This window comes from Microtus pennsylvanicus, chromosome 1 (assembly GCF_037038515.1).
Source record: "Microtus pennsylvanicus isolate mMicPen1 chromosome 1, mMicPen1.hap1, whole genome shotgun sequence".
NCBI classification, from domain to species: Eukaryota; Metazoa; Chordata; class Mammalia; order Rodentia; family Cricetidae; genus Microtus; species Microtus pennsylvanicus.
The window spans coordinates 62,749,150-62,820,368 of NC_134579.1; the positions used below are offsets into that span (position 1 = coordinate 62,749,150).

The following is a 71,219-nucleotide window of genomic DNA, read 5'->3' on the forward strand; positions in this document are numbered from 1 at the left end:
TAGTCTTGAAGTCTTAGCTACAGCTATAAGACAACTGAAGGAGATCAAAAGGATACAAATTGGAAAGGAAGAAATCAAAGTATCTTTGTTTCAGATGATATGTTAGTAAAATAGTATACATAATTGACTCTAAAAATTATACTGGAAGCTCCTACAGCTGATAAACACAACAAAGTAGCTGGATACAAAATGAACACACAAAAGTCAATAGTCTTCCTATATACAAATGACAAACAAGTCGAGAAAAAAAAATCAGGGAGACCAAAGAGATAGCTTCCTAATGGACAGATTAGGAAGACCCAGTCTCACAACAATAAAAAGTAAGGCTGGCAATATTGTTTAGTGGTGGTCACTTATTTATCATATGTAATTCCCTTAGGGTTAACTCCCAGCATCAGGAAGTGTGAAAAAAGTGGAAAAGGGGGAGGTGGAGCAACGGGTGTGTGGGGGTAGAGCTGGTATATGTTTTTGGTTGTTGCTTGTTTTTTGGTTTTCAGAACAGAGTTTCTCTGTATAACAGCCAGGTTGGCCTCAATGTCACAGAGATACATCTGCCTCTGCCTCCTGAGTGCACCACCATGCCCTGTTGAACTAGTATATGTTAATGGAAAAGGAGTCAGTCTTATGGTAAGATATTTAAGAGGAACAAGGAGAGAAATGTCTGCTCACACGGTGGTGACACATTACAAGCCACCCTTGCTGTCTGGTGGCTTCTGTCACATGGAAGCAAGAGTGGTGACGAGTATCAGAAGCTACATGCTGCTAAGAACTGGCAATGACACTGGTCAGGGACAGTTAGGGCATGTTATGTAGGATTTAGTCAAAACTGCTTATGGTCAAGCTTTCCTCACCTGCAGTCATGGCATTGGGAAGCAGCCAGTCACCAAGGCTTGCTGTGGAACAATGGCCTGTACCCTGTCAATTTTATTTACATAAAATGCTGATTGGCCAGTAGCCAGACAGGAAGTATAGGCTGGGCGATGAGAACAGAATTATGGGAAGAAGAAAAATTCAGTCTGCAGTCGTCATCCAGACACAGAGGAAGCAAGATGTGACTGCCTCGCTGAAAAAGGTACCAAGCCATGTGGCTAACACAGACAAGAATTATGGACTAATATAAGTTATAAGAGTTAATAAGAAGCCCTAGCTAATAGGCCAACCAGTTTATAATTAATGTAGACCTCTGTGTGTTTCTTTGGGGCTGAATGGCTGTGGGACAGGGTGGGAAAGAAACTTCACTCAACAAATGGCATGTTGGGGGCAGATAGATCCACTTACAACCTGAGAGAGTTTGGGAACTAACTCTAGACAAAAACGAACAGAGTTAAGCATAGCTTCTTGGTAGCATTTTCTCAGGTGGGCTCTATTTGCAAGAGGCAAGTGCATCTTATTTAAGAGAGGCTTCCTGACTCGGCATTCAGAAGACTGAAGTATGAGGATTCCAATTTCAAAGATAGCCTTGGCTACCAAACACATCAGAAAAAGAACAACAACAACAAACTCTTTAAGGCCTATAGAGATGAGTCTAGGAGTCAAGAATACTGGCTAAGTCGGGCAGTGGTGGCGCATGCCTTTAATCCCAGCACTCAGGAGGCAGAGGCAGGTGGATCTCTGTGAGTTTGAGGCCAGACTCGTCTATAAGAGTTAGTTCCAGGACAGGCTCTAAAGCTACAAAGAAACCCTGTTCTCGAAAAACAAAAACAAAACAAACAAACAAAATCAGCACTGGCTGTTGTTCATGTTGTTCAAGAGGACCTTGATTAGATTCCCAGACCACATGGTGACTCACAACCATCTACAACTCCAGTCCCAGGAAACCCAAGGGGATCCAACTTCCTCTGGCTCCTACAGGTACTGTACCAACATAGCGCACACACATACATTCAGGAAGACACCCATACACATAAAGCAAAACTAAAAAATATATTTTCTTACTGAACTAATACATCACTTTATTACTTATTGTATGAATTTTCAATTTTATTTGGGCTTTTTGTTTTTCGAGACAGGGTTTCTCTGTATAACAGTCCTGGCTTTCCTGGAACTCACTTGGTAGACCAGAATGGCCTCTGAACTGAGATCTCCCTGCCTCTGCCTCCCAAGTGCTGAGATTAAAGTCCTACACTAACATTACCTGGCGAGGTCTTCTTTTTTTTTTTTAAGGCCCTTTTTTGGGGGAGGGGGGCAGGGGCTTCCAAGACAGGTTTCTCTAGGTAGCCCTTAATGTCCTGGAACTTGCTCTGTATTCCAGGCTGGCCTCAAACTCACAGAGACCCACCTGCCTCTGCCCCCCCCCCAAGTGCCAGAATTAAAAGCATGTACCTATTATGGGATTCCCCTCTGTATGCTATGAATATGTTTTATTACCATTGGTTAATAAATGAAGAAGCTGCTTTGACTTATGGCAGGGCAGAAGATAGGTAGGTAGGAAAACAAAACTGAATGCAGGGAGGAAGAAGATGGAGTCAAGAGATGCCATGTAGCTGCTGAAGGAGAAAGATGCCAGAACCTTACCGATAGGCCAAAGGCTGATGGTGATACATAGGTTAATAGAAATTGGTTTATTTAAGATATAAAAGCTAGCTAGGAATACACCTAAACCATTGGCCAGTGTTGAAACTAATAAAGTTTTTGTGTGATTATTCGGGTCTGGACGACTGGGAAACCAATGCACAGTCTCCTTTTATCTGCACCAATATCACCTAGCCTCTATCTGCTATCGAAACAAAACATTTTTAGACTTTTTTTTTCAAATCATACTTTGACATGAAATATAAAAGTTTTCTCATTATGGGTGGTGGTGGTACACGCCTTTAATCCCAGCACTTGGGAGGCAGAGGCAAGTAGATCTCAGTGAGTTTGAGAATAGCCTGGTCTACAAAGTGAGTTCCAGAACTGCCAGGACACAGAGAAACCCTGTCTCAAAAACAAACAAACAAACAAAAACCCTTTTCAAATTATTTATTGCTACTTCTACTGCTACTGTTGAATGGAGACTAGATAGATGATGGATTTTCAAAGCGGGAGGGTACTCTTATGTAAAGTGATGGTTAATTCTGGGGTCTGTGCTATATGTCTACCAAACAACCAAAGTATTTTTTGAATGTATGACTGCAAAACAAAAAACAAACAAAAAAAACAACCAAACAAACCCTAGGCCTGCCTCATTCAGGACATTGGCCAGTTAATAACTGGATCTTCGCCAACAGTCTACATTTTATTAGTCATTAGAAAAATATCTCTGGGGCTGGAGAAATGGCTCAGAGGTTAAGAGTACTGACTGCTCTTCCGGAGGTCCTGAGTTCGAGTCCCAGTAACCACATGGTGGCTCACAACCATCTGTAATGAGATCTGGTGCCCTCTTCTGGCCTGAGGGCATACATGGAGGCTGAACACTGTGTACATAATAAATAAATAAATCTTTAAAAAAAAAGAAAAATATCTCTGGCTGGGGGTGGTGGAGCACCCCATCAATCCCAATAAGAGTGTTGGGGAGGGGCAGAGGCAGGAGGATCTCTGTGAGCTCAAGGCCAGCCTGGTCTACACAGTGAGCAACAAGACATCCAGAAAGAACTTGCCTCAAAAAAAACCAAACCAAAACAAAAACAAAAACCAAACCAGAAACCCTTCTTTTCCTTCCCTTCCCTATCTGTCTCCATCTCTCCTTCCTTTCCTCCCCCCTTTTTTAACTTCTCTCTCTGTGACAGGGTCTCACTAAGTAGTTCAAATCAGTCAAGTTCTTGAATGCTGGGATTACAAGCATGCACCATCTACTTGGATATTTTATTACTTCTAAGATATTTTTTTTAAGATTTATTTATTATGTATACAGTGTTCTGTCTACATGTGTGCCTGTTTATCAGAAGAGAAATCAAAGTAAGATAAGAACACAGTAAAAGCCCCAAACTTTATATGAGAAAAAATGAAATTCTGTGTAAAATATCTGGCACAATTAAGTCAGTGAACAGTTGGTAAATAGTTAATACTCAATCTCTATACCCAAACTCTAATGTCACTATATGAAATATTGCCGGGCGGTGGTGGCGCACGCCTTTAATCCCAGCACTTGGGAGGCAGAGGCAGGAGGATCTCTGTGAGTTCAAGACCAGCCTGGTCTATAAGAGCTAGTTCCAGGACAGGCTCCAAAACCACATAGAAACCCTGCCTCGAAAAAAAAAACACTATATGAAATATTATCCAACAATCTTCTTCAAACTAATATGATTCTACACATGACAAATAGTTTAAAGCAAGATATTTTTTTACCTAAAAAATAAGGTTCTCAGGAGAGAGTACAAGGTGGTTCATGCTTGTACTCTCAGAATATAGAGGCTGAGACAAGAGGATTGCTACAAATTGTTTTTTTTTTAAATATTTTTTAGGGTTTATTTAACTTTTATGTGCATTGGTGTGAAGGTGTCAGATCCCCTGCAACTGGATCTTCAGACAGTTGTGAGCTGCTATGTGGGTGCTGGGAATTGAACCTCGGTCCTCTGGAAGAGCAGTCATTGCTCTTAACCACTGAGCCATCTCTCCAGCCCCGGGTTGCTACAAGTTTGAGGCCAGCCTGTGCTATGTAGTGAGTTCCAGACTAGCTTGGGCTACAAATGTGAGGATGTCTTAATAAGCAAGGAGGTAACAAAAAACCAAAAAGACTTACCAGAGTTCTTACAGTGCTTTTTATTGGCCCTAAAGTTCACTTAAGGGATACAAAGATATACAACTCGTCTGATCGGCCACTAATATACTTTGCTGCCCTTTTATTTTTGTGCTCAAGAGCCAGTTCACTTTTTCTCCATGTTCAATATCGAGCTTTGGCAGAATCTTTGCATGCTTCTCCTCATCCGCTCCTGCGGCGCTTGAGTTCCCACCCTGCTTGGGGCAAGCTGCTCTTTTTGCTTTCTTTCTGTGGGTGTGTTTTGCAGGACTCTTCTGTTTCTTCTCCATTTCACCGCTCACATCCCACAAGCGTATCTTTCCATCGTTCCCTCCAGTAAGCAGCAGATGGGACTCAGGCAGAAAGCAGACTTGGGATACCCCCAAAGTATGACCCTTAAATCCCAATTCTCGCTCACACTTGACTCCCATCACCCTGAAGATGCGCACCTTACCATCCTCTGCACCACAGCTGAAAATATTGCCACACGATGCCACCGAGACAGAGTGGGCTAACGCAGGGTTTAGGAGCCGGCCAGGGGACTGGGGCCCTTCTGTTTCCTCTGTTTCATCCTCCTGTAAATTTGTAATCCAGACGGGTCGGGCTTTTTGAAGACTCCACAGCATCACCTTTAAACAAGGCAAAGTTACACAGTCACACAGTGATCTAGCCTTGTTGGTCAACTACAGTGCATCCTGAGCTCCTAATAAATACCACACAGTTCCTGTACCATTTTAAATGGTCAAAAGCTGCTACTTGACACTAGACTGAAATGAGAATACAGAGGCAGAGGTAGGATTTACAAAGCCAGAGACTAAAAGCTGTTACTGGAAAGACCCCATGAAAGTATACTTGTTGGGCTGAGGACATAGCTCAGTGGCAGAACCTGCAAAACCTGGACACAAGCCCCAGCATCACTCACCAAATTTAGAGAAAAAAAGGAAGGAAGGAAGAAAAGAAAGAGGAAAACAAACAAGCCAGCTAGCATGGTGGCACATGCCTTTAACCCTAGCACTCAGGAGGTAGAGGTAGGTGGGTTTCTATATGTCTAAGGCAGCCTCGTCTACAGAGCCAGTTACAGACCAGCCAATGCATTAGTGAGACCTTGTCTCAAAAAACAAAATAACAACAAAACCCCTTTTTTTGTATATTTCCTATTTGATCTGCCAAACAAATTCTTGGTTTGTTTCAAACCAGGTGTGACTATGTAGACAGCTGGCTGTGAACTCACGGTGACCCTTTTGCCTGTTTGCCCAGGGCCAGGATCACAAGCATGCATCACCATGTCTAGCTCAGACTTTTTTAACTCAGTGAAAAATCTTATTTTGGGATAAGTATTGTTGTACAAGCCAGCAAACCAAGCATTTGGAGGTAGAGGTAGGGATTCAAGGTCATCCTCTGCTATACAGTGAAACTTTACCAGGCAAATCAAAATAGCAGTTATCTAGCCCTGCCTTTTATAGCACATTTAAGAATGCTCTCAAGCCCCTAAAATGTCTCACATAGAATTGGAGACAAAATGCCAAATTCTTGAAGTCCATTTTTTAAAAAAGTTGGGTTTTTGTTGTTGTTTTGGAGACCAGGCTGGCCTTGAACTCGTAAAGATCTGTCTGCCTCTGCCTCCAAATGCTGAGATGGCATGTACAACCATGTCTACCCCAGAAAGATTTATTTTACTATTCTGTGTATGCATGTGTGTGTGTGAATACCAGTGCCTCAAGAGTCCAGAAGAGGGCATTAGATCCTCTGCAGCTGAAGTTACAGGCAGTTGTGAGCCATCTAACATGGGTGCTGGGAAGCCAACTCAGGTCCTCTGCCAGAGCAGAGTGAACTCTTATCAATGAGCCTCTCTTCAGCCTATTTCCAATCTATTACAGGTCACTTCTGTAGATCTCACTGCCACACCTAACGACTAACGAGTCAGTGATGAAATTTGGTATAGCCGAAGGATGAAAGAACGATTAGTCAAAACACACTACATCTGAATATTTATAACCAAGTCACCTGGCTACACAGACGCTTCTTAAAAATCGGAGAAAGATCCAACCTGAGGGTAGAGAACACAGATTTAGGAAGGGTTTGGTCAAGACCTAGATGTAGGTTGTAGGGAAACTGTGTCCTATAAATACAGATGGATCCTGGTGGTGACACACACCTTTAACCCCAGTGGTTGGAATCGAAGCAAGCGGATCTCTTAAGTTGGAGGCCAGCCTGGTCTACAAAGCTAGTTCCAGGACAGCCAGAGCAGCATAAAGAAACTCTGTCTTGAAAAACAAAAACACCCAGAATAATTCTATATCGAATGATTCTGTATAGAATTTCTACAGAGGCACTGCAAATATTTTCCAGGGCTTCCTTACTATTTGGGACGTGGCCCCGCACATAGGACACCTACTCATTCCACTGCCATGCCCTCCAGCGCCGCTATGATGGATACTGGCTTTTTCCTCCTTCAGTTTTTCAAGACAGGGTTTTTCTCTGTAGTCTTGGCTGTCCTAGAACTTGCTCTGTAGACTAGGCTGGCCTCAAACTCCGAGACCCACCTGCCTCTGTCTCCTGAGAGTACTGGGATTAAAGATGTCTGCCATCACCACCTGGCAAAACTGCTGCTGCTGCTACTGCTGTTGTTTCTGAGACAGGGTTTCTCTATTTCATAGCTCTGGCTGTCCTGGAACTTGCTATGATGTAGCTCTATCTGGCCTCCAATTCACAGAGATCTGCTTGCTTCTGCCTCCCAGGAGAGGAGCTGAGATTAAAGGTGTACATCACTACTTCAAGCATAGATGATACTTTAAGTAACTCTTATAATAGAGAAAAAGCATTGGATTTGGAGGGTAGAGAATTAAGGCTGCTTCTAGGCAGGTGGTTCATCTAATAAAAATTTTTAAAAAGGAACAACAGGTGGCTAGAGATAAGGCTTAGCAGTTAAACAAACTGCTCTTCAAGAGGACTCTGGTTTAAATTTCAGCATCCATGTGACAGCTCACAACTGTCTGTAACTGTAGCTCCAGAGTACCCAATGCTCAACTCTGACCTGCACAGATACCAGGCCCAAAGCCAGTGCAACACATACATGCAGGCAAAACATCTGTACACATAAAATGAAATTTTGAGAAGGAACAAGAATTAGGAGGGCGTGACTAGAATGAAGACTAGTATTTGCAAAGTGAAAAGCACTTAAAAGTCCTAAGCACTCAGCCCTAGTGATGAGATCTTTCTCTTGCAGGAGGAAGGACAGTTGCTTTGGGAAAGTTCAAGCTATCTAAAAACTCTCATATTAACCAAGACCTGCTCCTGTGAGAACACAAAACAAAAACCCACCAGCTTTCCCTATACAACGTGCTTCACGCCTCCATCTCCTCCCTAGCGGTCTCCTCTGAAGGCAGGCTAATTTGTGATGTTGCTTCCAGAGTCCAGCACTGCACACTGTGCTCTGCTTCTGGTCACCCACAGGCATTTCAAGTAACGTGTTTTCAAGGTTTTCTGCTCCATCTCCCACCCTCACATACATTCAAACCATTTAAGAGTTTCTAGAAGCTGGGCGTGGTAGCACACACCTTTAATCCCAGCACTCAGGAGGCCAAGACAGGTGAGTCTCTGTGAGTTCGAGACCAGCCTGGTCTACAGAGAGTTCCAGGACATCCAGGGGTGTTATACAGAGAAACTCTGTCTTGAAAAACAATGACAAAAAAAGAGTTTCTAGAGCGTGTGTGGAACAACTCTACATTCAGTACCTCCCCCCCCTTTTGTCTGTTTCGCTGACATAAAACTACCCCTTCTTTGTTTAAAGCAATTTTTACACTCAGGCATTTGAATCCTAAGGTCTTAGAATGTCTAACGATGGGCAAAGGAAGACAAAGCGCTAATGAATAAAATAGAGTAGGTTCTGTCGGGTTAGCACTCATGGTAGTACTAAGGCTATAGTTCATAACTGGATAAGAAATGTTAGGATAGACTAGAAAATAATTTGATTCTAGGGGCTGGGGATACAGCTCTGTGGAAGAGTACACGTTTATCATGTACAGCCCCCAGTTCAATTCCCAGAACTGCCAAGGAAACCAACCAAATACATATTTGATTTTGTTAGCAAATCCTGCTCAGAAATTACCCAAGTGCTCTTTGCAAAAACATCACCTGCATATCCAGGCCGCATGACACCAGGCTCTGAGGCCGCTGAGGTCGGAAAGCCACAGAGGAACAGATGTTAGAATGTCTCTTCAGGGACCTGGTGACTTTCTTCTTTTCCAAGTCCAGGATTTTGATTGCTCCAGAGTCATCAGCAGAAGCCAGCAGACTTTCCGTTTCATTTAGTGAAAGACAATTGATTTCTTCATCATTCACATGAAAATGGTCCAGGGCCCCTTTAAGAGACCTGACATCTAGTACACTGATGCTTTCTCCATGGGAGGCATAGAGCTTGGTGGGGCAGGAGGGGGAAAACAGGACGCTGGTAACATCATCAGCCCCTTCCAACTGCATGTGTCCTAACGGAGTCCCATCTTCACCCCAGGCCACAAGATCTCCACCCTCTGCTCCTGAAGCCACCAGCCCATCTTTGCTTGCGTTTAGGCAGAGGACAGAAGAAGAGTGTCCACCGGTCCACTTGACTGCCATGATGGCCCTCAGAACTCTGAAGAGGGAGAAAACCTGTATCAGATTTTATACCAGAACCTGAAGCGATGAGACAAATATAACAAACACTTGAGGGGGCTGGAGAGATGGCTCAGTGGTTAAGAGCATTGCCTGCTCTTCCAAAGGTACTGAGTTCAATTCCCAGCAACCACATGGTGGCTCACAACCATCTGGAATGAGGTCTGGTGCCCTCTTCTGGCCTGCAGACATACACACAGACAGAATATTGTAAACATAATAAATAAATATTAAAAAAAACCAAACAAACACTTGAACAGTTTTTAAAGAGAGTTTAAAAGCTCAATTATCCCCTTGTCCTCTCCTCTCAAAGGACATTTAAAGATTAGACTTACAAAATTCTGGGTAAACATAAGCCGTGTCTAGTATTTCTGCTTCTCTAGCATAGCTATCCACAGGAGACACAAATACATGCTGACTAGCAGGTGTAAGCTTTTGCAGGTTTCCTAATCTTACTAATTTTATCCTTTCTTGTTTGTTTTTGGAAGACATTAACTCAATATTATTTATTTTCCAAAATAATTTATTTAATATTATGTGCACTGGTGTGAGGGCGCCAGATCCCTCAACAGACAGTTGTGAGCGGCCATATGGATGCTGGGAATTGAACCTGGGTAATCTGGAAGAACAGTCAGTGCTCTGAACTGCTGAGTCATCTCTCCAGTCCCAATTGACTCAATTTTAAAGGTACTTTTCGCTAACTTCTACCCCAAAGCATGAGAAGTTAGTCAATGAATAGATTTTATGGTTAAGAGGGCTATTACAAACAACAATATAGTTCTGATCATTTCCTCCATAATGGATCTAGTAGTAAATCTTTTCATTAATCCTTAATTAAAGACCCAAGAACAGTACAACTCTAAGCACTAGGGGATGGGGGAGGGCACACAAGGACACTAAATTTCCAGACTCTAACTCGCATGGGTATTCATTGATCACTTATATAATCAGAAAAATAATAAAGAACTATTAATGGGACTGTTAAAAAAGTTAGGAAAGGGGCTGGAGAGATGGCTCAGCGGTTAAGAGCATTGCCTGCTCTTCCAAAGGTCCTGAGTTCAATTCCCGGCAACCACATGGTGGCTCACAACCATCTGTAATGAGGTCTGGTGCCCTCTTCTGCATGTAGAAAGAATATTGTATACATAATAAATAAATAAATATTTAAAAAAAAAGTTAGGAAAGCCAGGGCTGGAGCGATGGCTCAGCAGTTAAGAGCACTGGCTGCTCTTTCAGAGTTCCTGAGTTCAATTTCTAGTAACCATATGTTGGCTTACAACCATCCATAATGAGATCTGGTGCCCTTTTCTGGCCTGTAGCAGACATACAGGCAGAATACTATATACATAATAAATAATAAATAAATCTAAAAAAAAGTTAGGAAAACCTCAAAAATGTATATATTCATCTGGGGCCTCAGAGGTGGTCAGTGGTTAAGAGAACCTGATCTGTTGCTTTTGCAGAGGACTGGCTTTGGATACCAGCACCCCCACTCACAAGCAGAGTAACTCCAATCCCAGGGGATCCAGTGCTTTCTTTGAACCTCTGAGAGCACCAGAAATGCGCACGGTACCCATGAATACATACTCATACATATCAAATAAATAAAAATTTGTTAAAATAAATACCCAGTGAGCCTTTTCACTCTAGCCAACCAACAATTATCATGCATAATATTTATTAGTGATCCAACTAGAGCCTTTAAAATCATTCAGTTTTTTTGTTTGATTGCTTTTTTTAAGATTTATTTATTTTATGTATACAAGTGCTCTATCAGCAATATACGTACGCCTCCACACAAGAAGAGGGCATCCAATCTCACTACAGATAGTTGTGAGCCACCATGTGGTTGCTGGGAATTGAACTCAGGATTTCTGGAAGAGCAGTCAGTGCTCTTAACCTCTGAGCCATCTCTCCAGCCCTCCAAAATCATTTGTTTACTTGGTCTGTAAAACATATCCAAAGACCATTATCATAAATGTTAAACAAGCCAGACCTGGTAGCACAGCACCTGTAATCTGGCTGAGGCAGGGATTTTGAGTTCTAGGCCACTCTGGGCCACATATTGAGACCTTTGAGGGGGGAAAAGGGTCAAACACTCAGAATGCTGTGGCAAATGGCTATGGGGAAAAGGTTCTTAAAAGTTAAGTCAAAACAATCTAGACATGGGTTGTTTGCAATCCGCTGTTCTTGGTTTTCTACACTTGGACTGGACAACTAGTAGAAATAGGTTAAGGTCAATATTCTCTCACTTGTTTACCAAGTCAGTACATTGGCCTTTTCCTGTGCAGTTGCTTAAAAGGGTAAAGCACAGAGTTTACTCATATCCAATTATGGATTACTTTAATAAGATAATAGGTCACTTCCTCTAACTCCCGATGAGATCACGGAGTGCATAAGAACAAAGTGAGGTATGCTAAGAGTGTTTTATTAAAGGGTGGGATGCCACAAGGGGCAGTTCTGAGCAGGTAGAGTGCGTAATGACATGGGCAAGGGAACAGGTGTGGCTCATAAACAGTAGGTGAAGACTGGTAACAAGAAAACAAGAGAGTGAGTGAGAAAGGCGACCCTTTTCTGCTTTGAGAGTACCCTGATGTTAGTTGAGTGGTAAGATGCCACTAAGTCATCTGAATAACGGGTAAAGGACAACAGCCAGGCAAAGGTGGCACATACCTTTAATCCCAGCACTCGGGAGGCAGATGCAGGTAGATCTCTGAGTTAGAGGCCAACATGTTCTACAGAGTGAGTTCCAGCACGGCCAGGGCTACACAGACAAAGTCCGTCTGGTGGTTGCGGGATAGAGAACAGAATGATATCATTAGATCCTTCTAAGACAAGATAACAATATGTGATAAATGATGAATGATCTCTACTATCAGTGCCTTTCTTCAGTCACACCTTTATTTATGGATTTCTGCTATTTAAGTGTACAAGCCTCGGAGAGAGGGAGAAGCAGAAACTGACTGACTCTGTTATACCCAGTTTGGTCCCAAATTCCTGGCTCGTGTGGTCTCTCGCCTGAGGTTCCCAGGCAGCCAGAGTTATAGACTCTTTGTACCACAGTGCCTTGTTCATGCCTTTCTATCATCATTCTGTGTAGTTCTTTCTCTCCTTTTCAGATCTACCAGTTAAAGGAAACGTAACTGCCATTCAGACAGAATCTGGCTCACCACCCAGGAACCACGGAGAAATGGTCATTACTGTGACAGTCAACACTTTCTCAAAGATTTGGGTTTCCTAAAGGGAGTCCTGATGTGGACAGACTGAAAAACACTAAAACTAGGAGACAAAACAGACAAGCATCTGGGCTACTTAATTAGGTGAAAGACGTTCTGAGGACGGGATCGGCAAGTAATAAGCATGTAATTATACCAGAGTAGGGAAGTAGTCGCTGCCCATTTGTTTTTACTAAAAAACAGGAAGTGAATTACACATAGGTGGATCTCAGGCAAGACTTCTTACTACATAAGGATTGCATGACACCGAGTTGACTATTGAGCCTGTGAGCCCTAGTATAATAATCACTCAATAGAGAATTATAAAGCCAGATTAAACCTCTTACCAGGCATGCTCACCCTGTAGTTCTTTGACTTTCTGGGCATGGCATGTACATCCCAGGCACGTACGAAACCAGAAGAGGCCTTGGCTCACCTCAAACTACAGCTACAGGTGGCCTTGAGCCTCTACCTGGGTGATGGGAATGAACCCAGGTCCTCCCTAAGGGCAGCAAGTGCTCTTATAGGCTCAGCCATCACTTCAACCCTCTATTATTCTTTTTCTAAGTACTCTTTAAATTTTGGAAACGTAGTATGACTAAATAATGCAGGATTTCTTTCCTCCCTGAAAACCATCATTATGCCTCCACTTTATTCTCCCTCCTGGGACTGTTTAACAAATTAAAACAGAACACAAAACACATTTCCTTAATCTTTTTACTAAGAGATGGATCTGAGCACACTCTATTTTGTCCAAAAAGATTGTGACATTTACTATTTAAATGACACTTTGGGATTATCTAAACTTGTTTTTCGCCACGTATTTACGAAGCAAATTTTGTCACCTTACTTTTAGAAAGGAGTACTGGTACAGATGTTCGGGGAGTCCCTACGGTCCTGTCCCCCAAAAGACTGGAGTCTTTAATCCTAATCCTAGCACTCGGAAGAGGCAGGAAGATCTCTGAATTGAAGGCCAGGCTGGTCTACAGAGCTCGTTCAGGACAATCAAAGCTACACATAGAAACCGTGTCTCGAAACACCAAAAAAATAAAGTAAATAAGTAAAATACTATCTAACCTGATCAAGACAAGAGGTTCTCAACTGCCCAAAGGTAAAGAAAATGGGTCCAATAGAAGTAAAGATGCACGAACTAACTGGCGAGCAAAAAAGGGAAGTGTCGTGCACAAACTGGAGGTTGAGCAGGAGGCAAATGAAACAGGAAACTCCGGAGGAAGAGAGGCCAAGGAGAGCCCACTCAAGGCCATTAGTCGAAAAAGAGAAAAAAACTCTAGAGAGTAAATCGAACCCACTGGCAACAGCCTCATACCTGGGCTTCCCGTTCCCGGCCGGCGCCTAGTGATGACCTCACACTCAGCCTCCAATCCCGTCAAGCTTAGGGAGCGAGGCGCCTTCGCGGAGCAGTCACTTCCGGGCTGAGAGGCTCGGCGAACGAGCTGGGCGTGCGCCCTTGCTTCTTGCCCTCAACCCGCATGGCGGATCCCGGGGTGCGTCGCGGGGAGGCCGGGCGAGGCGGGTGGTTCCGGCGCCCGCGCTGAGAGGCTACGAGGGGCGGGGACCCGAGTGGCCCGCGCGTCTGCCCTCAGTGAGGCGGGGCACGCGGCGGACGCCCCCGGGCAGGGGCGGGAGCGGTGGGGGCGCCGCTGGCCCGAGCTGAAAGGGGTGGTGGAGCGTGCTGCTCCGATCTCTAGGCGAGGCTTGGCCTCCGGTGCCGAGACGGGGCGAAGCGGCGGCAGCGGCGGCCCTCGGGCCGGCTGGTGAGGCGATGGCGGCGCCGGGCCCGGGGGCTGGAGCAGCTTCGGGCGGCGCTGGCTGCGGGGGCGCTGGCGCGGGCGCGGGTTCGGGGTCCTCCGGGGCCGGCGGCCGACTGCCCAGCCGGGTGCTGGAGTTGGTGTTCTCCTACCTGGAGCTGTCCGAGCTGCGGAGCTGCGCCCTGGTGTGCAAGCACTGGTACCGCTGCCTCCACGGCGACGAGAACAGCGAGGTGTGGCGGAGCCTGTGCGCCCGCAGCCTGGCAGAAGAGGCTCTGCGCACGGACATCCTCTGCAACCTGCCCAGCTACAAGGCCAAGGTGAGGGAAGCCCGGGCCACGTCGAAGCCCGGCTCCTGTCCTGCCCGCCGTTCTCGGGGTGTATCTTCTAAGCTTGAGTCAGGTGTCTCACCTCATCATCCCGCCTTTCCACGGCTTCAGCCAGTCAGTACCGTCCTTACCCCTCCTCTCCGTTAAGGTCTTTTCTTTGCATTGAAGTTCTGCTTCGTGAGCCACCTCACTTTTTAAAATATTAGGTGGCTTTCCATCCCTGATCTTCACCACTCGTTCTACTTTCGACTGTCTTTGCTCTTACAGGCAGACCACCAGCCAGTATCCTTGATTTTCTGTTTTCCCGGCCTCCAGATTGACTTACGACATTAGTTCATCTTGGTTGCTTTAAAATGGGTTTAGTTGCCGGGATCTTTGCGTTCACCTCAGCTTTTCCAAGCTCTGATTAATAAGCACATTTTCATTCTTTGTGCCGACGTTCTCATACAGCGGCAGTATTTAACGCTTCCAAGTGAGTTTGGGGTTATGCATCCTGCTAACTAATTTGCAAGGAAGAGATTTTAATAGAACATCTTTCCATTGGTGCCATATAGCTCATAAAGCTGCCTCGTGCTACTATTATTGATTACTTCCTTGATATTTTTTTCATAGTTCTACCCAGTTGATATTTCTTCTGTTGTATTTATCATCTAAACGTTGATTGCTATTTTTCTGGGTTTTGTTTTGGTATTCTTTTTCTTCCATTCCTGTGTCTTCATAATAAAATTAGAATTCTAAGTAACAGGTTGTGGCAGGACCAAGGATTCTCCAGCCCAGACAATGGTCCTCGGGTTCAGGTTCATTTAGACAGACAGTAGCTCTTTAGAATAGCAGTCATCAAGAACATATGTGAAGCCGGGTGTGGGGCTGCACACCTTTAATCCCAGCACTCCAGGGCCAAAGGCAGGTGCATCTCTGTGAGTTTGAGGCTAGCCTGGTCTGCATATCGAGTTCTAGGATAGCCAGAGCTACACAAAATAAGAGACGCTGTCCCAAAACAAAACAAGGAGCATATATGAGAGATGATAAAGTTAGATCTGGACTATGGCAAGCATATCCCTTTTTAATGCTATATGCTAGTGAGTGTCAAAGTAATTTTTCATGTAAAATAGATACACTATTTCTTTTATTATATGTGTATTATAAATATGTATATACACATATATTATGTCTACTTTGGAGGCAGGGTCTCACTATATAGTTCAGGGCAGTCTCCAACTTGCCACTTTTCTGTCTCTTTGAGAGTGCTAGAATTATAGTATGGATCGCTGCTACTGGTTTATTTTATATTAAAACAAGTTTTAGTGTGATAAGAGAAGGAACACTGCTCTTGAATATGTCAATTATCAGATAGTCTTTCTTTTTTTTCCTGAGACAGGGTCTCTCACTAGCAACCCAGGCTGGCCTAGATCTTAACAGAAACCCACCTGGCTCTGCCTTCCAATGCCTGAGATGCAGGTGTGACCACTCTTGGCAAAATATTTTGATGCGAGTGTGTGAATTCACAAACATGTGAATACCAGTACCCACAGAGTCTAGAAGACGGTGTCATCTCCTGGAGCTGGAGTTACAGACAGATGCGAGCTCCCCCAAACACACACACGCACACGCACACGCACACGCACGCACGCACGCACACTCGCACCGGGAACTGAACTTTGGTACTCTGGAAGATCAGGGAGGTTTTCGTTTGTTTTGTTGTTGTTGTTTTGTTTTGAGGTTTTGTTTTTTTTTAAGACAGGATTTTTCTGGGTAACAGCCCTGGGTGTCCTGGAACCTGCTTTGTAAACCAGGCTGATGTCGAACTCACAGAGATCCACCTGCCTCTGCCTCCTGAGTGCTGAGATTAAAGGCGTGTGCCACTACCACCTATCTAGAGAGCATTCTTAAGTCCTTGTTTTTCTTGTTAAGTAAAAGAACATCATTTTCCAGGATTGTATTTGTGTAGTACAGATAGTCAGTGGGTATTAGTTGTATACTTAGAGGAGAGCACAGAAGGTTTCAATATTGTCCTACTTTGCTTGACCTCTGTGGGTCTCTGTTCAAGGCTAGCCAAAGCTATGTAGTAAGATCCCTTCTCAAGAAAAAACAAATTAAAAATTGTCCTTTAAAATTTATTATTTTTGTCTAGCTTATTAAGGCTTCTAAGCTTGATATGGTGGTGCATTGGGAGACTGAAGCAGGAGGAACAAAATGAATTTGAAGCCAGCTTGGTGATTTCCAGGCTAGCCTGAACTACAAAGTGAAACCTTATTTTAAAAAACAAAATAAATGAATACATTTTTGTATTTACTTATGATAGTTACATTTACATGAGTCAAGATTGAGATAAAAGGACAGGAGAGACAGCTTAGTAGGTGAGTTGCTTGCTGGGTGAGCATGAGTACCTCAGATGCCCAGGCTGGCTGGAAAAGCTAGGCTGGCGTGTATCTGCAACCCAGCACGCGGGGCCTGAGCCAAGTGGATCTCGGGCTGTCGCTGGCCAGCTGGGTTAGCCAAAATTGCAAGCTTCAGGCTTAGCGAGAGGCTTTGTCTCAAAAAATAAGGTGATGAGCCAAAGAGGAAGCCATCCAGTGTTCACATCTGGCTTATGCACATGGGTAAGTACTCTGTACACACACTCACACACCACACACAAAGAGTTCACCTAGCGTGCAGTAGATAATGTATCCATGTGAGCTGAGCATCAGTAGAAGTAACCTGTCTTTCTTTGCTGCTGTCCCACTGCTACCCAGGTCTCATCCTTGGAAGCCACCTAAATTGATACTAGTTTTGTATCTTTCCAGACAGTTTCCTTAAGTTTCTAATATTTTAACTTTCTGCTGTGTGTACTGCAGCTTCAGGGTGGACTTGTACTTATCCTGGGGTTTAGGTGAATATTCTGAAGATGGAAGGTTAATGTAATTGGAGGAAGTACTCAGGGAGTCTGAAGTCCTTAGAGGAGGGAAATGTATGTAACACATGGCACACATTGCTCCTCAGTGTAGTGTAGGGAGTTCACTGGAAGGGAAAGAGTTGAGTGGAGAATTAGAAAAGGTTTGACATGAAGATGATACTAAGCTGAACTTTAAGATGAGGTAGATTTGAAAATTTTATGAAGAACTCTGAACAGAAAAACATAAAGGGAAAGCAAAAATGCAAAGTCTTACCAACATGTGCCTTATGGGGATTATAGTCTATAGAAGGCATGCACAAGCCTGCCTGTGTTCTCCTTTTCAGTACTGGGGATTGAATACATGCTAGTTACATCCCCCAGCCTGAGGAATAGATGTTAATCTGATCATTACAGTTGTAAACTGCACTGGTGAGTATTGTGAGTGAGAGTTACACTGTATTCCGAGTGTCAGTAATGGGGGCTTTAACTGGGTACGGAGGTCAGACGTGGTGCATAGGCTCAGTGAGACCCCAGGGATAAGGATAAACAGGCCAAGAGGAGCAAGAAGAGCCTCTTAAGGGAATCTGCTGGTGTGAGAAACTAGAATGTCAGCGGTAGTCCTTAGCACAGACGCTGCCTGTGTGAATAAGATGAAAATCAGTGGGACAAGCGTAGTGAAGCCGTTTCTAGTTGTGAGCAAGAGAAACAGACATGGGGACTGGTGGTTGGACTGGTTTGTATTTTAAAGAGGTTATTTTTACTTCAGTAAGGAGAAGAGGTTGGAAGAAGACTTTAGAAATCCTTTAGATCTATTAGAAAGTAGGTAGTGAAGGAGATGGAGAGAAATAAACACTTAGGAAATAGAATCTACAGGATTTGATGACCGTTCCTCCTATTGTCTTTAGGTATGGCACTAGGATTTTAGGTCATCATACATTAAAATTGATTTTTTTCACTCAGAGAAAATTAAGATATTGGGATTATCTATGTTTTCTCTGAAATTTGCGGGATCAAACAATCTTTTCCTTAAAGCATCTACAGAATTTGGCAGTAGTTTTGAAATAGAAATGAAGAAGAAGGAAGAGCAGGGAATGACTCCTAGGTATTTGAGGTACATAGTGTGTCACTTGAGCTAGAGTTCATCTGTGGAAGAGCAGAGTGCACAGAGTTGAGACATTCAACAGATGTCAGGCAGCACTTGGTAGTTAAGGCTGAGGAAAGTTCTAGGCTAAAGATAGTAATTTTAGTTGAATGAAGGGAAATGCGATTATAAAGGTAGCCTGGCACTAGATATATGAAGGCCTTTTGAAACACAGGTTTTGATACATTGTTTGGGCTTTATTCTGCAATTGGAAAACCATACAAGTTTGAACAGATGAAGGAAGACGTAAAAGCTGGTTTTAATGAGACCAGGCCATGAGATACAGAGGGCACATAGAGAGGAGGGCATGGCTGGGAAAACTGCCGCAGACAGGGCGGGTGAGATTAGGGAGGGTGGCTCAAATAGAACTCCCAAGGAGCGGGCAGCAGAACTGGGGTGGCGAGATCATGACACTAGGAAGTGTGCGCTTGGTTCATCTTTTTCTTCCTCCTTCCCTTCCCTTCCCTGTCATGCTGTGTCTCAAACCCAGGATCCCATGCATGTTCAGCATTTACTGAGTTACACCCCCATTTCCAGAAACTTTTATAACTCGTGTTTTACATATCTCCAGGTAGCACTGGTTATCCCAAATGCTTGTGTGTGTCTGTACTTCTCTAGATTATATCCAGACTTATATCCTAAGCTAGGTCTTTGTTTTCATTTGTAGAAACAGAATTAGAGACAGCTTGTTGAGAAGTGGAGAGTATGTTGGAGAAGGAGGGTGGGCTGGTGAGCTCAGGGGAAACTACTCAAAAGCCCGAAGCTGTACTGTACTGATGATGTTGAAATAGGAAATCTAGGTTGTTCAGAAACTGAGACTACTTGACTTTAATTTTGTTTTCAAGATAGTATTTGTTTCTCTGTAGACCAGGCTGGCCTCTACTCAGAGATCCGCCTGCATCTGCTTCTCAAGTGCTGGGACTAAAGGCACTTCAGCTTTAAGCATTATTAATTGGGCATTTTTCCATTTCATTTGAATTTTTCATTTGCTATTTTTAAAAGCAAAGACACATACTATGATACTAGTGCCATCTCTAAAAAGAAACTGACAAGATGGGCGGTGGTGGCGCATGCCTTTAATCCCAGCACTCGGGAGGCAGAGGCAGGCGGATCTCTGTGGGTTCCAGGCCAGCCTGGTCTACAGAACTAGTCCAGGACAGGCTCCAAAGCTACACAGGGAAATCCTGTCTTGGAAAACAAAGTGAATCAATGAATGAGTGAGTGAGTGAGAGAGAGAGAGAGAGAGAGAGAGAGAGAGAGAGAGAGAGAGAGAGAGAGAGAGAAGAAACTGACAGTAATTTCTTAATAGAAAATTGCAGTGTTGCCTCATAAACATGGAATATTATAGTTTATTTAATCAGTATCTGTATACATTCTCATGATAAGGAGTTGCTAAGTCTTTTTAGGCTACCTTAGACTGCAGATTGATTCCATTTCCACCTCCTCCCCTGTAATTTTTTTGTTACCATCCTAGGTTTCTGATTTCATTCCCATGGTGTTGCTTAATGTGCTCTTCTGTCTTTCCCATGTTTTGCAGGTTCTACACTGACCAATTTAGATTACATTAGTTTTTTGTTGTTGTTTTTGTAAAAACTGTTTACTAGAATCATCTGCTCAGAAGCACATTAGAAAACAAGATCCTTATAATTAAGCGTTACGTGGTACAGACAATAGTGAATGGGGATCAGGAGAGGAGGATGGGGATTGGGTGTGGTACAGACAATAGTGAATGGGGATCAGGAGAGGAGGATGGGGATTGGGTGTGGTACAGACAATAGTGAATGGGGATCAGGAGAGGAGGATGGGGATTGGGTATGGTACAGACAATAGTGAATGGGGATCAGGAGAGGAGGATGGGGATTGGGTGTGGTACAGACAGTAGTGAATGGGGATCAGGAGAGGAGGATGGGGATTGGGTGTGGTACAGACTATAGTGAATGGGGATCAGGAAGGAGGGGGATGGGGATTGGGTGTGGTACAGACTATAGTGAATGGGGATCAGGAGAGGAGGGGGATGGGAATTGGGTGGCCCTGGCTAAGAATATCTTTATGGAGGTGGTGGTAGAGAACAAAGAAGAGGGCAGCAGATGGGGCACTAGGAGCCCAGCGAGGCAGGTGGGGTAGGAAGTGCATCAGCCTGCTCTGAGAGGCTTTGGAGCCAGGAGGAACTTGGAGTGGATGTGGTCCTCTGTGTGGAGCTGTCAAAAGTTGTTAGCTGACCTGAGAGTCTGTGGAGATACTGTTTCAGAAAGACAGCTCTGGAAGGAATTTAAGGCTAAGGACTGCTTTTGTAGGCTTCTGTGGGGCAGAGAGGGAGTCACTCAAAGTGAATGCAGTAGAATCAGTTCAACAAAATGGGAAGCTGTGATAGGAGGTTGAGCAAGAGGCTGTCACTGTGACAGAGGGAAAAACTAGAGGAAAAACACCTAGACTTTGTAAGAATTGTGGACTAGGGGGCTAGAGAGATGGCTCAGAGGCTAAGAGCATTGGCTGTTCTTCCAGAGGTCCTGAGTTCAATTCCCAGCAACCACATGGTGGCTCACATGAGGTCTGGCGCCCTCTTTTGGCCTGCAGACACACATGCAGGCAGAACACTGTATACATAATAAATAAATCTTTAAAAAATTGTGGAATAGTCTGAGAAAATATTAACTTAACATCACGAGGACTTAATTCTCTTCTGTTATTTTTTTGATTTAGAAAATATCTGCATGTATTACTATGCCTAGCTCTAGCTAGGAGTTATTTTTAATGGGGTACAGTATTTAATGTTAATTTCCCAGCTAGAGCTTTATTCATTATTTGGAAATAGTGTGCTATTTAAAAGTTTATGATCTTATTATTTATAAACACAAAGCCTCAAGTTTTTTGGTTTGGGAGCGGGGGAGAGAGATGGGATTTGCTCAGAAGCCCAGGATGGCCTTGAACTTTCACTTCTGCTTCAGCCTCCCAGAGGGCTGAGATCACAGGTGTGAGCCACTACATTTAGTTTGCTACATTTTAATATTTAATAAAAAAAAAAAAGTCGAGTTTATTCTTTTGGTCTGTTTCTCATGTTTTTAGGTACGTGCTTTCCAACATGCCTTCAGCACAAATGACTGCTCCAGGAATGTCTATATCAAGAAGAATGGCTTTACATTACATCGGAACCCCATCGCTCAGAGCACCGATGGTGCAAGGACCAAGATTGGTTTCAGTGAGGGCCGCCATGCCTGGGAAGTATGGTGGGAGGGCCCTTTGGGCACTGTGGCAGTGATAGGAATTGCTACGAAACGGGCCCCTATGCAGTGCCAAGGTTATGTGGCATTGCTGGGCAGTGACGACCAGAGCTGGGGCTGGAATCTGGTGGACAATAATCTGCTACATAATGGAGAAGTCAATGGCAGTTTTCCACAGTGCAACAACGCACCAAAGTATCAGGTGAGAAACGATATTTTCTTGTGTGGGCCATCTCAAATCACATCTTAATTTGTTTAAAACAGAAACATTTTTATATAGCCACTATAGATTTTTGTCTTTGTTTTGGTAATTTTAAAAGTAAATAGTTGAATGTTATAGGTCAGTATTTCTTAATACATATTTGAGTAATAAATTTTTGTCCTGGGTTAGAGGTTGCCAAACTTTCCATACAGGGCCAAAGAGTAAATATTTTAGGCTTTGCTGGCCATGCTGTCTCAGAAACACTTGCTATACAGTTGCTATAGCATCACATCGCCTGCATGTAATGTGATTAAAGAAGCGAGGCTGTGCTTCAGAAGACCAGTATGGCTCGTGTCCAAGGTTGTCATCTTCCATGTGTCATGAAACATCCAGGACTCCCCCTCCCCCCCGCCTTTTCTGGTCACCTCATCATCACAACAAATGCATGTGCTATACATGCATATTTACCCTCTGTTTCTTACTAATGTATGGATTCAAAGCCCTTGGAGGTATTAGTGTTTTCTGTAGAGATAAACAAGTTCAGGCAGACTGCTACATTTATTTTCTGTATCTTAAATTTATTTTTAAATTTTATTTTATGGGTATGAGTGTTTTGTCTGCTTGTATGTCTGTGTACCCCTGGAAGCCAGAAGATGATGTCAGTCCCCTGGAATTGTAGTTACAGACATTGTAAGCCACTGTGTGGGTTCTGGGAATAGAACCTGGGTCCTCTAGAAGAGCAGGCAGTGTTCTTAATTGCTGAGCCACCTCCCTACCCCATATTCTTCCATCTTAATGTCTTGCACTCATTTGATTCTAGAATTAAAATTACAATTCTTGTGTCTTAAAGCTGTATTATAGATTCAGCAGAGAATAAAACAACAATTCAATAAGATTCCAACAAGTAGGCTGGAGAGTTGGCTCAGCAATTAAGAATATTTGCTGCTTTTCCAGAGTTCAGTTTCCATCTCCTACCTTGGACAGCTCACAATTACTTTTTAACTGCAGTTCCAGGGGCCTCAACTCCCTTACCTGACCTCTGTGGGCACCTGCAAACATTTGCACACACGTATAAATACACAATGTTTAAAAATATCTTTTAAAAAGAAATTCCCAAAGCAGAAGTCTTGAGGGACTGTAGATTTCACATTTTGGAACCACAGGTAGTTTGAAATCTTTAGCTTCAATAATCTTTGAGGGGCTGGCAAGATACTTCAGCAGTTAAGAGCACTGGCTCTTCCAGAGGACCCAAGTCCAGTTCCCAGCATCCATGGCAGCTCACAACTGTCTGTAACTCCAGTTCCCAGGGATCTGATGCCCTCTTCTGGCCTCCACAGACACTGCCATGCAAGTGATGCCCAGACATTCGGGCAAAAGACCAATACACATAAAAATATGGTAATAAAATTATCAGTTCTGGCACACTAATATAAAAGGTAATATATATAATATATATATATATATATATGTACACACATTTAAAAAAATTTTATGTATGTATGTATTTATTTAGGCTTTTCTAGACAGGGTTTCTCTGTAGCTTTTGGAGCCTGTCCTGGAACTAGCTCTTGTAGAACAGGCTGGCCTCCAACTCACAGAGATCTGCCTGCCTCTGCCTCCCTAGTGCTGGGATTAAAGATGTATGCCACCAACGCCTGGCCATATATACATTTCTTGAGGTGCAAAAGCTGAAAGGATTTTCCTTCGTAAAATCATTCCTCATTGTCTCTTTAGACTCTATATATGTCCTATAGAGAGGAAGGTGCAGTTCTATCGCTGAACATGAAGTCTTATCACTATTTCAGGTGCAGTGGAAATCCTGATGTCCTTGTTTTCGGAGATTGTTCTGTGTTTTCTTTCTTCCTTTTTCTTCTTTGTGTTTGTTTGTTTTCATTTGTTTGTTTTGCTTTTGAAACAGGGTTTCTCTGTGTTGTCCTGGCTGTCCTAGAACCTACTCAAGGCTGACCTTGAACTCAGAGATTCCACCTTGAACTCAGAGATTCCACCTGTCTCTGCCTCCTGAGTGCTAGGATTAAAGCTGTGCACCACCACTACCTGGCTTATTTCCATTTTTTAGAAATATATTTATACTGGTTAACCCAGTTCTTAGATGGAATATTCTGAAAATCTTAGGTCAGATGGATTGGATTTAAGTCGTCTGTATTATTACTGATTTTTCTTTCTTTTTTTTAAAGATTTCTTTGTTATGTGTACAGTGTTCTGTCTCATGTTTGCCTGCATGCCAGAAGAGAGCACCTGATCTAATAGGTGGTTGTGAGCCCCCCATGTGGTTGCTGGGAATTGAACTCGGGACCTCTGGATAAACAGCCAGTGCTCTTAACCGCTAAGCCATCTCTCCAGCCCTCATTTTCTTTTTACTTGTTCTTTTACTGAGAAAAGTATTGAAGTCTCTAACTGTGCTCCCTAACTTGACTATTTTTCTTTGGGGGCTCTCAGTTTTTGCTCCATAGACTTAAGGGCTCTAATTGTTAGAGTGCCCTGTTCATCATTGCAAATGACCTTTGACTCTATCAATCTTCCTGTTTGAGTCTGGATTGTCTGACTTTAATGTAGCCACTCCAGCTTTTTATGGAATACTGTTCTAAAGCATCCCTCCAGCCTTTTGCTTTTGATTCATTTTGTTATTAAGATGGGGCCCCTAAATAGCATGTGGTTGAACCTTTCTTATTTAACAGCATTTTACAGTCTGTCTTTTAAGAGTTTAGTCCATTTATATACATTATAGCTGTTGAACTGCTTAATAGTATCTTTGTGCCCCTTAATTCATGATTTTTTTATTCTTCATCACAAGCCTTCTCCTTTTTTGGCCTGAAACTCACAGATAGCCACCTGCCTCTTCTTGGTGCTGCAGTGAAAGGTGTGTGTCACCATACTTGGCACTCACTGGCTTCTTTGATTGCATAATTTCTGTGGCTCTAGCTTCATGTCTACTACCAGTTTATTACCATCTCAACTTGTTGAACCAGGCTAATCAGTTCTAGTTATTGTATGCTTTAGATCTAGATTTTATTCGGTTTCTTTTTTCTGTATCCGTTTCTCTATTGAGATTTTATGTTTCTTTCATTCTTTGGACATATTTAGAATGGCTGTAATATTAGTGCATACATATTATTTAATTACATTTCACAGATATATATATCTGTGCATATATATATATGTATATATATATATATATATGCACATGTAATAACTATAAATACTTTGAATTCTTTGTCAAATGTCCAGGTAAGAGTCAATTTTTTGTTTGTTTGTTTGATTTTCAAGACAGGGTTTCTCTGTGTAGTCCTGGCTGACCTGAAACTTAACTTTGTAGACCAAACTGGCCTTGAACTCAGAGATCTGCCTGCCTCTTCCTCTGCCTCCTGAGGGCTGGGATTAAAGGCATGCCCCACCACTGCCCGGCAAATTGTTTTTTTTTGATTTCTCACCACTTTGAGAGTCACACTTTTCCTATTTTATCTTAGTGATTTTTTTTTTAATTGAAAACTGCATGTGTGGGTAAGGTGTACTAGCAATTCTGGGCTGTCTTCTTTTTCTAGAAACTGCTTTATTCTTTGGTGTGCGCAGGTTTTCATGTAATGGTAGACAGTTAACTTGCTGGAACTCAAGACTGCAAACTTCATGCCTCTATGGTATGCAGCAGCAGGTTTCAGCTCTGCTCTTCTCAGTCCACTTCCCTGGGAGCTTTTCATGCGCGTGTCATCTGTGTCTCACGTGGATGTGGGTAGAGCTCGTGTGCGAATTTGGATGCTCTCGTCCTTTGCTCCTTTCTGGTGTCTAGTTGTTCTGCCATCCGCATTTTTGTTTGTCTTTAGAGACCGTGCTGTACTGTGGCCTGGCTGTACTAGAACTCTCTCTGTAGATCAGAATGCCTTTGAATTCAAAGATCCACCTGCCTCTGCCTACCAAGTGCTGAGATCAAAGGTGTGCCTGCCACGCACACTTCACCCACTGGTAGCCACCAACGCTAGAGAATCTTGTGCTTTTCGCTTCCTTTACTGTAAACATACATGTGGCATGTTTCAAGGTGAAGCAAACTTGTGAATTTCAGCAGAATTAATTGTGTCTTCTAAATCTGCTGCAAAATGGGTTAATTCCTGAGACTGATGAGAGGACTCCTAGGACGACAGTCAGTGTTGCTCGACAGACAGGAGTGTTGTTATGTATGTATTTGGTTGGGAGGCATGGTAAAGACGATTTAGAGGACCGCAAGATGGGGGATGTCCGTGGTCCAATTGGGCAGAGTGAATAATAGCAGATATCGGCAGTCATTGTGACAGGAGAGAAATGATCGAAAGTTAGTGACAACAGCAAGAGTTACCATAATCAGGAAGTATTAAGTCCCAGTTATAAATATTAGGACTTTCTACATCTTTTACCCGCGTTTGGAGACAGGAGCTCATGTAGCCTCGGCTGTCTCTGGTCTCACTGTGTAGCCACTCCCGTCTTCCTTCTTCCGCCTCCCAAGTGCTGGCAGTTGTGTGGTGCTGGGGATTGGACCCAGACCTTCATGTGTGCGAGGCAAACAGTCTTCAGAGGAGCTCTGTGGCTCGTCCTCCTTTCCACTTTCGGCATCCGAATGCAGCCTTCCTGTATGGATGCAAACTAGAGAGACGACACTGGGTGAAGAGCTGAGTGTATCCAGTTGGAAGCTTAGACAGACAGTGCTGCTGTTCCTTTTTAAAAGCAGGCGTGGTTGCGCAGGGTTCCAGGACAGCCAGGGTTACTTAGAAAAGCCCTGTCTGGGGTGTGGGGTAGATTTTTAAAATTTTATTTTATGTGTGTATGTTTTCTTGCATATATGTATGTGAATCATGTGTGTAACTGATGCTGCAGTTCAGAGGAGGGTGTCAGGTCCCTGAAACTGCAGTAACAGATGGTAACTGCAGTAAACTACCTTGTGGGTGCTGCGAACTGAATCTGGGATCTTTGCAAGAGCAACATGTGCTCTGAACGGCCGAGCCATTTCTGTAGCCCCAGAAGTTTTTCTTTATCCTGAACGTAAGTTGTTGTCACTCAACAGTAGTTCCACTTCCCTGCTAGACCTTGTTAGCGTCTAATCTGCCTGTCTCTGTATGATCCTTCTAGATACTTACTGGAATTATAAATGTATCTTTCTCTGGCTGGCTTGTTTTATTTAATGTTGTGTTTTCATGCTTCATTTAAGCTTTAGCATATACCAAAAATTCATTTCTTGCCAGGCAGTGGTGGCGCATACCTTTAATCCCAGCACTTATGAGGCAGAGGCAAGCGGATCTCAAGGCCTGCCTAGTGTACGGAGCAAGTTCCCAGATGGCCAGGGCTACACAGAGAAAAAACAAAACAGACAAACAAAAATCATTTCTTTTTCTGGTGATTTAATATTTTATTTATATATAACAGCAACATGAATGGGTCATTTAGAAAGATCCTTTTGGTAAAACGTACCAAGTTATAGATGGTAGTGTTAACTTCGTTAAGAAAAGACTTTGAGCAAAGAATAATTTAAAGTAATTAAATATAGGTCCCATGTGACTCTTCTTTAACAATGATCTGAAGAAACCCTGCATTGAGAATGGTGTGTGTTCCTTTTGAGTCCTTACCCGCCACAGAAAGTCCCCTCTCATCTACAGAGATAACTTAGACGATACAGATCCTTTGTACTTTTTCCTTTTTTGAATTTGTACCATCATTTTCCTTCCCATGCCTTCGGTGGATACCCTGCTAACCTTGTGATGTCTGTTTACAGATAGGAGAGAGAATCCGAGTCATCTTGGACATGGAAGATAAGACTTTAGCTTTTGAGCGTGGGTATGAGTTCCTGGGGGTTGCCTTTCGAGGACTTCCGAAGGTCTGCTTGTACCCAGCAGTGTCTGCTGTATATGGCAACACAGAAGTGACTTTGGTTTATCTTGGAAAACCTCTGGATGGATGACAATGGCTTTCGGGGAAGAAGGACAGTGGAGAAGAGATCTACTTGTGGAAAGTAGAACCATGACGTGATAGTATCATGTGTGCATGCCCAAGAAACATCCTGAGAACACATGGAGTTGAGAGCTGGAGAAGAAGCAGCTGGACAACAGAGACGATCTTAGTGTTTTCCTCTTTCCACTGGGCCAGAAAAATCCTCAGGGTTGCAGTTGGTTAAGTGGGCAGTTGACATATGCATGTTGCCACAGATTCTTCTCTATGTTAGCAGTGTTACTTCCAGCTTAAAGGTGAGGTGTAGAGGTGCTGCAGAAGGAAACCGCAGGATTTATGTAGTGTGTACGAGTGAAGGTCAGTCCCATCTTACAACTGCCTGTTCTTCCTCCAGTCCCTTTACGTCTAGCCAGCTTGACTTAGAACGTATGAAACTGGCTGGGTTTATTTAATATTTTTAATATATTGAGAAGCATGGTCTGCCTGGACTGCACTTCTCCAGCAATGAGAAATAAAATTGTGCAGCTATTTTAAAAGTTGTATATATAATATGTGTAAAAACTGTAAAAAAAAAAAAAAGAAAGAAAAAAGGACAAAGGGATTGCTTTGTTCTAATTCAGTTTCTTAAAAATCACTACATGGTACAAAATTAGAGTGACATTTGGGGACAGTAGGGTAATACTAAGAAGAGGAGGAGACATGTACTAGCTCATTTGTGTTTGGGGCTTATAGTCCATGGCTGTAACAGAATGATGGTGAAGGTTCCTCGGTTGGCCAAGGACTGGGGAAATAGATCTACTTATAATTATGCATATGCCAGCAAGGCTGGTTCAGACGTAATAGGAATGTGCGTCTCTTGGCGTCTGTCTTTAGTTTTTGGCCTTCTGAGAAAACTGGTCTCCACACAGAGCAGTCCCAGCTGCTCTTAGAGCACTCCATATGAGCGCTATTAGTATAAACCCTAGAACACATGGTCAACGGTTCTTTTATTTCCTAACTTTATAATGCTGTAGATGTTATGAAGAATTTTTAATTTCATATTGTTTACATTACACAACAATCAGAAGCCTCAAAGTCTCCACTGGGGCTGTCAACAAAATGTTTACTCACCCATCTGAAACAGCGCCAGCCTGAACCCTGGTGAAGAGTGTTCTTAATCACCTAGGTATTGCCCCATGGGCTTAACGCTGAAAACCTAGGTTGGCAACAATTGGAAAGTTTCATTGGAAAGAGTTGGACATTATTTCCTATTTTGACCCATAAACCTTCTCACTAATACTCTCTGGAATTTATAATTCAACACTTGAGCTGAGGGCTTTGTTTTTTCTTTTGTTACAACAGAAACATCTTTCTCTATGAAAGTATAGTTAATATGGTTCAGATACATAAGAATTGATGAAGGCAAGTAAAATCTTTGTACTTTTTACATGATTGCTGTATGTATATTTTGTTTTAAATCTAATAAAATTAGGGACAGTGAGCAGCTTGCTGGGGTTCTTGGAGTCCTTGAAAGTTGAATCTGTCAATACTTCTCTGAATCAGGCGGCTTCAGCCATGGAACAGGTCTGTAGTTGCCTCCTAAAAGGGTTACAGGTATTTGTATTTGCTTGAAAAAGAGAAAGTTGTTAAAGATTCTTTTTTTATAATCTGTATCAAGAAGAAACCTTGTACAAAATGGAATTATGTGTTAAACTCACTAGGAAAGATAGCTGGCCCAGGAAATGTTTTGTTTTTTTGTTTTTGTTTTTTGTTTTTCTTGTCTCAAACAACTCAATTTGGTGGTGTGTGTAAAATTTGATTGAAGACCTGGCTAAGGATGAAGGCTGAATAGTTAAAAGCTGGTAGCTGTACTGGCTGCATCTTCAGGAGCAATTCCAGAGCCTCTCATGGGTTTGGCTTGTAACTTTGTTTCTGTCTTGTCATAAATGTTCATTTGTAACAAAGTTTTGAAGGTGCTGACTGGAAAACAAAATCATATGGTTATTCATTCCTTACTGAACCAAAAATCAGGAGATTCCTGTATTTAACACCAAGCCATTCTTTCTGTGGTTTGTTTTTGATTTTTAAAGACTTGTTCTCACTATGTCGCTCAGGCTATCCTTGAACGCACTCCCTGCCTCAGCCTCCCCACCTGGAATATAGGTGTATGCCACCATTCCCAGAACAAGCCATCTTAGCTCATAGAATTGACTGTTCCTAGTTAGGATAGCACCGGAGGACAGAGAGCCTTCATTTATAGCTGCATCTGTTTGTTACTGGAGACCAGTATGGCTGTCAGACCGTTAAGGCAGACTGCTCAGCGTTGAAGGCGGTCATGTTTTCACTGGTCTCAGAAAGCACGGAGAAGATGACAGTTGTATCTGAAGACGGGGTGTAGCACCTAAATCACTGCTGCCCCAGCTTGGCTGGAGTTTGGAGGGGCTAAAAAGAACTGTTTAAGCTTGGGCCCCATAATTCTGGTTCTGGTGCTGGGATATGTTCTGATTTAAAAATGCCCTGCTGGTTGGAGAGTGCTGCAGTGGTTGAGAGCAGTTGTGCAAGATTTCGCCTAGAGTTTTCTCATCTACAAAGTAGGAGATTCTTGCTCCCCTCACTACCTCCAGGGATACAGAGGGAAGAAGAGAAAACACCGAGTGCAGTGTTGTGGGTGGAGAGGTCTGCTGTATCTCAGCTGTAGCTGTGATCAGGAAAACATAGGTAATTGAATTTGTTGTTGCCGTGGGGAGCCCTTGTGTTGTTCTCTGAGGAAGCATGCGCGGGTGGACGAAGGTTAATTACTGTTACTCATGTTTACTGTGTCTTCTGTCCTAACTGAGATAGGCTGTTACAGTTACCTTGTTCATAGGAAAGAAGAAATATTAAGGCTTAATTCTGTAATGTTCATTGGCTCATAATTCATTAAAAATTCATTCAAGGAATTCTGTGGTGGTAGATGTCATTTCATAATTGCCATTGTTCATTGTTTACTTTTGAATGTCAAGTCATTGATTTCATCCCTCAGTTTTACCCAAATAAGCTTAAATACAGATTTGACAAAGTATCTGAAGCGAGTTTGCTTGGTTCAGCCAAGCATCTCAAACAGCTCTGCGCTAAAGTACCTCCTGCCTCCGGGTCTGATTTGACTGCCAAACTTGAAAAACAGCACAGAAATTACAGTTAAGTTCATCACTTTTGTATCTTTTAATCATTTTAAGGAATGAACGGTTTGATGAGATAAAAATCAGGGTGTTTTAAAAGTGTCAGTGTTAACGTCTTCCTCGCTCCCCCCTAACGGTGTCCCTCCTTCCTTGCAGTTTGCCTAGTTTTATTTTTTTTTAATACATGCTGACTCGGGCTGCGTGGCTTTGCAGCCTGCTCACGGGGTTGGTTATTTGCTGTGCTAGCCCCCCACACGAACACTATCTCTGATGGACTCTGCCTGGGTACCCAGTCTCTAAGCCTAGTAAGCAGGAGCTCACATATTTTCTGTGAGAAGGAGAAGAATTTGGGAAGAAAGATCAAAACACTTGTAAATATACAGACCAAATTAGAAGCAAAGACAGATGAGAGAAATTCTGTGTCATAATCCAGGTGGAGCAGGAAGGCACAGGATGCAAATCTGAGTGAGTGAGGCAGTTTTTGCCAGTGCTTTTTGGACACTCTCCTTTATTCAGAATACCAATAATACGACTTTCTAGTTCTTGGTGTAGATTTTATATTTGCTTAGAATACCAAATAGAATCTCATGTTTTAATCTGGGGTGCAGGGATGACTGTTTTGCCTTAGCTTCCTAATGAAAAGTTAAAACTAGGCCTGTCAAGATGCCTCAGCAGGTCAAGGCCTGTGATTGATCTCTGGGACCCACATATTTGGAAAGGAAGAGCCGACCCTGAAAAGTTACCCTTCACGTGCACGCTGAGCACACAAGTGCATGTATGCGTGCAGACAAAATAAATGTAAAAAAAAGTTTTTTTTTTAAAAGCTAGTGTTTGACTGGAGATATAGCGCAATGGTAGAATGCTTGTCTGGCATGCACAAGGCCCTGGGTTCAGTCCCTAGTACAATAGTAACAGAATGCTAATGTCCAGATTAATTCTGAGCATATTATAACGGGAGTAGGCTAGACAGCTTCATTTTAACATTGTGGACTCGCTTCCTTTCCCAATCTGTATTTAAAGAGATTCTGTTTCCTGTGCTTCTTTCTTGGCATGTATTTGTCGTAAGAATGATGTGTTTGATAGGCTGTTCCCATCTGTCTATCATGCACTTTGGTCACGCCCTTCCCGTTACCTCTCTCCTCCAACCCATCCACTTTGATGTCATTGTGTGTTTAAGTCTAGACTCTGCGTATGATGGAAACGCAGCATTTGTCTGAGTCACCGTTCTTGTGTTTTGAGATAGGGACTCACGAGGGCATGGAGCCACTGGTCCTGAAATTGTATCCTTCTCCCTGTACCCCAGAGGCCTGGGATTGCAGATGTGTGCCGCCCTTTGTGGTGCGTCTTCACTTTTGGAGGAATGACTTAAGATTGGAATGAAAGCCCAGTGGTGGTGGCGCATGCCTTGGGAGGCAGCCGCCATCCTGTTTACAGAGTGAATTTCAGGACAGCCAGAGCTGCCAAAGCTGTTTCACAGAGAAGCCCTGTCTCAGAAACACAAACAAAGGATTGGAATGAAACCATTAGTGATAGTCCTCTCCAGAAGCCAGAGCGTGGTGGCCATTTCCCGCTGAGGTTCCCAGAGTGGTGGTCACCCCCTGAAAGGTGACAGGCTGGCTGCACGGGCAGTTGAGGAGCAGCGGAGTGCTGCCCGCCCTTTCTAGCACAGACTCTAGTGAGCTTAGGCGCTGTGCAGTCATCGCATGGAAGCGCTGTGATTCCCCGGGCCGCACTGCTTACGTGTTTTACGTGACTGTAGTTGAGCTGCAGCTCCTGACATCATGAAAGGTCTTCCCAACCACCCTGCTATCAGCCACCTACTCAGATTTAGAAAGAATGAAGTCAATGCAGAATTGATTTAATATTTTGTAGCATCCACCACATGCCGGGCTCTTGCTAGCTGCTATGAATATCAACATAAAGATGAGAACCAAGCTAGAAGCAACACTGTTCTGCAGTTGCTCCTGAGTGGATGTGAAGATGGCCACAATACTAAAGGAGTCGTTGCCTTAATGGACAAGCGTGAGGTCCGTGTGGCGGAGGAGAATGAATGCTCTAAACCTGGAATGATGTCTCAGGACATGAGAGTATAGATCACCGTTCGAGGCAGATGGCCGGCTGCTGCGGTTGAGGGTTAGCAGTAGCTGGAGGCTGCATGCTGGAGAAGTGCTGAGAGCACAGGTCCAGCATACTGAGGCCACATCAAAGCTGTCAGACTAAGGGCTCTGGGTTTAGCCTGTCTCGTGGGGAAGCCATTGAAAGGTTTGCGGCAGGATCACTGCATGACCCATGCTGTAATCCTGAGTATTCCACCTGCAAAACATAACAGGCAGTCAGGACAGGGAATGGCAGAGACCTACCCAAGGCAGCTAGGAATATGGAGAGGTGTATTGTGATATTCTGAGGGGATGGGGAATCGGCTCAGTTGGTAGTGTTTGCTGTGGAAGCAGTCCGGAGCACCCCAAGCTGGACTTGGTGGCACATTATCTATTACCCCAGTGCTGCAGGGAAGGGGGTAATCCCTGGAGCTTGCTGGCCAGCCAGTATAGCTGAATCAGTGGGGTCCTGGCTCAGTGAGAGTCCCTGTCTCAGAAAAGCATTGACTTCTGGCTTACACTGCTGTCTCACTGTGTCTATTGCTGCGGTGAACACCACGAGAGGTAAAGGTTTGTTTCCACTGACTGTATATAGTCCTGGCATGAAGAGAAGCCCAGGCAGCAGCTTGGGGACCAGAACTAAAGCAGAGGCCTTGGAGGAAATCTGCCGGCTGCCGTGCTCCATTGTAGGCCGCTCAGGCTGCTTGCTTATATCCTCCAGGACCATCTGTCCAGGGATGGCACCACCCACATCAATCATTAGTCAATAAACTGCACTGCAGGCCCCTATAGGCCAGTTTTATGCAGGCATTTTCTCAACTGTGAGTCCCGTTCCCCAAACGACTAGCTTATGTCAAGTTGACAAAAATCTAGCCAAGACAACATACACGTATGCACACTTGAACATCTACCTATACACCTGCCTCCCCCTATAAAAGAACGGGAAGGTTAGTGGACACTCTCTGTCCACCCAACAGCCCCAGCAGCTCGTGTGTTCTGCCATCATTTAGATGTCAGTATATTCTCTCCATGGCCCGGGCTGCCCTGGGACTCAGAGCTCTGCCTGCCTCTGCTTCCAAACTGCTGGGATTAATGGCATGTGCCACCTCGACTAACCTAGATGCCAGTGTTCTTATCTGGATTTTTTTTTCAGAGACCTTGTAGCAGGTCCCTTCTTGAAGCAGGTGGCGGTAAAATTTGGGTGCTAAGACACTGCAGCTGTTGTTGGTCATGTCTGAGAAGCAAGCTTCCACTTGTTTGGCAGAAGAGGATTTAATTATTGAAAATTACTATAGGAAAGAAATAAGCCTAATGGTGTAAGTTGGATTGTGTCATATGTTAAAATTTTAAAATACTTCACTTTGTGTGCATGCATCTGTCCGTCTGCCTGTCTGTCTGTCAGTGTCCCGCATGTGCAGGAGCCCACAGAGGTCAGAAGAGAGCACTGGATGCCCTAGCACTGCTATCACTGGTGTTTTTGTGAATTGCCATGTGGTACTAGGAAACCTCTGCAAGGGCAGCCAGTGATCTCAACTGCTGAGATGTCTCTCCAGTACGTATGATATATGATATATTCTTTTGTTGCTTATTTTGTTTTTGTTTTTCGAGACAGGTTTTCTCTGTGTAGCCCTGGCTGTCCTGGAACTCACTCTGTAGACTAGGTTGGCCTCGAACTCACAGACTATGTGTTAAATTCTTTACCCTCAAGTACTTCAGAATGTATCCTTTTGAAAATAGGATCATTTCTGATGCAACTGATTTAGATGAGGCCATACTGGGGTAGAAGAGGTCCCTAATCTACTATGACTAATTTGTTAGAACTCAAATGGGAAGGTATCCTAGTAGTCTGGAGCCAAGGATACCACGAAGTCACACTGCTCAATAAACCTCACACAAGAGATTTATTGGGAGGGAAAAAAAATCAGGTAGGTGGTTGCCCCTGCTTGGGCAAGAAACAGCCTGGAACTGAGCAGAAGGTAGGGCTTATACAGAGTTTCTTGGGGGTGGGGTAGACCTTTTCAGGGTGAAGCTTTCCGGAGTGGGGATTGGTGGGATTTCAAGTCCAGAGCTTGTGCATTTAACTCTGTAGGGTGGAGGCAGGGCCCAGCTGCCAGGGCACTTAGAGTGTTCTGTGGATGGAACCCGGCGGTTGGAGGTCCTTAGGGGCTTACAGCTAATGTCCTTTGAAATGGAGACATTTAGGCAAAACATGAGCACTGATGGTTGCCTTACGAAGATGAGAACGTGGGCTGGGTGATCTGACAGAAACCAAGACACCCCCAGGAACTGGGGAAGAGCCTGGCAGGCTCCCTTTCCTAGCCCTCAGCAGGTACCAACCCAGCTGGCACTGGGATCTGGGATGACGGCTTTCAGAATAGTGAGGTGGTGACAATGTTGCCATCCAGTTTGTGGCTCTGCTGTGACAGCCCAGTGGTAAGATTTTTAACCAACTTTGCATTTTCTCTCTGAAGGGAACTTAGATGCCAGATTGGAGATTTACTAAAACAAAGGCCACCGATAGTTTTTGGGGTGATGTAGAGTCGGTGGGAGGTCTCTTGCTGGGTTGTATTTGTAGCCCAGTGTTTGAAAAATACAGGGTATGGTGGTTAAGGATGTGGGCTCTGAAATGAAGCTATGATTATTAGTATCCAAACCCCAGTGCAAACTAGTTACTACTCGGACAGGGTATTTGGCCTGTGCCTGTCCCCTGATGTCCACAATGAGGTGGGAGGTAGTGCTGGTGCTTTTGCATTTATTCATATATTGTGTGTGAGTGCATGCAAGTGCCACACACACACGGAGATCAGAGGACAACTTTTAGGAGTCAGTTGTGACTTTTCTTCTATGTGGGCTCTGGGGATCAAACTCAGGTCATCAGACTTGGTGGCAAATGACTCCCAGTTGAGCCATCATGCTGGCTCTGGCTAAGCACTTTAAAAGGTGATGTTCGAGTTAATGTACACTGATGGCTTTAGGATAGTGTCAGGGGCGTAGAGAGCATTTATTGAACTCCTCTGTATTATCTCTGAGCTATTCTAAGTAGTCAATACTAGAAGCAACTATAAGAGTGAAGTGAATAGATTGTAGTTGCTTTTTAATATAAAATGCAACTTATCTGTTTCTAAAATTAAGAATAGGAATTTGTATTGGTGTTGTTGGTTTTTTTATTTTGTTTCATTTTGTTTTTATTTTTATTTTTTATTTTGTTTTTTCAAGACAAGGTTTCTCTCTGTAGCCCTGGGTAACCTGGGAACTTACCAGCTCAGTAGACCTCACTGGCCTTGAACTCAGAGATCCACCTGCCTCTGCCTCCCAAGTGCTGACATTAAAGGTGTGCACCACTACCACCACTGGCCTGGCTTTAAAAATATTTTTAATAAACAACTGAATTTGAAGTAATGGAAACAAATGGAGCTCATTACAGAGATAGAACAGAAAAATCATAAAGTTTTCCCCGTAAGGACCATAGAAGTCAGAGCTCAAACCACTGCATCAGAGGAGAAGAAACTGGGCTCAAGAGAGGCTAACATGACATCTCCCCAAGGCCAGTGTTCATCTGTGACTGCTCTGGGTGTAATTTTAACTGGCTTTCTTGCAATTCTATCACTCCATGAAGCAAACAGAAGAAAAAAATACATGATAAGTTTAAGGCATGGAAGGCAGGAACGTAGCTCAGTGGGTAGAATGTTTGTATATCATTCATGAAATTCCGGGTTCGATCCCAAACACCACAGAACGTGGTGTGCGGCAGCAGGATCATGAGTTCAGAGTCATCCTCAGCTATATAGCGAGTTTGAGGCCAGCCTAGGACACGTCTTAAACAAAAACCAATGCCAGGAACACATTTGGGCTTCATATGAGGCTTGAACAAAGCAATGGAAAGCTAACAGGAACTTATAGTACCACTGGGGTAGCAGTTACCTCTGAGTAATTGTGATTCAGTTCCCAGCACCCACACGGCAGCTCACAACTGTAACCCCAAGATCTGACACCCTCACACAGACACTCAGACAAAACACCAATGCACATTATATATATTTTCTGTATTAAAATGTATTTTATATATCTTATAATAAAATATTATATATTACATAAAACTTGTCTCAAAAAACAAAAAGATTGGGGCTGGAGAGATGGCTCAGCGGTTAAGAGCATTCCCTGCTCTTCCAAAGGTCCTGAGTTCAATTCCCAGCAACCACATGGTGGCTCACAACCATCTGTAATGAGGTCTGGTGCCCTCTTCTGGCCTTCAGGCATACACACAGACAGAATATTGTATACATAATAAATTAATAAATAAATAAATAATCTTTAAAAAAAACAAAAAGATTTATTACTTTTTAAAATGTATATTGGTATTTTTTGTCTCGTGTGTCTGTGCATCAAATGTGTGCAGTACCCTCAAATGCCAGAAGAGGGCGTAGGATCCCCTGAACTACTGCTGTGCTGGAGGTGCAGCCACACTCCATTACAGGTGTGATGGAGGAAGGTCATTGGTTAAGTAATAAAGAAACTGCTTGGCCTCATAGGTTAAAACATAGGTGGGTGGAGTAAACAGAACAGAATGCAGGAAGAGGAAGTGAGCTCAGACTCGACAGCTCTGCTCTCTGGAGCAGAGACGCCATGCTCCCCTCTCCTGGGCGGACGCGGGGATAGCTCTGCTCTCTGAGGCACACGCAATGAAGCTCCGACCCAGGATGGACGTAGGCTAGAATCTCCCTGGTAAGCCACCTTGTGGGCTACACAGATAATTAGAAATGGGCTAGTCCAGGTGCGAGAATTAGCCTAGAAGAGGCTAGATGGAAATGGGCCAAGCAGTGTTTAAATGAATACAGTTTGTGTGTTGTTATTTCAGAGCATAAGCTAGCCAGGCGGCCAGGGTGCTGGGGACACAGCCCCGCCGCTCATATTACAACACAGGTGAACCACCATTCTTGCTTGGAATCAAACCCAGGTCCTAAGAAAGAGAAGCCAGTGCTCCTAAGGAGTAACCATCTCTTTAGCCTTATCATCCTGTAACTTTTTCCACTTTCCCCTTTGTGATAAAATACAAGAAACATACAATTTAGTGTCTTAATTACTTTTGGCCATACAGGTCAGTGATATTAAATACATTCATAATATATGTAGTCACCACTACTCTCCATGTCCTGAACTCTTTCATCTTGCAGAATTGAAAGGAAAAACAACTGAAGAAAAAAATAAAGAAATTTAAGAAAACTCCTCACTTCCCCCATCCTATGATCCCTGGCATTTTACTTTCGTTATGGTTTTTGATTCTTCTAAAATGCTTTATATAAATTGAATCATGAAGCCTCTGTCCTTTGTTGACTGGCTTATTTCACATAGCATAAAGTCCCCAAGGTTTAGCATCTTCTTGTGGGATGTGTTAGAATCTCCTTCTCTGTAAAAGTGTGTGTGTGCATGTGTGTGTGCGTGTATGTGTGTGTGCATGTGTGTGTGCGCGTGTATGTGTGTGCATGTGTGTATGTGTGTGCATGTATGTGCATGTGTGTGTGTGCGTGCGTGTATGAGTGCGTGTATGTGTGCGTGTGTGTGTGCGCACGTGTGTGTGCGTGTGTGTATGAGTGCGTGTGTGTGTGCGTGTGTGTGTGTGTGTGCGTGTGTGCGTGTGTGTGTGTGCGTGCGTGTGTGTGTGCGTGTGTGTATGTGTGCGTGTGCGTGTGTGTGTAGGCCTGAGGACTGCTGCAGGTGTGAGTGCTTGGCATGCATTTCTGTGCTCTGGAGGCCAGGCTCAGACCGTCACACTTCACTGACAGGCACCCCAGCCCTCCTCCTGTTAAAGACCCACATTTTCGGCTCTGTTCACCCTGTTGGACGTGAGGTGCTTCCCCCTTTTGCCTACTGCGAATAAGGCTGCTGTCCTGGAGGTGCTCTGCTCTGGACTCTTCTTGACGCTTCCCAGAACTGCACTGTAGGGAATTCTATATTTAACTTTCTGAAGAACTGCCATGCTGTCTTCTAACGTGACCGTAGAACTCTACACTTCTGGGCAGTGCTCAAGGGAGTCCGCTTTCTCTGCGTCCTGGAGGGCACTTGCTGTTTTCTGTTAGCGTGTTTGGCTTGTGACAGCCACACTGATGAAGGTGAGGTGAGAGGGCATTCCCTTCTTATTTGATTTTACTCGCTGATGAAGCCACCTTACATTCCAGCCAGGCTTCCTGCTGGTCCTGACCAACCCTCGACAGCCTGACTCTTCACGCCCCCCTGTCCTCCTTGTGTGGAATCTTGATTCCGGGCTCCTGATCCCCACCCAGCCGTGCGCTCCTCCGGTCCTAGAGCTGAGTGCGAATCCAGCTGCTGAGCAGTTTTCTCACAACGCTTCCGAAAGCCTCTCCTGGGAACGGCATCAGCTTCTTGGGACTGTGGCTGAGCCTGGCGGCTGATGCTGACAGAGCACGTGACTCGAGGGGAGCGAATCTGAGACAGCACCCTTGCACAGCCCACCCAGACAAAGCACATGGCTGCCTGAATTAGCCTCAGTTATCAACTTGACAGACCTGGGAAGAGGGACCCTGGTGAAGCATTGCCTCCGTGAGTTAGGCCTGTGAGGTTCTCGGCTGTATAAGAAGTCAGGCTGAGAAATCTGGAAAGAGCAAGCCAGCGAGCAGCACTCCTCAGGTCCCTGCTTCAGTTTCTGCCTCCAGGTTCCTGCCTCCTTGAGCTCCTTGTCCTGACTTCCGTCAGCGATAGACTTGACCCGAAAGCTGAAATAAACCCTTTCTGCCCAGAGGTGCTTTTGCTTGCAGTGTTCACATCAACGTGCGGCACAGTGGAACCACGGCTAGTACAAACGCTCTGTACTCTGCAGGCTGGAGAAAGCATTCGCTTCCAGTTATCTGTTCCCTCAATGTGGTCTCTCCATAGCCTTCCCAAGAACCACAGGCCCCACACCTTCAGGCGGGCAAAGGAGCCAGGGACTACAGGATCTGACAATTCACCGAGGAAACCAAGGCCCATCTAATCAGTTGTAACACAGGAAAGAGAGAAAATGAGGGGCCAGGGGACTCCGGGAATGCTGTGTGACAGAGATGTTGGAGTGAGGCAGGGTCCAAGTGACCCAATGGAGGAGGTGTCATTTGAGCAAAACCTCAAAGGTTAAATGGTATTTAAACATGTATCAACATGCAGAATAAATTTGGAAATGTAATTTCTTTTTTATATGCATTTATTATGTATACAGTGTTCTGTCTGCATGTATGCCTGCAGGCCAGAAGAGGGCGCCAGATCTCATTACAGGTGGTGGTGAGTAACCATGTGGTTGCTGGGAATTGAACTCACGACCTCTGCCAAGCCATTTCTCCAGCCTGGAAATGCAATTTCTTAACAGCAAATGACCAGTAGTGAAGTTTTATTCTTCTTAACATATTGAATTTATAGTAATTTTTCTCACCCATGCTTCCAAATATGTATCTATATACAGATATATAGAGATGTACATATATATAGGTGTTATGCATATTTATATATGTGTGTGTGTGTATGTTATGTGTGTGGATGTTTTGCCTGCATGTATGTTGTGCACTATGTGCCTTCCTAGTTTCCCAGGAGCTCAGATAAGGGAGTAAAACCCCCAGAAACAGTTGTGAGCTCAGAATCAAACCCGGGGTCTCTGCAAGAACAGTGTTCTTTTTTTTTTTATACTTTTATAACTCTTAATGTAAACAATTGACTTTTTAGGAGTTTTTAAATCATCACTTTTAGTATAACAAATTGACGCTAAAAACATCCAGGACTAGGAAAATCTGGTCATCAAATACTCACACCATTACCCATTATAATAGAATAACTATGCTTGCTGGGAGATTAAATATAGTTCGGAGGTGTTGAAAAGCCGAAGAACAGTGTTCTTAAGTACAGAGCCGTCCGTCTCTCCAGCTCTGACATTTATTTTTCTAACTGTAGGTGATGTTTATAGCCCAAATGTTCAAAATACCACCAGGTTGTTTTCTGTCTTCTAGGCAAGTTTCAACCCATTTTGTTGCCTCCTTGGCATTCCTCTGCCACTTCCTGGCTTAGTTTCCACAGGGACCCCTCCCCACAACACACACTGCAAATACTTGCTTGATTTGTGTGTGTGTGTGTGTGTGTGTGTGTGTGTGTGTCATGCTTAAGTCTTTGACTGTTCTTTTAAGTATATAGGGGCTTGCACGATGGCTGAATGGACAGAGGAACTTGCATTCAGGCCTGTAACCTCCATTCATCCCTGGATCCCCAGGGGAGTAGGAGTGACTCGTGAGAGCTGCCCTCTGACCTCCAGGTATGTGCTGTGGTACCCATACACCTGCACAGATGCACACGCACGCACACACACATACACACACACACACACACACGCAATTCAAATAAGGAATTAAGCATGTGTGTTGCTGGGACTGAATCCAGGGGCACGCACGAGCCAGGCGAGCGCTCTCCCAGCCCTTCTAAATCCCCGACAGTGTGGGAACGGGCAGAGGCGTAAACACCCGTTTGCTCTCTGCTCAGCTTTGATAGCTCAGAAGCAAAGCATCGCTGATACAGCTGCAGCCTGCACTACCCCTGAGCTTGCAATTCCAGTCCCCCCTCCCCTCCCCAGAGCGCGACACTTGTCATTGTTGTGTCTGGTTTATGCTTTTTCCACATAGGGATGACTCCACACAGCAGAGTTTTGTGCCAAACCACCATGCGTGTACAAAGCCATGAGCCACCAAGTGACCACATATGTAATGTCGGCCCCGACGATTACAGGACAGTTGAGACACTCGTTTCACTAGAATTTTACTGTGCTGTGTTTAGATACACAAATGTCTACCATTGTGCTCCAGTGGTAGGTGCCTACTGTGGCAGCTGAACAAGCTGGTAGCTTAGGAGCAGTGGGCTGTAGCGTGTGGTGTGAGCTATGGTGTGGAGTCGGTGATCCCATTGAGGTTTGTATCATCACACCTTACAATAGCCTCACAACGAAATCAGCTAATGGCGTGTTTCTCATCAGTAAGTGACATGACTGTGTGTGTGCGTGTTCCATGCTGCTGCTGTCATTCTGTAACATGCACAGCCTTGGGACTTCTTCATGAACCAATAGAGCAGTTGGATCATTTTCCCATCATACCAATACACGACCATCTATCTGTTTCTCCCCTGATCACCATTTAGGTTGTTTCAAGTTTTTGTTATTATAGACCAGTGGTTCTCAACCTTCCTAATGCTGCAACCCTTTAGTAGAGTTCCTTATATTGCGGTGACCCCCAGCCACAAAATTATTTTTGTTGCTACTTCATAATTGTAATTTTGCTACTATTATGAGTCATAATGTAAATATCTGTGTTTTCCGATGGTCTTAGGAGACCCCTGTAAAAGGGTTGTTTGAACCCCCAAAAAGGTCTTGACCCACAGGCTGAGAACCACTGTTATAAACAAAACTGGGGGATGGCTGGAGAGATGGCTCAGCAGATACACACACTTGCTGCTGTTACAGAGGACCCACCCAAGTTAAGTTCCCAGCCCCGGAGTCTGCTGGCTCACACTGACCTATAACTCCAGCTCCAGGGCATCCAGTACCCTCTACTGGTATCCAAGGGGGACCCACATACACATGGCATTCACTGACTCTCTCTCTCTCTGTTTTGTTTTTTGAAACAGTTTTTCTGTGTAGCCCTGGCTGTCCTGGAACATACTCTGTAGACCAGGCTGGCCCTGAACTCACAGAGATCCACCTGCCTCTGCTGCTGGGGTTAAAGGGATTAAAGGCGTGCACCACCACACTTGGCCTACTTTGTTTCCTATTGTAAAAAAATACTATGACCAAGCCACCTTACAAATGGAAGGGTTTATGTGCCATTTTAGTTGTTCCTGAGGGAGAAGAGTCTGTCATGGCAAGGAACTGTGGTAGCAATCAGCAGGCGTGGCGTCAGGAACTGGATGCAGGAGAGCTCACATCTTGAACCACAAACACCAGAGAAGTACTTCCAGAAAGGCCACACCTGAGCCCTATACAAATACAAACAGTGCCACCCACTGGGGACCAAGTACTCAAACACCTGAGCCTGTGGGGGCGGGGTTCTCTTTAAACCACCACTGCTACAAACTCTCAAAGCCCTTGTCGCCTCCAGCCAGGATCCGAGCCCTGAAGGCTCCCTAACCTTCCCTGCCAGCTGCACCAACTGGTAATACAGGAGCCTCGTGGTGGTGTAGGGGGATAGCCTCGGCCAAACCACCACCCTAACCCAGCAGGATTTACTGACTAGGTCCTGCGTTCCTCCCTTGATGGACAATCCCTCTCTCACCAATTTGCCAAGTTTGGATCTAGGCCTTGCTGTGTAGCTCAGGGTGGCTAACTTTACTTTTTTTGTCATTTTTTGAGAAAAGGTCTCTATGTAGCTCTCTCTGTCCTTGAACTCCCTATGTTGACCAGATTAGCCCCGAGTTCTGGGAGCTCCAGCTGCCTCTGCTTTTTGAATGATAGGGTTAAAGGTATGTGACACCTCACTCAGTTCCTTTGTCATGTTCTTTTAAAAATAATTTATTTATTGTTATTTTATGTGCATTGATGTTTTGCCTGCATGTATGTCTGTGTGAGGGTGTCAGATCTTGAAGTAACAAATAGGTGTGAACTGCCATGTGGTGCTAGGACTTAAACCTGTGTCCTCTGGAAGAGCAGCCAGTGAGTGCTCTTAACTGCTGAGTCATCTCTTCAGCCCCCCCCACCTTGTCATGTTTTAATCCACAATTATGTTCAATCTGGAGTTTATTCTGTCCATTAATTATTTTAGACTATTCTGTGTATTATGTTTCTAAGATTTCTCATCTGCTTCTGATGAAAGGTAAACCAATAAGGGCTGGAGATGTGGCTCAGCTGCAAGGGTGCTTGCCTGGTGTGCAGGAAGCCGAGCGTTTGCTCCCAGTACTACATAAAACTGGGCATGGAGACGGACACCTGTAGTTCCAGCACTGGGGAAGTGGAGGCAGGATATCAGGAGTTCAAGGTTAGTTATCATCGGCTACGTAGCAAAGCTGAGACCCTGTCTCAAAAAAAACAAACAAAAACAACTTTATTTTTGGATCTGAGTTATGGCTACATAGTTCAAGATTTAAAACACACAAAATATAATAAAGAAATTATTGGTTTAAAAATATTTACCTCCAAGCTGGGTGGTGGTGGCATACGCCTTTAATCCCAGCACTTGGGAGGTAGAGAGAGATGGATCACCAGGTTCCAGGCCAGCCTGGTCTACAGAGTAAGTTTTAGGACAGCCATACACAGAGAAACCCTATTTCCAAAACCCAAAAATCAGCCATCCTAGAACTCAATGAAAATGAATGCTCACCATATTTAAACTTATGGGACACAATGAAAGTGTTTCCTCCAAAAACAAACAAAGAACCCCCCCCCAAAAAACCCAAAGCCCAGTAGTAGTGGTGAAGGCCTTAAATCCCAGCACTTGGGAGGCAGAGGCAGGCAGATCGCTGTGAGTTTGAGGAGAGCCTGGTCTACCGAGTAAGTTCCAGGACAGGCTTCAAAGCTACAGTGAGCTTTGTCTCAAAAAACAAACAAACAAACTAAAAGGTGCTAAGAGGAAAGTTCATAAGCACTAAGTGCCTTCAAAAAAAAAAAAAAACTTGAGAGATCTTATAATAGCAACTTAGCTCACCTGAAAGCTCTAGAACAAAATAAGTAAAGACACCCAAGAGGAGTTGGCAGGAAATAATCAAACAGAGGGATGAAATAAATAAGATAGACAAAGAGAACAACATAAAGAATCAATGAAACAAAGAACTGGAGAAAATCAACATGATAGACAAACCCTTATTCAAACTAGCCAAAAGCGAACAGAACACCCAGAGTGCAGGCACTAAGATCAACAATTAATAAATGGTTCAAAAAGAAAAAAAAAAGAGAAAAAAAAACAATTAATAAATGGGACCTCATGAAATTGAAAAACTTAGTAAAGCAAAGGATACGGTCAATAGGACACACGTCGCAATGTACAGATGGGAAAAGATTTTCACCAATTCCACATCTGACAGAGGACCAATGTCCAAAATATATAAAGAACTCAAGAGACTAGATGCCGACAGACTAAATAATTCAATTAAAAAATGGGGTACAGATCTAAATAGAGAATTCTCAACAGAGGAATTAAAAATGGCTGAGAAACATTTAAAGGTTCAACATCCTTAGTCATCAGAGGAATGCAAATCGAAATGACTTTGAGATTCTGTCAGAAGGGCTAAGATAACAAACACAAGTGATAGCTCCTGCTGGTGAGGATGCAGAGCCAGGGGAACACTCCTCCACGGCTCATGGGAGTACAAACTTGTGCAGCCACTATGGAAATCAATATGGTGGTTTCTCAGAAAACTGGGAATCAATCTACCTCAAGACCCAGCTCTACCACTCTTGGGCATATACTCAAAGGATGCTCTACCATACCACAAGGACCCTTGCTCCACCATGTTCATAGCAGCCTTATTCGTAATAGCCAGAACCTGGAAACAACCTAGATGTCCCTCAACCAAAGAATGGATAAAGAAAATGTACATTTACACAATGGGGTATTACTTAACAATGATATGAAATTTGCATGCAAATGGATGGAACAAAAAAAAAATCACTCTGAGTGAGGTAACCCAGACCCAGAAAGACAAACATGGTATCTACTTACTTATAAGTGAAAATTAGCTGTGAAATAAAGGGTAACTATGCTACAGTCCACAGATCCAGAGAGACTAGGTAACAAGAAGGGTTCATAGGCGGATGCCAGATCTCCCTGGGAAGGGACTCTGGGAGCAGATGGGGTTGGAACAGGAGGGATCAGATGGGGAAACACTGTGAGAAACGACTAGAATTGGGGGACATTTAGGGGGTGAGGTGGAAACCTAGTGCAATGGAAGCTCCATGGAATCTACGAGAGCAACCCTAGCAAAGACTCCTAGCAATGGGAGACACGGAGCCTGGACCAGTCACCTTCTGTATCCAGGCAAGGCCTCGAGTGCAGGGATTGGACACCATCCAAACACAAAACCTCCCACCTACAGCTTGTCCTGCCTGCAGAGTGTTCTGGGACCAGAGCCTAGCAGAATCATTCTCAAAGAGACCAGAGAGGCTTCATCCAGCAACTGCTGGGAGCAGATGCAGAGAGTTCCATAGCCAAACATTAGGCAGAGCTTGGGGAGTCCTGTGGAGAAGGATGGAGGTGCCAGGGGGGTCAGGGACACCACGATAACATTATAACACAGCTCAGAATCAGTTGACCAGAATTCATGGGGCTTGCAGAGGTCAGGGAGCCTGTATGGGTCTGACCTAAGTCCTCTGCATATATGTTATGGTTATGTAGCTTGGTGTTCTTATGGGATTCCTAACAGTGGGAGCAGGGGCTGTCGCTGACTCTTGTCTGCTTGTGGGACCCTTTCCTCCTACTGGGTTGCCTTGTCCAACCTTAATGCAGTGGTATATGCCTGGTCTTATTGCAGTTTGTTATACCATGTTTGGTTGATGTCCCTGGGAGACCTGCTCTTTCTTGGGGGAGGCTGAGGGGGATGGATCTAGGGTGAGGGGTTGGGAGGAGAGACTTGGGGGAGGGAGGGAAGGGGAAACTGCCATCAGGATATGATACATAAAAAAAAGAAAAAGAAAAAAAAACTAGCCAGGAAAAAAATTATTACCATCATGACAATAATAAAACAAACAAACAAACAAAAACCAAACCAAGTGGAAGGGGCACACCTTTAAACCCAGCACTCGGGAAGCAGAAGCAGGGGGATCTCTGTGAGTTGGAGGCCAGCCTGGTCTACAGAGTGAGTTCCAGGACAGCCATGGCTACATAGAGAAACCCTGTCTCGAAAAACCAAACCAACCAAAGAACATACACACACACACACACACACACACCAAAACCAAAACAAACAAAACAACAAAAATTAACCTGTTCTGACCAGGCATAGTGGTGTGTGCTTTTTTAATCCTCGCACTCAGGAGGCAGAGGCAGGGGGATCTCTGTGAGTTCAAGGCCAGTCTGGTCTAGAGTGAGTTCCAGGACAGCCAGAGCTACACAGTGAAACTGTCTCAATGCATATATCTTGCTATATATTTTTCTTTTTTTCATTTTTGTTTAGTTTTGTTTCATATACACACTACATACATACATACATACAAACATAATGCTGTTAATCGAGGTGCAAGTGCTGGGGTGTGGGAGAGAACGCAGTCACTAGAGCGACAGTGGGAAGAGAGGAGCATGGGCACTGCAAAGAGTTCTGTTAAGGAGCACAGCCTGCAAGAGGAGGGAGCGTGGGAAGCAAGGCTAGCACAGGAGGTGGGGGCTGTCTGGAGTCTCTGGAATAGGAGAAAAGAAAGCATGGCTGAAGGACCTGGACGCCATTTTCTTAGCCAAGTAGTCTTTGCAAACCTTCCTGGAGAAGCAGAACACTGCATTTGGGGAGCGGATTATCCTTGGACCGTACCCAAGGCAAGAGGCAGGCAGGCAGTTGAAGCCTTTAAGCCTTCCACCTCAGGTGGCTCCCTGCCCCGATTCTCATTTGCTGTCCCCTTCATAAGCTTATATCTTGACTACTAGCCAGAGGTTCTAGACTTTGCCAGTACAGATTTATGTTGATCTCTGGCTATATTTAAAGACTATTTTACTGCCTGCCTCCCACAGTTCCTGCCTGGATGTGGAAGGCGGCAGCCCCCCAAAGGGGGTCCGACAGGGTTCATCCAGCAGGGGGCAGCAGCAACACATTTGGCGATGGGGTAGGTTGGGGTGCCAGGGCTAACCCTCAGCGGGGAGCTTGCTGGAGGGAAATGTTCCTCAATTCTACTTCCCAGTTAAGCCCACACCCTGTGGCGGGTCCTGCCCACATGTTTTCTGCAAAGCTGAGGAGGCTGGAAGGAGGAGGCTGGAAGGAGGAGGCCTGGCTCAAACCTTTTAGGACCCGGCTTTCTGTTCTTTGGTTTTTACCTAACACATCATCATCTGCTTCAGCCGGAAAAGTTCTAGTTTCTCCCTGGCTGCTCCTCTTCCCTTCTCCAGTAGTTTTCCTCCTGACCTGGCAATCAAAAAAAAAAAAAAAAAAAAAGATGTCCTGGCAAAAGCCATTTCAGGGAGAGAGGTTCACAGCACAGATTTCCAACTGTCAAGAGTCGGAGAGCAGTGGTCACATCTATCCACAGTCAGGAGGTAGAAACAGGGGCGGCGCACTTGCTGGGGACCTGTTCTCTTTCTCCACTAGATACAGCTCAGGATTCCCTTCCTGGAAATGACGCTGCCCCCGGGGGTCAGGACTCCCACTTCCAGGAACTCAATCAAGACAGCTCCCCAGAGTCATGCCCAGAGGCCCATTTCCCGGGAGAACTGCAGGTTCTGTCAAGTTGACAAGACTAACCATGACATCTTGGGTTCCTGACATTTCCCCCATTTTCCTCTCACTGTCAGGACCGTGGGTTCATCCGTGTGAGCTTCCAGTCCCTGTGGAACTCAGGGACACAGTGAACTAGAAGACTGATTGCCCTGACCCAGCGTATTCACCTCCAAGATTACAATCACCCGGAAGGCAAGGGCTCTCAGTTTCTCACGTCTGTGCTCCTTCCTCATTTGCTGGCTCTTCTGTTGACAGGGCAGGGCATGGGCTCTGCCTGCAATCAGGCCTGCACCTGTGCACACACGTGGCTGCCACAGGGAAGGTGGGAACGGGACATGTCTGGGGATCAAAATACAGTGATAATGAAGAGTTCTGAGAAGATTCCCAGACAATCTGTACCCAAGCCCTTCTGTCTTTCTCCAAAACCCACTGGCACACCCTAAATAACCTCTCCACCACGACGGCACAGCGGAGGCAGCGTGGAGAGCATTGTTGCTCGCTGCCTAAGTCACCAGTCACACGCCCGATTTTACCCGCTGGACTTCAGGCAGGTCGCTTGCCCTTTCTGAAGCTCCACTGTCTGGTCTGTGACTAGGTGGTAATGACACATTCCACAACCACCTGATTGACATGCTAGAGGAAGGCGATGATGGGAGAAGGTGTCCCGTATAATGGAGGGCCTCAAAGCATTTTCTAAAAGGGTCACATATTGTGTGTGTCTTCATGAATACATACATATTGAAAGGGAATGGTATCAGACCAGGACACCCCAAGACCAAGTTCTCAGCACAAAGGAGATTTATTTGTCCCAGAGGGACGGAGGGCAGGAGATGGAGGATGAGAGAGAAGAGAAGGGAACAAGGGGTGGCGGTGGAGACAGGCAACGATAAAGAACTACCTCTGGATAGAAGGGAGACAGACGTAGACATGGACCATAGGAAAATGGCATTTTTCCCCCCTGAGACAGGGTTTCTCTGTAGTTTTGGATCATGTCCTGGAACTAGCTCTTGTAGACCAGGCTGACCTCGAACTCACAGAGATCCACCTGCCTCTGCTTCCTGAGTGCTGGGATTAAAGGCATGCACAACCACTGCCTAGATGGAAAATGACGCTTTATATGATGAGGTGTTTGATTTTAACTGGGCATATTAATTAGAGCTGGACTTCAATACTCTGGTAGCTGGACCGGAATAGTCAGCCTCAGGAGACGGAAGTGGCCAAATAAGAGGATAGCCCTTGGTGGCTAGCTTTAGGAATGTAATCTAATGGTTTTTAGCAAGGAAGAGGGAATGAGGGAGAAGGGCAAGGCCTGCCTTAGCCATGTTTGCCATGCTTGGACCAGCTAGAGTCCCTCCATGTATGTGAGGTACAAAAGCCAGAGAATGTGTTGGACCCTAGGAGCTAGAGCCACAGGCATTTGGGAGATAGTCACCAGGTGTGTTACGTGGGTCCTGAGGGCTGAACTCCTACCCTTAGGATTTCCCAGCAAGTGCTCATAAGCACGGAGCCCTCTCTCTGGATCTTTAAAATACTCCTCTACCCCAGGTCTCTTTAAGAGCACCCTGGCTCTTGTTTCCCAGCTACACTGAACTAAGCCATGAAATAAGATGTTAGGAAAAATTGCATCCTTGCTTGTTGGGGGGAGTCTAAAAGACAAGACAGGGCAGACAGGGTAGGATTGTTTGTAGGGATTTATCCGCTTCCAGCTCTTTGTTTTATTGATGCCACGCAGACTAATAGGGAGACCTACTTTTAAACCTGGATCTGGATTGACTGGACCAAAGGGACACAGGCTTTAGACCATTTCTGAGGCTGCATCTAAAACACCCGTGGTGGATAAGATGCACATGGGATAGTCTGTCTGCTTGCACTTTCCAGGTAAATTCCACGTTGTCTCTGCCGATGCAGGACGAAGCACGTTTTCGTGAACTGTTCTTTATTATTTGATGTTTAGCTTTCTGATGCAATTGATGCCTGGGAGTGTTCTGAGGGTAAGAAAAAAGGCTATTCATCTTTATATCCTGTCTGGCACCAAGTGGCCCTAGGGTCCCATTTGTTGACCTGACTGCATTGTTCTTTCCTCTCTGGAACTCGGAAATATGCTGGCCAGGGTTCTTTTTGTCCTGTCCGATTTACAGGCAGCATTTGCAGAGTTCAAAACAACCCTTGCTTTAATTAGGCTTGTAATTTCTCTCCTGTTAAATCTCCCTGCTGTCCGCGTGGGCTGGGAGAGGAAGCTTTAACTCGGAACACCTGCTTCTGTAACAGGGCCATTGCTGTTCCCTGTGGTGCCTGGTAGGGGCTTCCTCCCCGACCCCCACATCCTTATCAAGTGAAATTAAACATTGAAGGAAACCGGCCAAGAAGCCAGGGTCCCTCATGGAAACCAGAAAGCACAGAATTAACCCTGGGCCCAGCTGGGTCAGTGGCCCTCTTCCTTTCTGCGTCTCCAACATTTTCTGTCACCTCCGGTTCCACTCTCGTTGCCTGGGGGCTGGCACCTGGGGCTGAGAAGTTCTTTAGGGGTCCATGGCCTACTCCTAGCTCCAGTTCCCTCCTGACCATACTTTTCACTGCAGCTGACATTCCCAGAGGCGGGATTTTGCCACTTCCCCAGAAGATCAAGGACACTTGACTTTCTGCTGCCCTTCAGTCTGCCTCTAGCAGGACGGCCCTGGGGACCTTTGTTTCTAGCTCACCCCTGGGGACACCCCTGGAAGGCAGGAGTTTCTCAGAAACTTACAAACCCAAAAGGGAGTCAGGAAGGGGGGCTAAGCAGGAAGGAAACGGGAACAAAGCAGTGACGGGCCTTCCTCCTCAGGGCCTGAGTGGGAGTTTAACCTTGGCAGCACCCTAACTGCCCTGCCGCTTTCCTGTGTGAGTTCACGTGAGCCAGGTGTCCTATGGGACAAACGAGTCCACTCTCACCTTGATGCCTGTGTGTTTGTGATCGACACCTGGTGTGGCTCAGGCCGACCCGGAACTCAGATCACCCAATCAGATCCTCCCGCCCCAGGCTCCAGCGTGCTGGGAATAACCGGCGCGTGCCACAGCGCTGCGTTCATCTTCTTGCTTTGTGTTGAAACTCTAAGTCCATGTAAAGGCGTGGCGACAACCAACCCACTGTTAAATATTCCAGTATACGCGTGTAAAGCATCAGGTTGTCATATCACCACGAACATAAAAGTGTAAGTAATTAAGATTAACAATTTTCTATCACTGATGCTTTGTCTATACTCAACCGTCTACAGCTGTCCTCAAAATCGTCTCTGCTATTGTTTTGTCCAAAGTCAGAGTGTGATCTAGCATATAAGGGCTCTTTTGTGTAGGATGTCTTCCGTGTACGATGTCTGTCTTCCGTGTGGGATATCTGTCTCCCGTGTGGGATGTCTCCCGTGTGGCTGTCTCTCGTGTGAGCTGTCTCCCGTGTGGGATGTCTCCCGTGTGAGATTTCTCCCGTGTGGGATGTCTTTGGTGGGGGATGTCTCCCATGTGGGATGTCTCTCATTTGGGCTCCCGTGTGGGATGTCTCCTGTGTGGGATGTCTCCCGTGTGAGCTGTCTCCTGTGTGAGCTGTCTCCCATGTGGGCTGTCTCTCATGTGGGCTGTGTAAATGGATAAAATAGGACTGTCATATCCTGCCAAGACAGGGTAAGATAGTTTTGAAAAGTTTCTTGCCTTTGAAAATGGTATATCAGTTATGTTAGGTCTTAGCCTAGTAGTGTCTGAGGAGAACAAAGTGAGGGGACATGTGGGACATGGGTCCCTGAGCAGCCTTCATCAGATAGATAAAGTTCGCACCTGATACACATGGGGCCTGAGCAGGCCTAGTCAGATGGATAACATTCACACCTAACCATAGGAGAGACTCTTAGTCTGGAGACCACACCTTGAATCTGGACATGCACTGGTTTTTTTTAGTGGTGCTGAAGGGTGAATCCCAGGCCTTTGCAATGCTAGACAAACTCCATCTCTGGCCTTTGGCTTTTTAAGACAAGACCTCATTATATAGCTCAGGCTGGCTTTGAACTCACTATGGTGCCCCAGCTGATTTTGAGTTCCTGCCTTCTGCTTTACCTCCTCAACACTGAAATAGAAGTTGTAGACCATCACCACACCCAGTTTAGAGACTAAAAAAGCTTAATTTGAGCTTTATTTATCTTATTTGTACGGGTGTTTTGCCTGCATGTATGTATGTCTGTCACATGCGTGCCTGGTGCCCCAGGAGGTCAGAAGAGGGCCTCGGACTCTTGGAACTGGAGGTATGTGTGGCTGTGAGCCACCATGTCAGTGAGGAACAATTGTTTCCGATGAAAAAGATTTCACTGGACTAAAAACAAAAAGATGAGTGAAGATGTAAATAATGGTCAGAGGTGGATGGCTAGCCTTTAACCCCAGCACCTGGGGGTGAGCTGGGGGTGAGCTGGGGCTAGCCCCATCTAGCTTCATAGTAAGTTCTAGGCTAGCCCAGGTCTACATAGTGAGACCCTGTGAAAGAAAGAAAAAGAAAGAAAGATCTCAAGTGTTATGGAAAGACAATGAGAGATTAAATTTCTTAAAAGGGAGTTTGTTCCAGGAAATACAGTTCTGATATAAATAATTAATGCTGGCATAATTCATCTGAAATGTCTAAGGTACTGGGGTATTGGGCCTGTCCTCACAGTACTTGGGAGGTGGGAGCTGTAAGATGTTGGTTGAGCTCAAAGGTAGCTTGGGCTACACAACAAGGCTCTGTCTCCAAGATGGAGAGGGATCAAGACCTTCCTTGAGGGCAGAGCAACAGGAATCGAAATGTCCAGTCCCCTCCACTGACCAGGAGGAGTGATATGAGCTTTATTAATTTTCCATTTAGGTCTGGGCTGCATAAACACAAGATTTATGGTTCCTGGAATTGAGTTTCCTCCAGTTTTGAAAATTACAGTGTCTGCCTCCAGGCCCCTGTCTGCTCCTTCGACAATGTCTGAGGACCACATACCTCTGCCCCTCCCCCCCAACAGTGATTTTCTTGGTCAGAACTCTGGACTCCACACAGTGGCCCCACAGCGATGTGTTACAGCCTCTTTTTCAAACTTGGGTTGGGTCTTCCTCTGGGAGACTCAGTCCTCAAAACATTCCTTCCCTTTGACAGAGAAAATGGAAGCAAAACACCTGTCTTGCAGAGTTCTGCTTTCTGTCGGCACCATGAGGACAGCACCAACCACAAGCAGCAGGTCCCTTTCTTGCCTTACAAAGCCCCTCGCAGGCCTCTTTCCTGTGTGACTTTCACTTTCCCAGAGGACCTAGTTTGCTCCCTCCCCTCCCCTTCCTCTGTGGTTGCTCTCCCTTGTCCAACTTGGCTTCACTTTCCCCCAGAGTCAGAGAAATGGCTGAGCAGGGAGGCTTCTTCCGCCCTCCCCTTTGGAGACTGCACTTGAACACTCACAGGTCGGGGGAGTCTTCTTTAGCTGTCGCAGGGATTGGGGTATAGCTCAGTGGTGGGCCCCTGCTTAGACTGTGCAAGGCCCTGGGTTGGGTCCCTAGTGGTCTGGCACCTGCCTCCACCCCCACCCCGCAAAGTTCGGAAAAGCTTCAGCTTTCTCCCAATGTGGTGTTTTCTCAAGCTGTAGACTATCCTTTTAATTTTTAAAAAGATTTATTTATTTTATGTGTGTCTGTGTGTGCCAAAGTCTACATATGTGGATCCCCTGCATGCAGGTGCCTGCAGACACAGAAAAGAGCGATGATTTCCTGAAGTTACAGATGGTTGTGAGCTACCATGTGGGTGCTGGGAACTGAACCCAGGTTCTCTGCAAGAACAGAAAGTGCTCCTAACTCCTAAGTCTTCTATCTCCTAATTTAATTGTCTCTGTTTTCTGAGACAGAGTCTCACATCGCAGTTCGGGCACACCATGTAGCCAAAGATGGCTTGAACCTTCGGTCTTCTCTGCCTCCTCTGTCAAAGCTAACAAAGGCACCTGCCACACACTTTCTGCCTTCTCCCAAGGCTCCCTGGCATTTCCACTCTGCCACCCAATTCCTCCTTCTGGCCAAAATCAGGCACAGAGCGGCAGTTCCCCTTAATACTTCCCCTGGCTCTCTGGAAGATGAACTTGTCAGCATTAATCCTTTCCCACAGGATGCGTGGGCACTGGGAAGCCAAGCACCTTGCTCTAGTTCATCCATGGCAAATGGTGGAGCTCTGACTCCAGAGGCCAAACACAGGCTCCTGTGCTGAGTACCTGTTAGAGTCTGGATAGACCATGGGCCGTGGGGGAGAGGGGGTTCCCTGCAGACACCAGGTACGGTAGAGTGTCATCCTCATGAGGCAAGAAGGTTCAACACAAATCAAAAGCTGGTGTTGGTTCAGACTTCCAGCGGGTGACCCCAGGCAGTTTACTTTAGTAGTCCTGTATTAGTACAGCACGGTTTGGAAAAGGATTTTACTTAGCTCAGCCGCATGTGTACAACGAAGCTGAAGATGGCATTAGATTGAAAGTCTTTTCAAAGCCCATGTGGCACCTTCCGTGCAGATGGGTTCCGATGGCTGAGAAAGTGCTCAAAGGTCTAAGGAGGAAGCCAGGTGTGGCCTGGCCCTCCAGACAGCACAGGGCACCAGGTGACTGACTACATCGGCTCCCAGCCTTCTGGGAAGAAAGTTTACATCCCTGCCTTTGAAGAGCCAGCCCTGCGTGTTGACATCCCTGGTCTCCCTAGTGCTAATCTGTGAGCACAGCCCTGGTGGCCTCCACAGTAGACTCGCAGCAGCTTGAATGTGCCAAGGCCAGCCGTAGGCACCTCTCTGCCTTGGCTACTTTTGCCATGGGAGGTGGAGGGGTTTGTGGTTCATGTTCTGGTTCTGGGGTCTCTATTAATCCTCCCGGAATCTCTGATACCTCCTTTCTGGTATTTCTCCTCCCATTCTTGGCTTTCTTTCTTCTTCATCATCCTTCTCCTTCTCCCTTCTTCGTCCTTTTTCTTCTCTTCCTCCTCCTCTTCCTCCTCCCTTTTATTAAGCTTCATTTTGACCCAACATTTCTTGTCTTTTACAAAGTGTCAAAGTTTTTTTTTGTTTAGAAACTGCTTATAATTAACTTTTAAACAATAACTCAAAAAAAAATCAACATACTTGCTCTGTAAGCACCCGGCAGCCATGCCCCTCATCTGCCAGCCAGTTTCTCTACTAGAGAGGAAGGCTCCGGCAGCCTTGAGCGGCAAACAGATGCTCCGCCTCAGAGAACTGTGGCCCAGCTTCAGTGCAGAATTGTCCCTCTGCCTCCCAAGGGCAAATATCACCATTCCTCGGCGCCCTTGGCTTTCAATCCTTGTGACCCGGGCTCCGCTCTGCTTCTCACTTGAGTTCTTCAGTTGCCCTCCGGAAGTCTTCATCCCGACAGTTCACACCGAGCTCCCCCCCCCCCCCCCGTGGGAGGCCCCCATACTGCGCATGCCTCTAGGGACTAAATTAGTGGTGAGTTCCAAAGAAAATGGCCTGTGCTGTGGCTCCTCCTCTAAAAGGTGGAGTATTTTCCTCCACAAATGGAGGTGTTTGTGCAATGCCACTCCATTGGGTTTCTTTGTTTTTTTGGTTTTGGTTTTTGGAGACAGGTTGTTTCTTTGTGTGTTGTGTCCTGGCTGTCCTGAAACTCACCCTGCAGACCAGGCTAGCCTAGAATTCAGAGATCCACCTGCCTTTGCCTCCTGAGTGCTGGGATTGAACGCATGTGCCTCTACTATCCATCAGTGTCTTTATTTTTTAAATTATGTTTGTGTGTTTGCGCGCGTGTGTGTGCACGCGTGCGTGCACTCATGTGCATGTGTGAGCTTCTGCTTCTGTTGCAACTCAAGAGTACGCTGAACTTCAGGCCAGGCGACCAAAGCCCCAGTCGTTATGATACAAACAGCTAATGGCCGCTGAGTTACAAGGTTTGACAGGGGCAACATTTCATTTTTTTAACTGTGCTGTGAAGTATGTTCTACTATCAAACGCCTTATAAATGTGGACTGAAGCCCAGAGAGACACACAGGGGCAGAGCCAGGCGGTTCTGCAGGGAGCCATCCAGTCTATGCAACCTGCCGGTCCCCCCAACAAAGTTTCCGTGAATTATCTTCAAATGATCCATGTAATTGATGCATTTAGGCAAAAAAAATTTTTACTAAAGTAGTCTGAAATTTACTGTTATCAAATTGAATCTGCAAACGATCATAAACTCAATACTGTTTTCTTATTAATAACTCCAATGATCGTGTTCAGAGTTACAATGATACAGAATTGTAATTTCAGAATGGCTTCAATGGTAATTGTAACCCAGACTCCAAATGCGCCTGTCTCATAATCCATTACGAGTTGATTCTGTTCATTATTTTTGAGTCTGCGCCGAGACTACATCCCTTGTAAATGCTTTGATTGTCTACTGAAATTTCTGCTTACATGTTGTCCTCTCTTGAAGAGGAACACTCCCATCCTCTCAAGAGACTTGGTTTCCTCTGGAGCAAGCTGACTGCCATTTTCAATGTTTGCTAATTAGACTACAGCCTGGTTTCCCCGGGGTTCCCAGGGCACCCGCAGAGCCACGGGCAAACTAACTAGACTACAGCCCTGGTTTTTCCGGGGTTCCCAGGGCACCCGCAGAGCCACGGGCAAACTAACTAGACTACAGCCTAGTTTCCCCGGGGTTCCCAGGGCACCCGCAGAGCCACGGGCAGTAGGAGTTTGCTCCTGGGAGACCAGTAGCTATCATTACCTCCTGGTGACTTGAGGAGGAAGTTTACTTTGACTTCCAGATCCCACTATTGCCTCTTTCACATCTCTCTTCAGAACCAACCATCTTTGGATCTGAAGTTAGTTGTTCCCTACGAGTCAGGGCTCCTAATCCCAAGCAGTAGAAGATGATCCGGCAACAACAGAGGGAACAGAGTTTATTGGAAGGACCATGGTAGACACCGGTGCGAAGGCTAGGGATCCAGATGAGGAAACAGGCAGCTTCAGGAAGAGGCGGGCAGCTCTGAGCACAACCCTAGTCATCACACCCACGGAGCAGCTGGTTGGAAGCCCTCGTCACCGCGGCTGCTGAACATTGCCTCTGAGGGCATCAGAGGTCTCTGTCGCCTCTGACACATCAGGGGTCTCTGCCACCTCTGACGGCATACTCACACTGTGAGCTCCAGACCTGTGGGTTTGGCATGGCTCACAGACGGGGACAGAGCCTGGATTATACAACCACGTTTTATTTCTCTAATTTTCTAGGGGCATGGCTCTGTTTCTTAAAACTGTGAAAGGAAATGCTTCCCTGAAGCATAGAGGAGCCTGGGTGCTGTTAGACTTCAAAATCACAGCAAATAGTATTATAGACCCCAACGCTAGGAACATAGCCCTCTCTTCTCAAGGGGAGAAGGGAATAGCTTCTTCCCAAAGGGATAAGTATCTCTTTCTTTTTAATGAAGAACATCTAGCATCAGAGACACAAAGGCAAGTGAATCTTTGTGAATTTGAGGCCTGGTCCACAGAGTGAGTTCCAGGACATCCAAGACATCCAGGACTACACAAATAAAAAAAAAGTAATTTTCTGGACTTTTCTGATCTATAACAACGTGCAATCAATTTATATAATCAAATTATACTTCTTTATAAATATTTATTATCTATTCCATTCTATACTCATATTCAACATATCATCATGAAAATATTTACTTTATTAATGTAAAATAATGAAATTGAAATATTAATGATCTCCTTAACAACTGTCTCCAACACAGGACTAAGACGGCTGCATTTTAAATAAATCTACAGCATCAAAATATTCAAAACATAGTATTTAAAAATGTGCAAACATGTAAATACACAAACACATAAACATACAAATGTAAGCATACAAACATGTAAACATGAAAAAGGGAGAGTCCAATGGCGGTAAATATTTTTACTTTAAGAGGCTGCTTCAGTTTACTTTCTAGGGCTGTGATAAACACCCTGACCAAAGGCAACTTTGGGAAGAAGGTTTCTTTTTATAGCATCATGAAAGGAAGTCAGGGCAGGAACTCAAGGTAGAAATCTGGGGGCAGGAACTGAGGGAGAATAATGGAGAAACACTGCTGACTGGCTTGCCCTCATGGTTTCCCCAGCCTGCTTTGTAGTATAACCCCGGTGCCACCTGTCCAGGGGTGTCACTGCTCAAAGTGGACTGAGCCCTCCCACATGAATCCTTAATTAAGAAAAAATATGCCGCACAGACTTGCCTACAGGCCAAGCTGAAGGATGCATTTCTCATGTGAGGTTTCCTTTTTTCAGATGACCAGCTTGTATCAAACTGACCAAAAAAAAAAAAAAAAAAAAAAAAAACCAAGCAAAAAAACAACTAGCCAGTACAAGCCAAATACCAACTTAAAAACATTTGGTAACTACCAGGGTGTTATTTTTATACACTCTGAATTTATATCTTATGATTTTATCAATGAAGGCTTGGCAATTAGAGGCTGGGGTAAAACCCTCTAGCTCAGAGAGGTTGAGGAGCAACTAGCTGACCTTCCTCCTTTGCTGTTACCTCAGAAAAGATCACATCAGTCCACTGCCCCAAACCGTAATGGTCCACCATACTCAAAGTCCCCCCTACTCCTGCATATGTGTCTCTCTGTTGTCTTCTGAACTCCCTCTGACTCTACCACTTCTGCCAATTAGTCACTGACTCTGCCTCCTGACCCAAGTTGATTTCATTTGATCAACACAACATTTCCCTGTTTTTGTCCAAATAAAAAAGAAAGGTTTTGCTGGACAGTGGTGGCACACACCTTTAATCCCAGCATCGGGAGGCAGAGACAGGCAGATCTCTATGTGTTCGAGGCCAGCCTGGTCTGAAGCAGAAATTTTGAAGGACTGTTCTACCTTGTCTTGGCAAAGTTCGGCAGTCAACTTCTTTGTGTCCTGCTTACTGTCAGCAGCAATGCAAAGGGAGTTTCTTTTTTTCTCTTCCTTGAGACAGGGTATCTCTGTGTAGCTTTGGAGCCTGTCCTGGAGCTTTCTCTGTAGATCAGGCTGGCCTTGAACTCACAGAGATCCACTTGTTTCTGCCTCCCAAGAGCCGGCATTAAAGGTGTGTGTCATCACTGCCTGGCAAGGGCAGTTTCTTGCCAGTGACTAACTTTGCCACAGAGAAATCAAACTCCATATGGAGATTCTTTGAGGCCCATCATCCTTTTATTTAAGTAAATTGGTGCTGCCAGGAGTAGGCATGTCCCAATTTTATAAAAAGCCTTATGTTATTAAAATATCTTTGGCATATTCTATATAGCTTTGAAGCATTTGAAAACCACCTCCATCTCTCTAAAATACATGAGGTTAAATAAAGCTTATTTCTGTCTAATCCAAACCCTTACTATAAGTTTAATTGTTATCTAATTATCCTGAACAGTCTGTAATGTTAGTTTTCAGGAACTAGAATGTTACTTTTTTAAATGAGTTGCATAGGTACAATACCTTACAGTATGATGTAACACAAATTACCTTAAGTTTGTATCAATATACAGAAATCCATACCAATTTAAAATATTTGAGACTAGTAGTTGCTTTTTACTTTAAAAGTAGATTCAATAATCTACCCTTTTAACCCTTTTTTATAAGAAAGACAGAGGAAAGAAAAAGAAAGAAAAGAAGAAATTCCTAAATCTAACCTTTTAGTTTTCTCCCTGACCATAACCAATAACAACTTGCAACTACCTCCCCTAAATGACGACAGACATTCATAACCCACCAAATGACCAAAAACACCCATGCTACCTTGTGGGAATGTGGACATTGTGTTCTTAAAATCACTTCCTGTTTTCTGGGGGCAAGGACATCTTTAGGGGATCCTGAGAAAATAGGGCTAATGGTTAAGTCCTGGGAGAGCTAACTGTATCATTTGTTGTCCAGTCTGTGTGTGAAGAGAAAGTGCAGGGTTTATCTTAAGTCTTGCCTGGAGTAGTCATTGGGGGTGGGGGGGTGGCATCTTAGCTAACTGCCTTGAAGTTGTCCTGAGCAGTTTGTAGTACAGAGCTGATCTTTGGGAGGTGTTTGTCAGCTTAGAGGCCTTACTAAAGTCCAGGTAGAGTTGTCATTTCAGGGTCCCATCATCATCTTGGAGACCTCCAACATCACTCCTAAGAATGTCATGGTTCACTGCAGAAAACTTAAACATTTTCAATGTCATATGCAGCAGATCTCTGAGAGGTTAAAGGACCACACTCTGTTAAATACATCCAGGGTATACAAACTTAGCTCCTAGTTACCTGCTTCAGACTCAAACCCAAAAACCCATAAAGGAAGGTAGATGAACCTTATTTCTAGAAATAGCACTCTATATGACCACTAATAATAGGGCAGAGTGTCTACATATATATAATAATCTTACAGATTTTGAGATAATATTTATACCTTAAAAAAGCTTTAAAAGTCAAATAAAAAAGGAAAAAAAGTCAAATGAAAGGCAAAGGATGATGAGATTAGCACACACATTCACACTCAAGTACACATACATAATTAAAACATTTTTTAAACTTTAAAAATAGATTGTCTTAATAACTGGAAAGTATCACCTTAACTGTTAACTTTTTATTAAGATTTAAAAAAATCTTTAGACAGGGGCTGGAAAGATTGTTCAGTGTTAAGGGCACTATATTTACTTTCAATAAACCTGGGTTCAACTCTCAGCACCCACATGGCCGCTAACGAATGTCTACAATTCCAGTTTCAGGGGCCCTGACATTTTTACACAGACACACATGCAGGCAAAACACAAATGCATATGAAATAAAAATAAATAAATAATTTTTAAAATTTTTAGACAAATTTTTTTTTACATGTCTTATAATCAGGACGGGGTGGGTGGGGATTCTTTTCTTGATTTCTGCTTGGTTATTTTTTTGGTGTTTTTCTTTTAATGTTTTAATGAACCATAACTCACATATAACAGAAGTCAGATTTCAGATGTCTGAGATAACATTCTTCTTAGCATAATCACCGCATGGTGAAACCATCAGTAATGAGAGCATTTCCACCAACCCACGAGGAGACCCCGTGATCAGCAGCAGATACTCCTAAATCTAAATCTAGCTAAATCGAGATGATTTCTGTTTCTGTTACTTAGTCTGGACTTTTCACACACAAAATGGAATCAGAAATAAGCAATCTTTTGTCATTGCCTCCTTTCACTAAACCTAAGGGTTTAAATTTGTCCGTTTGCAGTGTGTACCAGTATGGCACTCTTTCTATGTGTATGGCGTACACACGTGTGTGTAGAGGTCGGGAGTTGATGGTTAGTGTCTTCCTCAGAGGCTCTCCACTTTATATTTTGAGATAACCAAATGGTCTCTCAATGAACCTGGAGTTCACCAATTCAGCCAGGTTGGCCAGTGAGCCAGGCACCTTCTGTATCCACTCCCCCCCCCCCCCCAGCACTGGGATTACAGCTGTGCTTCATAGTGCCCGGCTTTTACCTGGGTGCCAGGGATACCTCATGCCTACACAGCAAGCATTCTTACTCACTGAGCAACCTCGCCAACCCTCACGGTAAGCTGTTATCCCATTAAATGGGCATACAATTGGCCCTGTGTGTTTAATGAGTCCACACCCATAAATTCAAGCACTCATGGATAGAAAATATTGTTTTTATTATTTTTACAAACACTTACAAAGCCAAGGAGATGGCTCACTGGGCCAAAACAGTGACTGCACAGTCCTGATGACCTGAGTTTGATCCCTGGAACCCATGTAAACTTGGAAGGAGAGAACAGAAGTCACATATTAGTCCTCTGACCTCGACACTCACACTATGACATACATACTACCTCTCTCTCTCTCTCTCTCTCTCTCTCTCTCTCTCTCTCTCTCTCTCTCCACACACACACACACACACATACACACACACACACAAATAAAATAAAAGCACAAACACACAGCCAAAAAACTAATTAAAAATTTTAGTATACAAAGCAATGGGTGTCACTATGACGTGTGTGTGTGTGTGTGTGTGATTGCACTTTGCTCTTATTCATGCCCCTCCTGCAAGTCTCTGTCCTCCTCCCCAATGTCCCTTCTGTTTTCACGTCACTTTTTCTATCACACTTTCTTGTCCTCGCCCCTCCTTTAGATTTTATTCCCCACAGTTCCTTTTATGTTTTTACGCTACACATGCACACAACACACACATGGACACACATGCACACACACACACACACACACACACTTAAATCAAGAGTCCATACATGAGTGAACATGTGATATTTGTCTGAGTTGAAATTATTTCACTTAACATAATGATCTTCCCTTCCATCCATTTCTTGTAAATGTTATAATTTCTTTCTTTATTGCTCAACAGACTTCCATTGCGCATATGTCACTTAAAGATTCTTCTGAGCTGTTGATGAGCCTCGAGCTGGTTCCAGATGTTGGCTAATGTTACCAGCAGCAGGAGCATCTCTGGGGTGTGCAGACTCAGATTCCTTCGGGTGTATACCCAGAAGTGGCACATCTGGGGAGTGGGAAGGCTGGTAGTTCTATTTTTAGCTCTTTTGAGGAACCTCCACACTGACTTCCATGGTGGCTGCACCAGTTGACACTCCGACCAGCTGTATGAATGTTCCTCTTTCCCCCCATCCTTACTAGCATGGGCACATGCCGATCATCCTGGCTCGTGGGAGGTGCAGGCGAGAGGACTAGAGCTTCAAGGTCATGCTCAGCTGCACGGCAGGTGTGAAGCCAGCCTGGACTACAGTATCTAGAGCAAAACAAAATAAGAAAGAAATCATGCCTGACAAAGTATAATGGTACATGTGTATGACAATGACATTATGAAACCTGTCATGTTGCATACTAACCTAAAAATAAATAAAATATAAACTAAATATCTACCGAGGAAGGTTAGATTCTTTCCTACCATATCCATAAGCAATATATGTATAACAACCATTTAAACACTCACAGTATGTTAGGTATGGTAGAAGTATTAGGGAAATGATTTAAAGTGCATGGGAGGGGTTGGTGAGTTGGCTCAGTGGGTGAAGGTGTTTGCTACCAAGCCCAATAACCTGAGTTTCATCCCTAGGACCCAAACAGTAGGGGATAACTGACTTTGCAAGTTGTCTTCCAACCTACAAACACGCACAAATACATGTGTATGCACACATAAATAATAAATGTAATTTCAAAAGCCCAAGTAGATGAGAGAATGCTCATAGGTTATTTGCAAATATAACACCATTTAAAAATTTAAAATTACGTTTATTTGTTGTGTATGTGAGTTCTGTGGGGCTGCTTGCCATGATGGATGTACAGAGGTCAGAGGGCAGCTTGTGTGAGTCAGTTCTTTCCTTCTACCATGGGGCCCACTGCAGCACCATTTTATATAAGGAAGCAGAGCTCCCAGGGATGCTGACGCCTTGGAGTCAGTCCTCTGACGGTCCCATGTTCCATCACTGATCAGTGGTGGCCACTTGCTTCCATTTTCATGAATGTCGCAGTGAACGTGCATATATTTTGGTCACCCAGGAACGGAACCAGCAAGCACTGGTAAGTTTCCCAAAGCTTCTGTGCCTTCACACATTCCCACCAGCAGCGTGTCAGGACCCAATCTCTCCATGTCTTGTCGATATTGTGAGTTTTCCATTCTACCCACCTCAGTGGATATCAAGACATGCCTTGATTTGTGTTTCTCTGGTGGACGTGAACATCTTTTCCATGTGTATCGGCCATTGGTAGATCTCTGAGAAAATGTGTGTTCAGACCTTTGCCCATGATTGCTCTCTCCCTCCCTCCCTCCCTCCCATTGTTCTATGGACACTGAAACATGGTTCTGGTGCACATGGTAGGCAATTACTCCATCACCGAGCTAAGACCTCCAGTCTAGGAATTCCTACATGGGTGATACTGCTGTATCTAGAGGAATTGGTTTTTGTTTTTGTTTTTAGATTCTCTCTTCCATCTCTTGTATTCTGCTGTTTATGCTTGCATTTGTGGTTCCTGATCGTTTTCTCATGATTTCTGTTTCTATAATTCCCTCGGCTTGTGTTTTCTTTATTGTCTCTATCTCAATTTTCAAGTCTTGAATAGTTTCTTTCCTATGTTTGATTGCTTTTTCTTGGTTTTCTTTCAGGGATTTGTTGATGTCTTCCAGTTTTTTGTTTGTCTTTTCTGAGGAACTGTCTTTTGAGGAGTATCTCTTGAAGTTCATCATGATGCAAAGGCCCTTGGGGAGAAGTGACTTTGGGGCATGATGCTATCAAGAAGAGAAAGAGGGGGAGGGAAATGGGAGGCGGTGGCGGGGCGGAGGCAGAAATCTTTAATAAATAATTAATAAAAAAAATAACGAGAAAGCAGGCTGATGGGCTGCGGAGACTGCTTGTTGGCTAAAGAGTCTGTCCTGTTCTTCCAGAAGGCCAGCCCTGATCCCAGTACCCGTGTCCAACAGCTCACAACCTCCTGGAAGCTGGGACCCAATGCTTTCCAGCTTCTGTAGGCACTGTAATGGAATGCACATAATCCCTCCTGTACACAATTAAAATAACCAAATCTGTTAAAAGCAGATAGAAGATGACATCATCACATTTCTGCGTGTCCTTTTCCTCTGCTACTGATCCTTGTCCCCACAATTCTAAATAGACGTTAATGGCTCTAGGACAGTGATTCTCAGCCTTCCTAATGCTATGACCCTTTAACACAGTTCCCCATGCTGCGGAACCATAAAATTGTTCTGTTGCCACTTCATAACTGTAATTTGCTGCTGTTATGAATCGTTATATAAATATCCGATATGCAAGATATCTGATATGCGACTCTTGTGAGTCATGTGACTCGCAAAGGGGTCGCGACCCATAGGTTGAGAACCACAGCTTTAGCGAGACTCAGCTTCTCCCAAACACGAGGCATCTCGTTCTGAGAATTCTCTGCTAGAATTTAGGCAACTGTAGTTGTCAGAAATGTGAGTTCTGGGAGAATTCGGGGACGCTTTATGCAAGTAGAGTGGAAACGGTCACTACACTTGGGGCAAGTATGGAGGGGCGTTTGTGGAATCCTCAAGGAAGCACTGGGAAGGACTGACAGAAAAGACTATGGCCAGGAGAGCTTGTGAAGGAGAGTGGACCTGGAGGACAGGGGCGGGGTGGAGTGGGGAGGCTGGGGGAGCAGGCCGTGGCATCTGAGCACCCGTCTTCAGGACGGCAGTGGGAGCCGTATCTCTGATCAGCGTGTTTTTATAAACACTGTGTGAAGTGTGGAGAGGAAAAGTGGTTGAGGGGTCTGAATTTTGCTTCTGAGCTCAGAGCTAAGCTGGTAAATGTTTCTGGGGTTCATCTTCCTCTGGTTTGTTGGTGTGAGAAAAAAAAAGCTTCCCCGTTTCCGCCTCAGCGGCCCCTCTTCTCTACCGACCCCACCCTGCTCCCCGCTTGTGGCTAAACTGCCCAACTGCCAATTAAAACCCACATTTCCCAGCATGCCTTGCACCCCTCAGAAGTCTCAGTTCCTTCCATTCACCCTGCACTTCAGCTGAAAGGGGCTTTAGTCAATCACCCCTGGTTCACCACAGGGCAAAGTGCTCTCTCTGGGCCTCTGCCTCCACCTCCCCCGGGTGAGGGAGAATCTGCTAGCACTCCACAGTAAACCACACTTGAGCAGGAAGAGCCTGCCCACTGCGCTGCCCCGGGCCATCATCACCAGGAAGCATTGCCAGGCTTTCCCTCCTCAGGCAGCTCCGCTGGGGCTCTTCTGTGGGGTCCTGTCCAGGAGTGTATGGCTTCTGGTGAGAGCGGGCTGAACCGTGAACTTGAGATGGGGGGCTCTTGTGGCAGTGGCACCGTGCCCCACTGCCGGGCTCTTCTGGGCTGCCAAGAACTTCCTCTTAGCCCGTGCATTTCCTCACAACTCCGGAAGCTACAGCTGACCCACCACCCCCACCCCCAGGCCCGCATCCCTCCCTGTTCTAGGAATTCACCTCCCTTTTTGTTCCCTCGGCCCCCGTGAGTATTCCCTTCTCTGGGTCACCATGTCGGGTCGGATTCTGAACTCTTCATGCTCTGAAAACCAAAGGGTTTGTTCGGGTTTCATAGCCTGAAGGGGCAGAAACCTTTTTGTTCACTTTGTCTAATTGCCCAGAGATTGGGAATTTCACACTTGCTGACAAAAATATCACTGGGTTTTGAGACAGTTTCTCTGTGTAGTCTTGGCCGTAGAACAGACTGGCCGCAAACTCCAAGATCTACCTGGCTCTGCCTCCCAAGTGCTGGGACTAAAGGCATGTGCCCACCGCTGCTAGGCTCAGAAGATAATTTTTACAATTTTACTTTTCATGTGTATGAATGTTCTGTCTGCATGGATATATATATGTGCACCACATGTGTGCCTGGTGCCCATGGAGGTCAGAAGGAGGTGTCAAATTCCCTGAAACTGGAGTTATGAACAGTTGTGAGCTGCCATGAGGGTGCTGAGAGCTGAACGGAATCTGCGAGAGCAGTAAGTGCTCTTAACCACCAAGTCATCGCTCCAGTCCCCCAAAACTTTTAATAAAAAAAAAACATAGTCAATATTACTAAAAACCTAGTTGGTCTGGGTTCCTATTGTTGCCATAAACCAGTCCAGACTGAGAGACCCACGGGACACCCGTCTTTCTCGCCACCTCCATTTGTTCAGTGTGAATGAGCGGGTCGCTCAGGTGACAGTCGGAGGCGAACTCGTGGGAGTTGGGTCTCCACCACATGGATTCTGGGGTGGAACTCAGGTTGTCGGCTTGGCCATGTGCATCTCTAGCAGCCGAGCTGTCGCCCCAGCCTGCACCTGTGTTTTTCCGGGTGTGTCTTTCTCGATGCTCAACAGGACTTCCAGGTTTCTTCTATTACATCTCCATATGCAGATGAGTTTTCACTTTGTCAAAACTAAACCTTTTTTTTTTTTTTTTGGACACTAGGTCCCATTTCTGCTCATCTTCCACTGATCTGTTTTGCCAGGGAAATGAGTGCATGGTGGGGTAATTTATATATGATATTTATATATATGTTTGTATATATTTATGTAATAATATCTCACTTTTAAAGATTTATTTTTACTAAGCTAGATGTGGTAGTTCAAGGCCAGCCTGGTCTACAGAGTAAGTTCCAGGACAGCCAAAGATACACAGAGAAACCCTGTCTCAGGAAACAAAACAAAAAAAATATTTTATTATTTCTAAGTAAATGTGTGTGTGTGCACGTACATGAGTTATGTGAGTATACTTGCTGCAGAGGCCAGAAGAGGGCACCCGATCTGGAACTGGAGTTAAAGGCAGTTTTGAGCCCACCTGATATGGATGCTGGGAACCAAACTCAGGTTCTCTAAAGAGCAATCGACCTTCCCTGTTTTCACCCCCAACACGCACTTTAGGAGTTGAACAACATATGCTTGGCTCTGACTCCATCACTCTCTGGAAACTTCCCTGTATGATCATCTCTTCACTCAGCCCCGCCCACAGGAACTCATGAGCACCTGGCATGTGCCGCGCTCTGTCCTCAGCCTTGGGGTAGAGCAGACAGTTTATAGGTGCTGTTTTCCTTAGTGGCACTGCATCTAGCAGGTGACTAAGAGACATTAATTAGCAAAATATAATGAGTAAGCAATTATATATAATAAAGTATTGTGCAGTGACGTAAGGAAAGGTATCGTGAAGGAAAAGCAAAGTTGGGGGAAAGACAGCGACAGAGGGTTGGTACTTAAGGGGCGTGATCAGAGATTCCCTCTTTGGAGATGTGACACCCAAGAGGCATTTAAGATGTGAGCTGTTTGGGTGTATGGCCACAGGTGTAGGCTGACTTTTCTGTCCCTCCAGCCAGTTCCCAACTAGCCACAGAGAGACTTATTATTAATTATAAATGCTTGGCTGATTGCTTAGGCTTATTACTAACTAGCTCTTACATTGTAAACCAACCCATTTCTCTTCCTTCACTTGCTTCCCTGTGGCTCATTTTGTTACCTCATTTTGTACACATCCTGCTTCCTCTTTGTTTGGTTGGTGACTCCTGAGACTCCACCCTTCTTCTTCCCAGAGTCCTCCTAGTGTGGCTCTCCAACCCAATCTCCTCCTTCTTAACCAATGAGAGTTATGCATATTTACAGTGTACAAAGATTGTTCCACAGCGCACAGGGGCCTAAGAACATTCTAAACCTAGGAAGAGAAAAAGGTAAAAGCTGCAAGGCAGAATTCTTTAAAAATGTTTATTTTAGCTGGGTGGTGGTGGCGCACGCCTTTAATCCTAGCACTTGGAAAGCAGAAGCAGGTGGATCTCTGTGAGTTCGAGTCCAGCCTGGTCTGCAGCGTGAGTTCCAGGACACCAGTGCTACATGCAGGCAAAACACTCATACACATAAAATAAACAAAAGTAAACTATATTTTAAAACGGAAAAGTGCTCTTGAGTTACCAATGAATAACTTCCCAAGTCCTCAACCTCTCCAAACACTGTGGAGGAAATGACAGGAACTTTCATTTGGCGAGGAAACATTTGCACAGCCCTGCACAGCCCTACAAGGTGCTTAGGCTAAGGAAGCATATAAACACGACCAAATTATAGCTCCAGCATTTCAGAGCTCAGGTTCTCCAGGGATGTGTGGAACCTTAGCAGATGATGACGATTCCGCTTTAGCATTGAACACAGGCACAGAGAGGCCTCTTCTTTCCCATATTTTGCTCCTTTTGGCCTTGGCCTTATTTGAAGTTTTCCTCATCTTGTCAGTCTAACCCACACAAGGCCCAGCTCATAGGATCCAGCTCAGAAATTCCAGAAGGGCTAGCTTGCAGTCTTCCACCGTTAAGCCTTCTCTCTCCCTCAAAGCCCCCAGCACCCAATTCCTGTCCATCATGGTGGTCAGCTGTGAGGCTCCACCTTGCTGCCCCCTTTCCCACCAAGCTCTGGCCTTCACAGGGGACTTCCAAGCACATCTTGTTATCTTTGTACAACATGCGATGTCTGATTATTTGTTGATACTGTCAGCATGTCCTTAAACAGGAAGAGGTAGCATGCTGCAGTTAGTGACTGAGGAAGACCAGCACCAAGAGGAGCTCTTACCCTCTAAAGCTCAGGGGTCTTTACGCTAACCTCCAGCTTTCCCAGGGTTGGCACCATGAAGTACCAATGTGGGCGGTGGTTTGGATTTTTGGTTCTTAAAAAACTTCATTCCTCATGAGGGAAATGAAACTAGCGAAGAGTCTCCTGCAGCAGCCAGCTGACGTGGGGCAGGAGGACGATTCCCAGTTAAGGCCTCAAAGGAAATCCCCTCCCTGTCATGTGCGGGGGCCGGAGAAGTAGAGCATGCACCAGGCATGTCATGGCCAGGCCAGATGCCAAGCCGAAAGGCCAGGCTAGGAAGGTCACCCTGTCTGTGGTGAGGGGATGAGAACCCAAGGCAGATGGAAATGCCAGAGGTGAAGCAAACAGACAGTCTCTGGGCCCGAGGTGACCTTCCAGGCCTAGTTCTTGCCACTCCATGGCTGGGTGTGCATGCTGACTCCTCTTTCCCATGGGACCCTTTGCAGGAGGAGGAAGCTGGCCCGCTTTGTCCCACCTGCTCCTATCCAGATGTCTGTGGCATTCCAGTCTCCACTATAGGTATCTCCTGACCCTGAGTGGCCCACGTGACAAGCTATTAGAAAGCTTAGTTTAAGAAATAGAAACAAGAGCTGGAGAGATGGCTCAGAGGTTAAGAGCACTGGCTGCTATTCCAGAGGTCTTGAGTCAATTCCCAGCAACCACATGGTGACTCACAACCATCTGTAATGAAATTTAGTGCCCTCTTCTGGCGTGTAATCATACATGCTGGCAGAATAATATATGTGTGTGTGTATATATACATACATATAAATATATATATATATATAGTATTCTATATTTTTTTTAAAAAAGCAAATAGAAATAGATTAAAAGTGGTGTATACTTTTAATTCCAGCATTTGAGAGACAGAGGCAGGTGAATCTTATTGAGTTTGAGACTAGCCTGGTCTACAGAGTGAATTTCAAGATAGAAATTTAAAAAAAAAATACAAAAAGGAAAAAAAGCTGGGCAGTGGTGGCACATGCCTTTAATCCCAACATTATGGAGGCAAAGATAGGCAGATCTCTGAGTTTGAGGTCAGCCTGGACTATTATAGAGGGAGTTCCAGGACAGCCAGGGCTACACAGAGAGAAACACTGTCTGGAAAAACAAACACAATAAAACAAAACAAACAAAAACCAAAACCAGAAACAGAAACAAAACAAAAAGAAAGAAACAAGCTGAGCAGTGGTGGCGCACGCCTTTAATCCCAGCACTCGGGAGGCAGAGGCAGGCGGATCTCTATGAGTTCGAGGCCAGCCTGGTCTACAAGAGCTAGTTCCAGGACAGGAACCAAAAAGCTATGGAGAAACCCTGTCTCGAAAATCCAAAAAAGAAAAAAAAAAGGGAGGGGGGTTCTTGCTTTGTTATTTTTCTACTGCTGTGAGGAAACACCATGGCCAAGGCAGCATTTAATTGGTGGTATGGTTTCAGAGGGTTAGAGTCTATGATGGCAGAGCAAAGCCACGAGGGCAGAAACACCTCAGAGGATGGCTTGAGACGGTGAAAGCCTCAAAGTCTGCGCCTAGTAACACACTTCCTCCAGAGAAACCATGCCTCCTAAACCTTCACAATCAACCACCAACTGGGGACCAAGTATTA

The 71,219-nt window shown here is 44.8% G+C and overlaps 2 protein-coding genes and 1 non-coding gene across 7 annotated transcripts; 2 read left to right on the forward strand and 1 right to left on the reverse strand.

Annotated features, from left to right (window-relative positions):
- Positions 1-4,660: 4,660 nt before the first annotated feature.
- Wdr53 (WD repeat domain 53) lies at positions 4,661-13,969 on the reverse strand. Of its 5 annotated transcripts, none has more exons than XM_075966939.1 (4): positions 13,850-13,865; positions 11,981-12,090; positions 8,792-9,287; positions 4,661-5,286 (listed from the first exon to the last, which is right to left on the reverse strand). In XM_075966939.1, the coding sequence occupies exons 3-4, from the start codon at positions 9,269-9,271 to the stop codon at positions 4,690-4,692; spliced, it is 1,077 nt and encodes a 358-aa protein (XP_075823054.1). In that variant the 5' UTR covers positions 9,272-9,287; positions 11,981-12,090; positions 13,850-13,865; the 3' UTR covers positions 4,661-4,689. The 5 variants fall into 5 exon arrangements, with proteins under 5 accessions (XP_075823054.1, XP_075823063.1, XP_075823039.1 ...); XM_075966948.1 differs by lacking the exon at positions 13,850-13,865 and adding an exon at positions 13,600-13,843; XM_075966924.1 differs by lacking the exon at positions 11,981-12,090 and having other exon boundaries at positions 13,850-13,969.
- Positions 13,970-14,005: 36 nt separating this feature from the next.
- Positions 14,006-29,461, forward strand: Fbxo45 (F-box protein 45). Its single transcript, XM_075966971.1, has 3 exons — positions 14,006-14,611; positions 21,700-22,056; positions 27,806-29,461. Exons 1-3 carry the CDS (start codon positions 14,306-14,308, stop codon positions 27,989-27,991), a joined length of 849 nt encoding a protein of 282 aa, XP_075823086.1. The 5' UTR covers positions 14,006-14,305; the 3' UTR covers positions 27,992-29,461.
- On the forward strand, positions 18,373-18,515 carry LOC142842847 (small nucleolar RNA SNORA79). The gene has a single exon (XR_012909504.1). It is a non-coding gene; the product is annotated as a small nucleolar RNA SNORA79 (small nucleolar RNA).
- Positions 29,462-71,219: the final 41,758 nt, after the last annotated feature.

What these genes read in the sequence shown, in the direction of transcription:
- Fbxo45 (XM_075966971.1), top strand. Translation starts at nt 14,306, where the DNA reads ATGGCGGCGCCGGGCCCGGGGGCTGGAGCAGCTTCGGGCGGCGCTGGC. An exon ending in TGCCCAGCTACAAGGCCAAG is followed by an intron (nt 14,612 to 21,699) that starts GTGAGGGAAGCC and finishes TCATGTTTTTAG; the next exon opens with GTACGTGCTTTCCAACATGC. An exon ending in ACAACGCACCAAAGTATCAG is followed by an intron (nt 22,057 to 27,805) that starts GTGAGAAACGAT and finishes GTCTGTTTACAG; the next exon opens with ATAGGAGAGAGAATCCGAGT.
- Wdr53 (XM_075966924.1), bottom strand. Translation starts at nt 9,271, where the DNA reads ATGGCAGTCAAGTGGACCGGTGGACACTCTTCTTCTGTCCTCTGCCTA. An exon ending in CATGCGGCCTGGATATGCAG is followed by an intron (nt 5,287 to 8,791) that starts GTGATGTTTTTG and finishes CCTTGTTTAAAG; the next exon opens with GTGATGCTGTGGAGTCTTCA.